The sequence below is a fragment of the Rutilus rutilus genome (assembly GCF_951802725.1).
Source record: "Rutilus rutilus genome assembly, chromosome: 15".
Taxonomy (NCBI): domain Eukaryota; kingdom Metazoa; phylum Chordata; class Actinopteri; order Cypriniformes; family Leuciscidae; genus Rutilus; species Rutilus rutilus.
Window position 1 is genome coordinate 29,531,166 of NC_140220.1, and position 60,948 is coordinate 29,592,113.

General features: G+C 36.6%; 2 protein-coding genes and 1 long non-coding RNA gene across 7 annotated transcripts; 1 reads left to right on the forward strand and 2 right to left on the reverse strand.

Moving 5' to 3' along the window:
• The first annotated feature begins 2,136 nt into the window (after positions 1-2,136).
• On the forward strand, positions 2,137-6,264 carry fam228a (family with sequence similarity 228 member A). Its single transcript, XM_084431379.1, has 8 exons — positions 2,137-2,223; positions 4,439-4,589; positions 4,679-4,756; positions 4,824-5,018; positions 5,459-5,539; positions 5,625-5,712; positions 5,864-6,008; positions 6,096-6,264. The coding sequence occupies exons 2-8, from the start codon at positions 4,521-4,523 to the stop codon at positions 6,148-6,150; spliced, it is 711 nt and encodes a 236-aa protein (XP_084287505.1). The 5' UTR covers positions 2,137-2,223; positions 4,439-4,520; the 3' UTR covers positions 6,151-6,264.
• Positions 6,265-6,471: 207 nt separating this feature from the next.
• itsn2a (intersectin 2a) lies at positions 6,472-60,588 on the reverse strand. 3 transcript variants are annotated; one of them, XM_084431380.1, is made up of 40 exons: positions 60,436-60,588; positions 41,344-41,404; positions 35,991-36,083; positions 35,388-35,451; positions 34,646-34,809; positions 33,673-33,864; positions 33,456-33,516; positions 30,656-30,798; positions 30,475-30,538; positions 29,540-29,677; positions 29,354-29,448; positions 27,881-28,176; positions 27,356-27,493; positions 27,084-27,224; positions 26,445-26,529; positions 26,184-26,323; positions 25,637-25,717; positions 24,703-24,839; positions 24,233-24,510; positions 22,032-22,153; positions 21,785-21,948; positions 19,982-20,054; positions 19,678-19,856; positions 17,549-17,604; positions 17,282-17,448; positions 16,178-16,211; positions 15,955-16,076; positions 15,216-15,312; positions 14,875-15,066; positions 13,096-13,217; positions 12,904-13,010; positions 11,843-12,026; positions 11,463-11,561; positions 11,153-11,320; positions 10,833-11,042; positions 10,607-10,728; positions 10,015-10,097; positions 9,845-9,928; positions 8,337-8,510; positions 6,472-8,252 (listed from the first exon to the last, which is right to left on the reverse strand). In XM_084431380.1, the coding sequence occupies exons 2-40, from the start codon at positions 41,348-41,350 to the stop codon at positions 8,095-8,097; spliced, it is 5,034 nt and encodes a 1,677-aa protein (XP_084287506.1). In that variant the 5' UTR covers positions 41,351-41,404; positions 60,436-60,588; the 3' UTR covers positions 6,472-8,094. The 3 variants fall into 3 exon arrangements, with proteins under 3 accessions (XP_084287506.1, XP_084287507.1, XP_084287508.1); XM_084431381.1 differs by having other exon boundaries at positions 27,356-27,489; positions 27,877-28,176; XM_084431382.1 differs by lacking the exon at positions 25,637-25,717 and having other exon boundaries at positions 6,473-8,252.
• LOC311304922 lies at positions 53,568-56,708 on the reverse strand. 3 transcript variants are annotated; one of them, XR_014629963.1, is made up of 4 exons: positions 56,258-56,708; positions 55,116-55,189; positions 54,686-54,788; positions 53,568-53,905 (listed from the first exon to the last, which is right to left on the reverse strand). It is a non-coding gene; the product is annotated as an uncharacterized lncRNA (long non-coding RNA). The 3 variants fall into 3 exon arrangements; XR_014629964.1 differs by having other exon boundaries at positions 54,915-55,189; XR_014629965.1 differs by lacking the exon at positions 56,258-56,708 and having other exon boundaries at positions 54,915-55,505.
• Positions 60,589-60,948: the final 360 nt, after the last annotated feature.

The following is a 60,948-nucleotide window of genomic DNA, read 5'->3' on the forward strand; positions in this document are numbered from 1 at the left end:
TCTGGCTCACTCCAAGCATCTATGACATACTGGTCTCTTTCAGATGTATTTTTGGTGACACTGAATTGAGACAAATATAACCAAGATGCTTTGGCAGCATCATACATTTCAACTCTTAAAAAGACCATAGGTGCCCTTAGCTTTTCAAAAGAGTTGAATAAAGATGCAACAAGCTCATGTTGAACATAGCAACAATAAAAGGCAATCAAAAGTGAGTCAAGGACACACATATTAATGAACTTGATTGGGCCAAATTGACCACCAGCTTTTAAATAGAAACTGTTGATAGAGCCCATGGGCCAATCGTTAGACCTAGAAGGGAAAAAAGGGTATTTTAACACAGGTATAATCAGAATCAGAGAATAAAAATCTGTCATATTAATTTACAAATCCAACCTTGACAGAATGCTCCTCATTGATTCTTCGGCTGTGTTAGAAATAAATCATGAGTTATTATTTAATGTAGTGTTTATAGTTCTAATACTTATTTTATGTGAAATGGTGTCATTTCATACCTCTTTTCAAGAGTTTGTTGTATTCTTTTGGCAGCCGCAAATACAAATCAAAGCTTTTTGAAAAAGACGGGACAGGCTTATACAAGTCATCAAGATGAATTTTAGGAATGAAAAATGTCAGAGCTGTAGAGCGCACATTGTTTAGACTCGAAGCAATGTAGGGCCTAATCTTTCTAACAATACTATACTCTAGCATAACGTTGTAGGATATATAATAAGAATCTATTGTTGCTTTGACTTTTCAGAAAGGAAATGTTTAAATTTACCTCAAATGCTGGGTTCCCATCCTTAATAACTTCTCGTTTGGGGGTTGTAAAATGGCGACTCAGGCAGGTGAGCTGTTCTAGAAGAATGTCCACGTGGCAGGTATGACGTCTGGTTTGACGCATGCCAATTATATCACAAAGCCGTCAATAGCCAACGCAAGTTTCATTTTCATAATCTATTCTGTATATTTTCATATTGTGTACAGCTTTTCATTGTCAGGAGCCTGTTAAGTTGCTAGGTTGTTATGTTTGTGTTCTAGTATTGAAGCTATGGTGATTGCAAGAAGGTTCAGATAGGCCAATAGGCCAATTAACATTTTATTTGTGTTTTACAAGTTCATGACTTAGGGTGCTATCTTAGAAAAAAGTCTCTCTGCTTGAAACCACAAAAAAAGGCATCTTTCCATACACAGTAGGTGAGCTAAACCAGCAGTTCTTAACAATGACCAGGGGTCCACTAGGGGGCAGCTAACCACTCTTAAACTTAGAGGGCTTGACAATGACATACCGGTAATTCAACAGATAAAGTGTCAAACATGACGCATTTCTTGATTCGTTTTTTTTATTTATTATTATTATAGGCTATTTAGCATTTTACAATATATGATAAGCACCTTTCATATATGTAGGCTAAGTATGAATAATACATTTTATATCCTGAGTCGACGAACCTCCTTCATCTGTTCCACCAAAATGAGGGTAGCCATTTACTCCAATAGTAAATCTAAAGCCTGCATACTTTTATAGTTGCATTGCAATATTAATTGATCAGATATAGGCATTTATGTATAAGTATCACTTCTATACATTTTTAGTAAAACGCTTTTTTCGACGCTTTTGTCCAAAGTGATACATATAATTTCACTGTGCCTCAGCCAGTGGATCACACCACAGCCAGTTGTTGTACCATGGTGGATCACACCTCTAAATCATTTTTGCCTGTATGAAGTAGAGTCAAAGTCCCTAGAGTTGTCAATACAACAATGTTAAACAAACTTATGCTTGTTCTTGGAAACTGGCAGCAGAATTAAAAAAACAAATTATCCAAATCAATATGAAAACTCTGGATGTAGACTGAGACAAATGCACCAAAAAAAAAACCTTTCCTATTGTAGGCTTATAATCCTTGAGCTTCATAAACGAATTAAACTCAAGAGTAGGCTATCCTATGAATTCTCGTTTTTTGGAATTTATTATTTTTTTGTATGATTTTATTGTAATTAAATCAATTTAACACAATTTTACTCGAAAACTGACCGAGGATAAACCTTAATTGGTTTAAATCAAGACGAGTTTGAACGTGTCTGCACTTTTTTTTACCGACTCTATGGTCTGCTGCACGTGTCTGAAGGAGCGCGCTCACGAGTCTTTTGGGTTTGAGAGACGTCACTATAGCAACACACGGGGGCGCGCGGAAAAGCTCGCATCATTTCGTCGACGCAGTGAGTAGGCCATCAACTTAAATATGTACGGATTAATATTGCAGTTCATTAACTTTATGGACGAGTAGGGTTAGGGTAAAGACCACAAATGGCCATTTTTTATGACATACGCATTAAACATTACAATGTAATGATATCTTCAAGTAAATAGAGCTAACGTTACCGCAAAAACTGAAGTTCAAACACATAACGTTAACGTTAATTATAAAGATGCCTGCGCGCTTGTTTCTCTGTCGCAAGGTCTATTGCCAAAGTTATTATTATTACAAGTTCCTTTTTATGGTGGCGAACGTTGCTAACTTTGTGATTGTCTTAAGGATATGACAATCACTTTTGCATGAAAATACACTTGAATGTTGTTTGCTTTTCAGCTGCCATCCAGTAAAAGTAAAAGACCTTTAACTGTCTACTCGAGGTTATTCAGATGATTTGGATGGTCGGTCCTGCCAGGTTGAGTCTGTCAGCTCTGTACAGTTCAGGCTTTCATGCATGGATGCCTTTTCTTTCTTTCCTGCATGTACAGAGTGGTGTCAGGGTGTTCTGTTGAAAACCCTGGGGAATTAGATGCTGCACTTCAGGTTACAGACTCACTGAACTCATCTGCAATAAGACTCGACCCGTGATGATGTCACAGTCTCATTGTATTTCGTAACATGAAGAGACAATACTTAGCCTATAATTTAATTCAAATTAGGCTTAAAATTGCAGTAAATGGACTAGTTGTTCTAAATTATTATTATTATTCTAATATTAGTCATTTTAATGTCTTTGTGCCCGTATAGATTGAGGAAATAATATGTTAAAGTCATACATATGAAATAATAAATAGAAAAATCTATTTTATAATGGAACACTTTATTGAAACTTTAGACCAAACATTTTTTAAATGTTTTTGCACGTGTTTAATTAAGTATTATATTTGATATATCAGGCTTATAATGCTCATTAGATACTTGAGGAGGAAAGAAACACCTTCATTTTATTCAGATGCCCAAACTGAGCAAAAATATGCAAAGTTATAAATATTTATATTATATTGATGAAATTCTGATAGCTTTTAATGTAAATCAAAGAGATCTTTATTACCGTATAGCAGAATACTAACATAACATGTATAGCCTATACATATAATTTGTTACTTTTTATCTCCCAATAATGTCTTAGTATGATAATGCTTAGTAAGTAAATGTTATATTACCTGAATTGTTAGGACTTTTGTTGTATTTCCTGTTTCTTATGCCATGTTTGTAGTTCGTTGTAGTTCTTCATGTTGATTAGTTCCATGATTGTTCCCATGTGTCTTTTTATGGCGCTTTTCGACTCTGCACGGCTAGCTTTGCTTTTCCCTATGGAGTTAATATTGTGCCATATTTAAACAAACAAATCCAGCATTTTGCAAACATACTCGATCTGCTTTGCAGAAAACTCGACTCGCAAACAAACAGAAAGCAATGTGCAAGTACAAAGGTCAATTTGAGCGAAAATGCAGTGGAGTAACAAATATGTATTGTGTTTTACAAATATAAATAAATGAGCCTAGATAATATTTCACAAATAAATTCAAAGCATAGATAATATTTCACAAATAAATACAAATGCATATCTGTCTGTTATGATTGTGAGACACTTGGCTTTTTATGAGATCTCTCCGCTAGGTTAGCGCCATCTCCTGTTTTATAAGAGGAAGTTGCTCAACTACATTTGTGAGAAAATCTGCCTGGACACATTTGTGAGAAAATCGAGCCGAGAGATCTCATAAAAAGCAAAGTGTCTCACAATCATAACAGACAGATATGCATTTGTATGCACTAGATTTGATATTTGTTCAAAGGTTACATGCAATTTGTAGGATGGTTTGTATTTATTTGTGAAAATATTATCTAGGTGCTGAAATTGACCTTTGTACTTGCACATTGCTTTCCGTTTGTCTGCGAGTCGAGTTTTCCTTTGTGAAGCAGATCGAGTTTGTTTGCAAAATGCTGGATTTGTTTGTTTAATTATGGCACAATATGAACTCCATATTTTCCACTGCAGTTTAGTCCCGCTTCAAATTGGGTGGGGTTTTAGACTGATCGTTATAGTTAAACTATGTTTTGCATGCATTTTCTTGAGTAATGATTGTGGCACAAGAACGTCAAACTGTTTTGGCTGTCAAAATTTCCAACGGTGCCATAAACCTATGCATATGCCAATGTTATTGTTCTTGTGCCCTTAGTGTCTTCAAATGACATTCATCCATCAGTGAACTTTTCAGAAATTAATTTACAAAGAGAATGAAGCTCTGACCAACCAGCACAATGACACTTACAAAGACTGCAGATGACATGCAACACACCATTTCTCTCAGCTCCAAAAAACAACTACTGGTACAGCCACAGTTGCATACAAACACACTACTGTACATATTATATAAATGGTGCACACTCACCCAACTCGACTGTCTGTTCGCCTGCAGGAACAATTACACTCTGAACAGCAAGAAGTGAATGCCATTACACAGCCACTGCTGGAGACTGAGGCTGGATTCATAAAGGTAATATTTTCAGATGTGATTCTTTCTGTTACCTCTGAATCATTTGTGTTTGTGTGTGTCAGTACAGAATCTGGATCACTACCTCGCTCACAGAGACGCACTGGACTTGAGGAAAAGTAAACTGCTCTATAAGCGTTGGACGCAGAGTGTGTGGCTGCCGATACAGCGAAGCATTGAGCAACACTTTACACACCATGGCTATAATGAGACACAGAAGATAAGGAGCATGCATGCACACTACATCAACTACTGTAATGCTAAGGTATAACCTTAAACGGTTACAGTATAACATTACAGATATTAGCATAAGCATGCTGTTACAGTAGCAGTCCACTGTAATTTTATAAATGCACTCGTTGAGTTATTAAGGCCATTTCAGCACAGTCACAACATTATAGTACACTTTCATAGTAACCGTTTATCAGGGGAATTTCAATGCCGTAATGAATGTTGAGTCAATATTGCTAGTCTGTTGTGTTGTTACAGGCCAGATATGTAATGCTAATAAATAAAAATTAAATTAAATAAAATTTTGGGTTAAAAAAAACTAGTAAGGTAGGCCTATTGTTGTCATGGAATTTTTATTCAATGGCATTCATTGATTTTTTTGAATAAATTAAAAAACGAAAACAATAAAATTAATGAAAACCTGCGATGTTTTCCAAAATCTCCCTAAAAACTAAAATGTGTTCTGCGTTTTAGGGTTTTGTGTTTCTAGAGAGTTATGATCCCCTAGAATACAACCCTTTCCTGCACCATTTCAACTCACCACATTATCACAAAGTGAGTCATATCATCTTTTTTATGTGAATAGTTACACAACTAAACAAATGCATTAATGATTATATGTAATTGTGCTTTTTTGCAGATTTCGACACCAACATTGCAGGACCCTCTGTCTCTTCAGTCACGAGCCAGGGTTAAGGAAAAGGCAGCAGTACTTCGCTGCCAAACAGGTGCTGTTATTAAATAATTTGTTTCACAAATGCATACGCTGCTAAACATGACTAGATTTTTGAACTACTTCCTTTAATTGGGCTACAGAGACAAAATGAACTTCAGGTAAACAAAATGGCTTCTGTATGACCTTTAAACTCTGCATGCTAGGTCACGTGTATCGCCGTCAGCAGGTGGAGGAAATTCTCCAGAGTCCCCCTGCTTCCCAACAGAGCCTTAAACAGTCACAGGCCAAACCCTCAAGTGATACTACCTCACAGAGACTTTGGAAGGACCGCAGTCTGTTAAGATCAAGGTATCATCTTCAGGCTCGCTGTTGAACTGCTTTTGTGTTTCTAGCACTTCTGTGCCCGTAATACTGAGGTCGTTTGTTGCTGTTCAGGAATAGATGCTCTCCACATTCAGCTGTGACAGAGGGATGTTCCTCATATGGTTAATGACAACATTCCATAGGTCGTTTTTGACATAAGGTTGTATGGACACACATCTTCCCTTACTGAGGATGGTGCTTGTTTTACCATTCAAGTGCATTAAATAATGAGGTGTACGGTATGCAATGTGTGTAGTGCTTATCAAACAATGCATATTATGTTCTGCAACATCCACAAAGAAGTTGAGCAAATTCTGACAATCATCGATCGGTCATACAAAATCTGTTATTTTTTATCTCCTGAATAAGATATTTTACATAAAAGGTGTTTACATATACTGTAGTCCACAAGACAAAAAAATGTCCCTGTTCAAAAGATGGATCTCAAAATCATACAGTCACTGCTGGAAAGGGTTCAAATGTGCAAAAGATGCTGAAAAACTGAAGAATTTTCGGGACCTGGAGGATTTTTCAGGCAGTTTAACTCCTCAGGACAAAAAAGCGACTCAAGAACAAACATCATTTTGAACGGGGTTATTTTTATAAATTCAGCCTTTTTTTTTTTGGGTCTTGTGGACTATATGTAAACATCTTTAGGACAGTACTAAATAAAAAACCTGAAATTATTCAGTTTCTGCAAGGGGTTCACAAACTTTCAAGCAGCACTGTTAGTAAACCTCCAGTCTGCAAAATCTTTTGGGGTTCTATGAAAAAAATCTTTTTAATTTTTTCAAGAAATGCATTTAGAGAAATTCTGGGTTTTTATTTTTGGTGTATATAAATAATTGTACCCAAACCAATACAGCAATTGATTCCTATAGATGTTTATACAATTATGCATTAAACAAATAGTACACGCAATCTTTCGACATCCAGCATCAACCCAAATGTACAACATCCAGATCCTGTTCATAAAACTGAATGCTGTTGTTCAGTTAGGCTTAGGCATAATCAATGGAAAATCATATAAGAACCATATTATACATTGTTAAATCATTTATAAATAAAGCTTTCCTAAATTCATACAATTAAGAATTCAAAGAATAATTTGTGTTCCTTCACACATGTTCAGATAATAGTGTATAATAGTATATAATAAAACAGTGTTTCAGTATTTAATAATAAAATTAAACATTCGCTGAGGAGCTTCAGGAATAAGTTCGGGAACCACCGGGTTAGCACGTGTGCTTGGCTTCATGGATTCTACAAATGACTGAATTAATGTTAGGCATTTCCTGAGTGCAAGCAATTTCAGCTAAACAAGCAGAGACATCTTTTTAATCTCTTTCTACATAGGAAGCTGCTGTACATGGTGTTCGGTGTTCGTCACTGGTAAAGCAGAGCAGTGTATTTCACTCCATTATCCCAGCTAACAGGGAACGTTCTCAGAACTTTGGCTAATGTTCTGGAAAAGGTTCTCTCAAAGTTATGAACAAAAATTCCTCCAGTAATGTTTATTCAAAGCTATCTGGTCTATTAGCTATTAGCACAAAAATGTTTTTTAAACATTGTTTATACGTTTTGTTCTGAAATGCTATAGTTGGATATTAAATATTACTACCAAAACGATTGCATGAGCGAGGGAAAAAAAACTTTTTAAAACAAAGAACCCGACGTTTCATAACTTAAAGGGAACATTAGCAAAACATTTTGTTTCAAATCTTTGGCTTTTAAAGAATGAAAGGCCAGAAAGAACACCTAATCAAAGTCAACTGTGGTCACACAGATTATGTTCAGATTATAAATGCAATTTAAAAAATTCTAAATACAAACCAGTTCCTATCCCAACCAAATCATCACATTATTACCCAGTTTTCCCCATCATACAACATCATCCTTAAGCGTGAGAGTAAATATGACTCTACCAGCCTCTATTTTATACAGCATGTAAACATCCGTTAAGTGGTTCACCTTTTCCATTTCAGGAGTGTTCAATTTTAAATATGAACGCTAATTAACAAACTTTGGTGATGTGTTTAATATTGTAGTGCTAATGAAGCAGATGTGGCGTTCACATGTGAGGTGTTTGCTCATAGAGCTGCAAGTCAAGCCGCACTTTGACCTCTCCGGTTGGAACTTCATGAAGCAGCAGACGCCGTTCCAATGGGCCTTTACCATCTTGATCCTTCTTTATTGTTGCTACAGGAACTTCAGTACGACCTAGAAAATCTGTATTGAAATCACAATCAGTTGAAAATATATGTTTTTTTGTGTGTGTATATTTTGTACGTGTGTTGCCGTGTAGAATCCCACCGTCAGGAGAAAACTGGTCCCTCTCAAAGATAGTGAGGCAGAGGACGTCCTGATACAGGTCTTTGATGAAGAAGTGGCAGTTGAAGTTCCATTTGGGGTTGAGCGTGTCGGGCTGATGGCGGGACGTGTAGCACTGAGCGCCCATTGTTAGCTCACAGTATGGGTTACTCTTCCCTATAAACACACAACACATCACACACTGCAAAAATAATTTCCTACTTAGTATTTTTGTCTTGATCTCCAGTATTAATATCTAAACATTCTTAAAACTAGATTAATTTTACTAGAAGAACAAAACAAAAGCATAGTACAAAAAGCTGAATATGGGCTTAAAGTCACACTCAGCTTTTTTTATTTATTTCTCTTATTTACATCCAAATTGGAGGAAAAAATAATTGGGCAACTGACTCAAAAGCGGTTTCATGGACAGGTGTGGGCAATTCCTTCATTGTTTATTCATCATTAAGCAGGTAAAAGTTCTGGAGTTGATTCTAAGTGTGGTATTTGCATTTGGAAGCTGTAGCTGTGAACCCACATAATGCGTTTAAAGGAGCTCTCCATGCAAGTTAAACAGGCCATCATTAGGCTTCAAAAACAAAACAAATCCATCAGAGAGATAGCAGGAACATTAGGAGTGGCCAAATCAAGTTTGGTACATTCCGAGAAAGACAAAAAAGATTGCACTGGTGAGCTCAGCAACATAAAAAGGCCTGGACCGACGTCCATGGTAAAGAAAAGCCCGTTCACAACATTCAGCTAAGTGAATAACACTCTCCAGGAGGTATGTGTGTCATTGTCAAAGTCTACAATCAAGAGAAGACTTCACAAGAGCAAATACAGAGGGTTCACCACAAAGGTTCAAGCCTCAAGAATAGAAAGACAAGATTAGCGTGAAAAAAAAGCCTGACCAGTTCTGGAAAAACATTCGTTGGATGGATGAAACTAAGATCAACTTGTACCAGAATGACGGGAAGAAAAAAATATGGAGAAGGAAAATATGAAGACAGCTCATGCACCAAAGCATACAACATCATCTGTAAATCACGGTGGAAGCAATGTGGTGGCATGGGCATGCATGGCTTCCAGTGGCATCGGGTCACTGGTGTTTATTGATGATGTAACAGAAGCAGCCGGATGAATTCTAAAGTGTATATAAGGATATACTGTCTGTCCAGATTCAGCCAAATGCAGCAAATTTGATTGGACGGCGTTTCACGGTACAAAAAATGATTGATTTTTACTTGTCTTTTTTATTCCAACCAATTGAATTTAAGCTGTAACCCTACACTTCTAATTCATCTTGATTGTTACATTTTAATTTTATTCTGGTGGCATACAAAGTTATGAAAATTGAGCCTGTGTCCAAATATATATGGACTTAACTGTGTGTGTGTGTGTGTGTGTGTGTGTGTGTGTGTGTGTGTGTGTGTATATATATATATATATATATATATATATATATATATATATATATATATATAGTGAGGTTTGTGTATGTTCATTCGAACCGTTGGGTTTGCAGGGCTTCAGCTCTGTCGCCTCCAGGACCGTTACTAACAGTCTCCCGATTCCACTGTTCTTCTGAGAGCGAGCTAAACAACGTACACAGACTTTTATCAGTAATGCTGCATTCAATCACATTGACTTTGACTCTTAATAGCCATCATTGAATCTCAACCTTGGTATGCCTTCTCTCGTTTGAGCTTCTCAGTCTCTATGAAGAGGTCAGAAGCTGTTTTGATCTTCTGCACCCATGTTGTCCTGATTTAAAATGAAAGTGATCAGTAACATTAGTAATTTATATACTGCACAACAGATACTTACTGTAATAAATTAGTATTTTTGCTTCACTACAGAATAATACTCTTTATTTCACTTTAGTTCAGTTCAGTGAATCTCTTTAAGTGTGAATGATTGCAGTTTTAAGGCCCATTCACACCAAGGAGGATAACGATAAAGTTTTAATAATCGTTAATTTCTATGAGAGTAGGAAAGTCTACACCACAACTATAACGATAACAATATAATTTGAATCACTTTCCAGAATGATTTTTTTCCAGCTGATGAATGATAAAAAACATTGACAGCCAATCAGAATCAATCCTGGTTTAAAGAGTTTGAGCAAAATTACATAACTGCAGTGCACGCTTTTAATAATCAACATTATCATTGGTGGATGCTAATATAGTTATCGTTATAGTTACCATTCTGGTGTGAACAGGCCTTTAGGCATTTCTCGAAGTAATTTAATTTGAAAGTGTTATGTGTACCTCTCATTAATGGTGTCGGTCTTGAGTGTGTACACACGGTCAATGTGCGAGATGTGAAAAACTGGATCGTCGCTAGAAGGGTCAGAGGGCATTTTGACCAAGACCTCATTCAGAAACACTGGCTAGAATAAGAAAGATTATCTTAGAAAAAGACATTTAACACAAAACAATCTAATACAGCTAAGTACAAGCTCTGAGGCACATCTAACCAATCGTGTTGCTTTACCGTTTTATACATCTTGTACTGTGCATTTGAGTTGGGATTGAAGGGTTTTTCTGGTCCAGAAGAGAACTGTTTGGAGGTGTAAGTGAGGAGCAGGAAGTCATTAAACAGGAATGCCCAGAGTTCTTTGCTGCTCTTAGTCTTATGTAGTTTGCCGCTGTGCAGCAGTTTTCGAGGGCCCAGGCAGTTCGTCATAGAGTTAAAAACGAGGTGCTAAACCAAGAATAAAACATTATAAATAACGCATAACGCATAATAAAAGCTGTTGTTTTACACTTTGAGGTCATCATGTAGCGCAAAAAGGTCAACAGCAGCAGTCTCACCTCAATGAGTCCATCACACAGCACATGGTTCTGGATCCATTCCAGCCGATCGGAGTTTTCTTTCTCCCTCACGCCCTCGTTGACCTGCGAGCACAACTCCTCGGCCTGCTCGAGAGCCGCCTCCAGGTGTGCGTGATCTGCGTGAGCTGGAGGGGTGTTCTCCAGAATCTTCACAAACACATTTCAGACACAACAATGACTGGCTTAAATAAAAGTCATACAAATAATGCAGAATTAAAGAAATGTATCATGCTATTATTTCTCTTATCATTCTGTGAAAGTTTCCACAGCTGAGGACAGCTTCTCGTACGTTCTTGATCAGCAGTGGGTAGCGTGTGATTCTCTGCATGGGTTTCAGGAGGAAGCTGGACAGCGGCATTCCTTTACAACGGTAATTACTGGCAATTTTCTACAAAGAAGAGTGAAAAAACACAGAAGGAAGAGAAGGATAAGAGCCTAATTAATGTCTTATCGATGCTACAGTGAAGTCATCCACACTAGCCCACGAGAGAGTAGTGTTTACAGCGCCATCTTGTGGACTCGTGTGGAAAATGGACAACACAACTGGTTTTGCTTCAGGACACTGATCAAGCAGCGACCCAACACTAGACCAAAATTGTTTATTGTGCGAAAGTACACAAAAGTGTCCACCAAAAAGTGCAGTTTTCCTGTTATTAGAACATCATTTACCTTCAGGAAGAGTTTGAAGTCAGGTGACTTGTCTGTTTTCTGTTGCAGCAGGGCTGCAGCATTGAGCTGGCAGCTGCAGAAGCGAATGTAGGCCTGCATGTGAGAGAGCTCTGAGGACAGGATATCACCCACCACCTGCACCGGCATCCTCTCTCCAGCCATCTTCTTACGGACACGCAAAGCTCTGAAACACATACACATATACTGTATATTATACTTGTTTTTTGTGTGTGTGTGTGTGTGTGTGTTTGCCTAGGAATCAAAATGTACTTGAAATACGAAATATTCTATTAGTGTACCATTTTAGTGTCCTCTCCACTTGTTTAAAGGTGTAGCCAATTAATAAAAATTATACACTAAATATTCTTTCTACTGTCTATTATGAAAAAATATTTTTTTACTCTATTGTAGTTATTTTTTCATGTATTCTTACTTTATTGTAGTTATTTGTAATGTATTTTTACTCAATTGTAGTTATTTTTTAATGTGATTTTTACTCAATTGTAGATATTTTTAATGTAATAATTGTTATTGTATATTTTTACTCTGTTGTTGTAACTATTTTTAATATAAAATGTTTAAGTTTTGAAATATATAAACTGTGAGAGTTTTTTTTTTTATTATTAAAAGATTTTAATTAAAATGTATTTTAGTATTGACAAGATGTCTGAAAACAAGGAATAAAATAAATTACTGGCATAAATAAAATAAACCAATCCAAACCAATATAAAAATATTGAAGAATTAAAAAAGGTTCCATCACTCACATTCATATTGATAATAATTGCAATGACTTCACTGACCTAATTCAGTAATCTGATGTTAACCTGAACAAATTTGTTTAAATATTTAATTTCTTTCATTTTTCATTTGCATCCATTGGTTGCTATTTGATAGTCCCAAGTGTAAGGTAAATGGTTTCCTACAAAGCCTTTAACCATGTACTGTAAACATCATAAAGAACTGGAAAATTTATTAATATTGGACTACACAAAAACAAACCATCCACCACATGCACTTGCAATTTCACAAACTGCCTCTAGCAGTCACTGTTGACTCACTTTAGGAGTTTGGTGCTGCACATGATCAGTTCCCGCCAGTTCACAAAGATCAGGCTCATCTCAGCCTCCGTCAGCCGCCCTGATTCTGCCATTGGCTTATAGAACACCTAAATATCCACACACACAGGAAAGAACAATTACATAGCATAGATATGTCATACATTTTGACTATTGAAATGACTGTTGGTTTACCTCCCCTGCCAGTTCCAGGTCCTCAAGGTAAGACTCCTCCGTTTGAATTAGCTCGTGGATGTAGCCTTGTCTCTTTCTCTCTTCAGTGCACATAGAGTCTAAACTGAGCAGATCAGCACACCCTACACACACACATGCACGCACACGCATTCATCAGCGACCACATCACTGCATGTCACAATTGAAAACTTTATTTGTGAAATTCTGCTTCATATAATTGAGAATACTTTCCATACAAAAATGCATCCAGAGCAAAGGTTACAGTATGACATTCAGAGTGAAGTCTAATGGTCTCTAAGGTCATGACTGTTAGCTGGCTGCATAGCTGGTCAAGTATGAGGGCAACTCATGATTCTGGTCATCAGTTCATTTAACTACTTAACTGAACACGCAGAGGCAGACTAACAATCCTGTGATCTACAAATATATGATTGTGCTGATGAAACAGTACTTGCTTATGTGAAAGGTTAGTTCACTTTTGACTAAAAGCGTCCTTCACTGGGGCCATGTCATATTTTTTATTATTATTAAAAATATTACCCTGTGGTCCATCTATAATGTTAGTCAAGGTTCTTGTACCCAAACATGCTGTTTTAGTTGGTGCCAAACACCATTTCCAGATATTGATACAAGAAATACTGTAGTTATCTGGCACACTGGAATACACATTTGATTTTGGGATCAGTCAATTTCAAATATGTTTAAAAGAATAATATTAATAATGAAAAAATGAAAAAGACCTAAGTAAAAATGCATACAAAATGAACAATTTATTCATTTTTTTTACTGTTAAGAATAGAAATATCTATCCTACATCCTCTTTATTACCTCACCAGGACTGGGCAGATCAAGTTACTGAACACTGAATAGGCAAATGTGGGTATAGGTAATACTAGGTTAATGTTTTCAGGTTTTAACTATGTCAGAAATCCAAGGGTTTCATAATGAGCCATTCTTGCAGCTTAGCTCCTGTAAATGACCCTGTAAATGAAGACTGGGAAGTTGTGAAATTTACAAAATATTTTTTACATAGTACAGAGAACTTTTATTTTAAAAATATCAAGGAAAATATATGCTCAAGATACGGCCCCATTCATTTGTCACTTCTTAAAAGAAACAGAGAAAAGAAGCGACTGATATCTAACATAAACAGAAAGAAAAAAAATGTCCTGAAGCCAGTGGGGTAAACTGATGTGTTCGTTTGCTATTTAAGTAAAGTTTAAACAGAAATAGTTGAGGGGGAACTGTTAAATCCTGAAGGCGTGCTTGAGGCTGCTTCCTGGACCAGAGCAGTGTTCTGATTGGCCCAGAAAAGAGAGGAGGAAGAGGAAGGAGGGGCCAGAGCTATCGTCCTACAATAAAACACAGATGAGGCGTGGAAAAAAGGTGGAAGAAAGGAGATAAGGGCAGATGAGAGAATGAATAATGAAGGGATGAATGGAAAGTATACATTAGAGCATGTTGATAAAAAAGAAAGAAAGAAAGAAAGAAAGAAAGAAAGAAAGAAAGAAAGAAAGAAAGAAAGAAAGAAAGAAAGAAAGAAAGAAAGACTATGGCCAAAAAAATCTCTCTTACTTTCCTTTTCTGTAATCAAATTTAAAGAACATAGTTGGGTAAATGTTTGTGTGCGTGAACATTGTCTCACTAACAGTCTTTTTAAAAGGTTATTTCAAATTCAATTCATTTCAATTCATATTTTCTCTACCCTTTTCCAAAATGAACATCTCTGAACTCTGATGTGGAAACAGGAACGGATAAAGTAACTCTCATAGTACTCACATTGCTGGCTGGGATCACATTCTGTGGTCATCTTCACATAGTTAGTTGGAAACAGCCCTATGACCCCTGCGACCTCTCCTTTCCACCAGTCAGGGTTGTCCTTGTTGAGTACGGTGATCAGCTGACCTTTTTGGAAGCTCATCTCATCCTTACTGGCTGCCTTGTAGTCATACATTGCAATAACCTGACACACTACAGGGGGAATGGGAGAGAGACAGAGAGAATGGATGGATGTAGCAGAATGGGACAGAGGAGGGAAAACAACACACACACAACACCACATACAAAAGCTCGTGAATGAAAGAGTATGATGACAACGTGTGTGTGTGTGTGTGTCTCACATGGTTGAGGTGCAGGAGTTATTTTGCCGCTGTTTGCCTCCAGTAATCTGACATTAGAAGAGTGGAACCAGCCCTTTTTACGCTTCTTACCCCGTGCCTACAAACAGAAACATGTTTTTAGTTGGTTTTTTAAAAGCTGGTGATATTAAGCAGCACAACTGTTTCCAACATTGATAATAAATCAGCATATTAGAATGATTTCTGAAGGATCATGTGACATTGAAGACTTGAATAATGATGCTGAAAATTCAGCCTTCCATCATAGAAATAAATTATATTTCAAATGTTATTTAAATAGAAAACCATTATTTTAAACCGTAATAATATTTCACAATATTACTGTTTTTTCTGTATTTTTGATCAAATAAATGCAGGCTTGATGAGCATTAGGCTTCTTTCAAATTTTATATATACATATATATTATTTTTAGCCTTATTTTAGCATTATTTAGAGCAGTAGTCAGTGTATAACTGTACAGGTATATACTGTAAGTACTGTATAACTATACACTTCTGGGTGTGGAGTCATATTTCTCTGTGTTTTTTTTATTATTTTATTTTGTATTGTCTTTGTACTGTGGTATTAAATTGTATTATCTCTGTACAGCACACTGGGCAACTATGGTTGTATTAAATTGTGCTATATAAATACAATAAAGAAAGAAAGAACACTATATTGCAGTTTGAGCAAACGATGTCCTTTGGTAAGGTGAAGTCTGGTTATGTAATATATGCTAACCTGTAGTTCCCCCAGCCACCAGCTGTTTGAGTTCTTATGCAGCACCACGATCAGCTGACCAGGTGTCAGACTCAGTTGCTCTGGTGTTGTGGCAGCATTGGCCATAGTCACCTGAGCAATCTCTGAGGACCAATAAAGAGCACAATTTAATCATGTTTAAAATGTAAAACAGCCAGCCTTGATTTTTGCTTCTATGTTATGGTACCACTCTCTCAAATCTCACCTGGCTTTTTACTGGGAACTCCAGGATTGGCAGTCTAAAAAAGATAATACAGTGAGAACACCATTATGACAATACATACCAACTTAAATGTCTATGAATGATTCATTTAAAACAGCAACATCTTTTAAAACGTTTCACTTCAAAAGAATGTAGTACTCAAATTAGTATCAAAGTATCAATACACAAATAAAATATTTTAAATATTTTTGAAAGAAGTCTCTAATGCTTATCAAGGCTGCGTTTATTTGATCAAAAATACAGGGAAAAAAAAACAGTAATATTGTGAAATATTATTACAACTTAAAATAATAGTTTTCTATTTGAATATACTTTAAAAAATAATTTATTCCTGTGATGCAAAGCTGAATTTTCAGCATCATTACTCCAGTCTTCAGTGTCACGTGACATCCAGTCTATCACATGATCCTTTAGAAATCATTCTAATATTCTGATTTATTATGAGTGTTGGAAACAGTTCTGCTGCCTAATCTATTTGATGAATAAAAGGTTAAAAAGAACTGCATTTATTCAAAATAAAAAAATATTTTCTAATAATATAAATCTTCTTTACTATCACTTTTTTATCATTTTAACACATCCTTGCTGAATAAAAGTATTGATTTATTTAAAAAAAAATTACTGACCCCAAATTACTGACCAGTAGTGTATATTGTTGTTACAAAAGATTTGTTATTAAAACATTTGCTGCTTCTTTTTTTTTTTTTTACTTTTTATTCATCAAAGTATCCTAAAAAAGTATCACAGGTTATGAAAAAATATTAAGCAGCAGAACTGTTTCCAACGTTGACAATGAATCATCATTAGAATGATTTCTAAAGGATCATGTGATAGACTGGAGTAATGATCCTGAAAATTCAGCTTTGCATCACAGAAATAAATGATAATTTAAAGTATAATAAATTGAAAACCAATTATTTTAAATTGTAATAATATATCACAATATTACTTTTTTTGTATTTTTGATCAAATAAATGCAGGCTTGATGAGCAGAAGAAACTTCTTTCAAAAACATTAAAAATAGTAATGTTTCCAAACTTTTGACCTGTACTGTATATATATATACAATTATCTGAATATGCATACATCAGACTCTTTGGGTTTAACGTAGTTGGAAGGGAAGAGGCCAGACTGGTCCCCGATGCACCCTCTCCACCATTCTCCTTCCCTCTCTGTTACCAGAACAGCATCCTCCGCACAGAACGTCAGGTCACCTGACTCCGGGCTCTCATAGGTGTACAGAGCCACATACTCTAATCAGGAGAAATCAAATACAAAGCATGATAAAAACCTCATAATATCTCATCTGAATGACCAGATCTGGTTCTATGAAAACATAAACAGACTCCTCACCCTCAAGCAGAGCAGAATCTGAAACGTCAATCTCGTCCACAGTAGAATATAATGGCCTAGAAGAGAGAAAAGATTTAGCTTGGCATCAAATTGCTACTACTGTATATGTATTGGTTACTAAATAAATGCAATACATTTATTCCAAAATGGCTAATAACATAAAACAAATGAAGATAATAACTTACACACATAGTACTACAAATCTAGCTGCCATCTTTTGGTAGAAGAAATGTGTGTATATATGGAAAATGTATATTTAGCTGTCAATAAAAGTCTGACCTACTACATTATAATTATCTAAAATGGGTTAAATGCTGTTTAACAAAATATTAAAGTAAACATAAAATCAAAACTGGAATATTGTAACACATATAACTGATTTTATCTGTGCACATCTTCTTCTTTTTTTATTCATGTGCCCTCGTAATCTTTAAAGGTGCATTGCGCAACTTTTCATGTTAAAAATACCCGTTTTCTAACCCATACATGCTTAAACAATTGCCTGATGGGCTGACTGAGCCCTTCTCTGATCACTGCGATTGCCTCTATAATCCTGTACAGTAAAATAAATAAGAGGGATTCGGGTCGGAATCTGAGACTGGGCGTGACGTCATGCGCGTTCACGGCACGCTCATATGTCTGGCAGGTTTGTGTATGCGCCGACGCCGCCATTCTCCGTAGAAAATGGATTCTAAGAGACCGGCTTGTAGTTCATTTCAAACACCAACGCAAACTCCACGTAAGATAAAAAAAAAAAGAGAACTTTTGTCTAGTGCAACCGAAAGGTCCAAATTGGAGTCAGACAGGCGTCGGGGTAAGACGAGAGTAAACATAGGGAAGGCTTTCAACAAATGGAGAGATCTCCGGTCTGCTCTAGGGCTCAAACGGGATCCTCAGTTGGCTTTTTTCTTGATAAAAAGGTAAGATATATCCCATTCTCTAATGTCTGATACGGCCAATAATGACAATAAATGACGATCCATAAAATGTGTAATGCTTTAGCGTAAGCTAGATAAATGTACAATCGGAATAGGTTTTACTAACTTACCATTGTCAGTGATCAGGTTCAGAATGATTGTGATATAAAATGCTGATATATAAGTTAGATACTTAGACACAAATTTTGAGCAAATTACTGCTTAATTACGATGTATTGCTATTGGAATATGCTACTTAGCTGATCAATAAAACAGGCTAAACCCCCGCAAATCTTCGGCGGATTAGCCTGTTTGGCTTTTATGGTAATGTCATAGTGCCACTTGATTGTTTATTACCTTGAGACATTTGGGTGTACTTTGTTGACCGACTGTGTATGGTATGGTATCATGATTACAATTTTGAGCTTTTACAAAGTTATAACTTATATTGTTCATGAACGTGTTTCCATAATAATAGTCATAAGTGGATACAGTAAACACATAACACAGTTCAACATGGAGATAGATGGGAATAAAAAACGAAGTTTTCTACTACCCCCATTTTTTCCCTCACACATAAGTGTGTTATTTACTCAATTGCCTTTCCTTTCACATATTTTAAATTACTTGCAGATTTAAAACTTTATTACCTCTGAAGACATTATGATTGTAAACAAAAGATTTGTGCGGCTGATGCTCCTTGGGTTATGACCAGCTCGAGCTCGTGCAAGCGTGCGTGTGCGTGTGGTCCGTGAGCGTGCACACCTCTGGTTGCAGTTTCGCTTGCCGCCAGAGGGGGCGTAGTTCTGCGAAAACTCAGACTCTCGCGCAATGCACCTTTAATCAAAATAATTCCCCTCCCACTTGCAACTATATTTCTTCTCTTCTCAGATGGCGTGTTTACTGGCGTTTACTACATGCAACCTGTCACTCACATTACATCACAGCAATAGCAAAACACAAAGATTCAATGATCCAATAAATTCCTGATGGACAAAAACAAGTCCCGCCCTACATTCTTTCTTGTTCGAGAAGCTGTTTCACTCAGATATGTCAAAATAGAGAAGAAAAAACTATTGCAATTTCCGTTTTATGCTGATTTTACATCAAATATAAAAATAAAATGATAAATAATCAGCTGTCTTGAAATAGATTATTTAATGCAATTATTGCATGTTTGTGAGGTAAAGTAAGAGGTATCTCATCCCTTACTCGGTCTGTGTGTTATTGGTAGTAACCATGGAGACGTATGAGCAAGGGAACCAGCCCCGGCTCTCGTTGAGCTCTCCGTACCACCAGTTCTCCTGCTTCTCTAGAACCGTGATGATGTCATCTTTAGTGAAGCCCAGGTGACTGTCAGTCTTAGCGCTCCACTCACACAGAGCGACAGCCTACAGCACAAACACACACGTACTCTAACAAATGGCAATGATCGGAGTTATATTTCTCTCAATGATCGAATAAACAATGTTGTATGCGAGATAGATGGGGTGTGTGTATGTTCACACATGCCAACCTGTGAGTGCTGTGTGTTTGTAGACGTCGGTGTGTGTGTTGGTGTTGGTCCTTCTATGTCCACCCGAGGAATTCTAGGAAAGATTTGGCATTCATTTATTATCATTTAAAATATAAGGATGAAATATTTTTTTTTAAAGACTGATAACACAACAAATTTAAATGTCAAAATTAAAAAAAAAACTGTTCAGGTCATGTCCCACCAGCTCAATAGCGGTCAAGGATGTCACACCTACCAAATGTTGCTGCATCTTACCCTCCTCTGACGGAGAGGTCTTTCACAATAATTTTTCTTCCTGAATGTCTGACACATACCAAAACACCACATTTTGGCAGCTTATAAATGTGAAGCTCATCAAAACAGTATGTGTGTTAGTCATATTCACAGTATATTTGTGTTGATTTTTTTTTTGTCATTATATAAAAAACTGTGAATATTGTGATTTTGCAAGTAATATCACCCTTTTTATTTGGCTATTAAGTTTCCTAAAGGTGATTAGACTAGTTTTACAATCCTTCTTTGTCTTTCAACCCTCGTGAGTAAGCACACGTATATATTCAAATATATACTGTATGCTGCATCATTATTCAAAAATGTTTGCAAAAGTGTAGGGTGACCATCTGTCCCTGCAATTGGGAGCTTTGTCCAGTGTCCCGCAAGAGGTGCAGTGCTTTTAATAATGCCTGTATCATTTTATTTCTTCCCTGAAAATAAAATGCCACAATAAGAAGAAAAATATATATTTTTTAAATGTGATAGCCGTTTAAAAATCCATTTGCACAGCCGTCATGTTGTATCTAGAGCAGAAAAATAAGCAACCAACGCATTCGTATTAGTTATTTAATATTTAAGGATATTTATTTTAATATAAAATGTGATTTTTACCTACTAACCTGTTACTAAGGTCATTATATTTAGCAGACTGAATAGGTCCTGTAGAGTAAATTACATTGTATCACTCGAAACTGGGCAAATTAAATAACAATTAACAAAGCTTATTGATGATTTAAAATGTTATCATCCAATGTGATGGAAAATAGGCTTTCCAACTAATGTAAATCAATATTTACACAGTATAATCGTAGTAAATTTATCTCTCCACATGTGTCCCGCATTGTCACGCAAAATCACATCTACTGCCCTGACACAGAGCAATATCCAGGTGGTCACCCTAGCTCTGTGTGACTTTTTTTATGCATTAGTGAAAACGTTTTAATAAAAATATATTGCTGTTTATTGTTTTATTTGTGCATACCACTGAAAATTAATAAATACCTGAATAAATACATCCTTGCCTTCATGCGTGTAACATTAATAAATTATTAATATTTGTTTATCTACTAGGCTACAATGGCTGTTCGGTTGAAAGGATGTTTCATCTGATAAAAAAAAAAAAAAACATTTATATTGATATATTAATATACTCTAAAAAATGCTGGTTGTTCTAAACCAATTTTTGGTCAAATATGGAGGAACCCAAACGCTGGATTAAAAATGCAATTTAAAAATTTAACCCAACGGCTGGGTTTGTCCATATTTGACCAAAAAACAAATTGGTCATGCGTGTAACATTAAAATGTATTAATATTTGTTTATCTACTAGGCTACAATGGCTGTTTGGTTAAAAGGATGTTTCATCTGATAAAAAAAAAAAAAAAAAACGGCTGGGTTTGTCCATATTTGACCCAAACTTGGGTTAAAACAACCCAGCATTTTTTAGAGTGTACTAAAAAGGTTGAAAAGTGGAGTTTTTAAGCTAAAATGCACAGCCTAGTTAATAATAGAGCAGTTTTAGTGCCATACCCAGGGTAGTTGGTAGAGGGCGCTGTGGAGTGTGTAACTGGTGCAGTCAGTTCAACCTGACTCTCTTTACTGCATCTCTCAGCATAACTCTCTGGAAACCAGCCACTGTTACCACGGTAACTCCCATACAGCCAGCCGGTCTCCCTAACTGTTGATTCATCTACCTGTGGATCCACAGGAAGCCAAATGATATGCATACTTGAATAAGTACATTTACAGCTGCATGAGTAAATGTTTGCTGACGTACCTGGATCAGACAGTCTGCCTCCAGTGTGAGCTCATCAGAGTTGCGTGCTGTGAAGGGGTAGAGAGCTCTGTAGGTGGTGAGGGGAGTACATGTGTCTTCAGTGGTCACCACTGGCTGCAAAACTGCAAAAAACACACATAATCGCCTTAGAAACAGATAACACACATCTCACAACTATTCAGCAATGGCAGCACATCAACATGTAAAAACTAATTCAAACAGAAATCCCACGGCAATCATCATCTTATATCTATAATCAATATACTGATCTCTGCATTCTCTGAGCCTGAAGTGTGCTGATTGCACTTAGTGTAAATAGATAAATTTGAGTCTGTTGCTCACACAAAACAGGACTCAGAAGACAAACAGCTTTATGGAAGAGAGCGACCAGTACTTCAAATGTTCTGTTTTTGTTTTGTTTCACGGCCCCCAACCTTTTTTGCGCCACGGACCGGTTTAATATCAGACAATATTTTCACGGACCGGCCTTTAAGGTGTGGCGGATAAATACAACAAAATAAAATAAGACCGGCATAAAAACTGGGGTATTTTTTAAATATAATAATAAACGTGAATCCAATGTGTAGGCCTACTCGCAACTTTATTAGCAGCGTCCTCGTAACATTGCGCCTAAAGACAACTGAGAAAGCCTGAACACAAACAAAATGCCCCCCAAAAGAAAAAAATCTCCATGTTTTCGGTGAGAGAAATGCACATTTCATAAGGATTACATAAGCAGAGAACAGTCTGTTTTCTTTCGTTTTGAATTGTTCTATTTAAAAGTAGACATTTCAAGCTTTCTATATATGTCTCAGGTCTGTGAGGCAAGTAGGCTACCTTATACGCTGAGTTTCGGTTCATTTATGAGACAAGCTCCAGGTTCACGCGCCGGCGCCTCCGTGTCGTGATTATCTATTTTCTAATATATTTACTTCTTATTTATTAAATCCAGACAATTGGTTGATGAAACATTGATTAAAATTAAGATACAATTAATACAAAACGAAATAAAATTTAAAGACAGGCTTTGTGCTTTCTGTTTGAGGTCTCTGTGAAAGTCTTAAAGCAGTCTTTTAGTGCCGCTTTCAGAGCGCTCGCATCCGTAACGGAGAACTGTCCCGTCTGTAACATTGTTTTTTTTTGTGTGTGTGAAATAAATTTCAAAATAAATGCGACTTATAGTCCAGTGTGACTTAGACTATATATGTTTTTTTCTTCTTCATGGCGCATTTTTTGACTGATGCGACTTATAGTCCGGAAAATACGGTAAGTTAGGCTATTTATTCTTTCTGTGCGGCCCGGTACCAAATGTCCAACGGACCGGTACCGGTCCGCGGCCCGGGGGTTGGGGACCCCTGCCTTTAAGGACAAACGGCAGCATGTTTACTATTAGGCTACTGTCACTTTAAGACCAGCACACATCTAATATACATGCATGACACGCACCCGATTTTCTCTCAAATGTTTGCTTTCACTTTAGACATAACGAACTGTGTTAACATAAACCTTGTGTGTATTTGACAGCATTAACCCAAAAAGACTCGAAAGATAATTAGTCCAGTAACCAGAGGCTGTTTGACAGGCTTTTAGTGCCTGTGTGTTTCGGTTGTACGCACTCAGAAAAGCCCATGTTAGAACAGCGCATCAACACGAGAATGAAATGTTTAACCAGCAAAGCTTTAAAGCACATGAAAATAATGAACTTTTGTGAATTGCAGTATCCCGTGAGTGTAACTCCACCTCTGCGTTAACAATGTAGGCCGCATTGTACAGTATGTTGGGACGGAGGCGCCGGAACTGAAACTGATAGAATGCACTGTGGCACGATACTACGATATTTCTTCAAAAGCAGATCGTAGAGACATTTTAATCGTCCACGGTCAATAATTGTGATACCGCACACCCCTAATTCAGAGTATGATATGAAATTAAAATATAAATGCATACATACTGTATGAAAGGCCACAAATGTTTAGCAGTCCATTACCTTTATTCTCTCAAAACACTCACATTCTAGTGGAGTCTGTTATAGTAACTCGGATAATTAATGGGAGGTAATTAAAGTGAATCATGAAGCTGTGAGAGTAATGACACCCATTACAATGAATAGAATGAAAACATCATATTCATGGCCAAGTGGATGAATGCTGTACTCACCCACACACAGACGCACACAAACACACACACTTAATCAAACTCACTTTTGTTCTCTGTGCTATTGTATGACATGGAGGGCTGAGTGTGCAGCGCCAGTTCATTCCTTTCTCTCTCCTCCCTCTCCTTCTCCTCCCTCTCTCTCTCTCTCTCTTCTGCCCTCCTCTTCTCCTCTTTCTCCCGTGCCTGCTCCTGGGCCTCCTTAAGTCGGGCTTGGGCCTGCCGCTGCTGCTCTTCCCTGAGTTTGGCCTCTCGCTCCTGGGCAAGCTTCTTCTTCCGCTCTGCTTCCTCCTGCTCCAGACGCTCCTGCTCCAGCATCGCCTGTCTACAGGCACATGAACAAAATGTTTCTGTGAGTCTGGCGTGAGTCTCAGCATTCATGAGTGGGTTCTGCAAGTGGGGGCATATTTGCTGAAAAATGTCACAAGAGAAGAAATGTGTGTGTGTGTGTGTGTGTGTACAACTAACACTGAAGATAGTTAGTTAAATGTATGTTTGTCTGAGAGCACAATTTTACCTTGCTTCCTCCTCTTTCTTCCTCTTCCTCTCCTCCTCCTCTTTCCTGTGCCTCTGTATCTCTTTGAGTTTCTCAGATCTTACCCTCCTGAGCTGTTCTAGGATGTCCTGCTGCTGGCTCTGCCTCTGTCTCAACTCCTGCAACATTACCCACACAATCCTTCAACATTTAGTTCATAAAATGATTTGCTGTGGTTTCAAATATAGAGTATATGGTATTGCATTGTGCTCAGCTTTACTGACTGCCCAAACTAATCAACTTACCACTATTGAGTGGTACTGAGAAATTATAAGTGGCAAAAAAAATTGTTGTTTTTTGTTTTTTTTCATAAATATAACACTACCGCTAAAAAGGGTCAGTACGATTTTTTTACGTTTTAGAGAGTGCTCAACGCTGTATTTGATCAACAATACAGTAAAACCGCAATACTGTGAAATACTATTACAAATTAAAATGTTTTCTATTTGAACATATTTTAAAATGTAATTTATTCCTGTGATGGCAAAGCTGAATTTTCAGCAGCAATTACTCCAGTCTTCAGTGTCACATGACCCTTCAGAAATCATTCTGATATGCTGATTGCTGTTAAATGGTCTTTAATGCCTAATTTTTGTTTGTCAAGTGACATTTGGGACCCTGGCTCTAACTGTTCTACACAAAAATAAATGTTTCAAACATTAAAAACAAAAATCCCATTACTTTTACTGTTGTTTGTTAGTTTTTAGGCAGTGAGTAGAAAACATTGTGAAGTGATGAAAATGGCACAGACAGACACAAAGATGTTTACGATGTCAGACATTAGATCTCATTTCAGTACAATATGGGTAAAGTGAGACTTCTTTCATGGAGAATAATTAGAGCAAAAAGTGACATGGATGAAAGACAGGCAGCTTTGAGATGAGAGTGAGTAAAGAAACGATAAAGAGAGGTCAACCTTTATTAGAAGGAAGAGATTGGTTAAGCAGCCCAGCAAAGAGAGAAGTCCTTGAAGCACACAGTCATCCATATCTACAAACTATGAAGACAGTCGGAGTTAAGAGGAAGAGAAGAAAGAGGAGATATACAGCAGGGGTGTGGGTTATAAAAATGGGCACAAAGAAAGAAAAAAAGAGAGGCTTGGAGCAGAAAACATTAGACGTATACTGAACAATAGCTGAGTGCCACATAATGCTCAGATTTCCGATCCGACCAACCGGTGCAGGAAGTGAGTTAGTGATAGTGTGTTTTCTTTAGTGTTGTGAGCTGTGTGAATGTTAGTGTGTAATGAAGTGATCAATCCTCTGCCTTCAGGGCTGGGAGTTGAGCTGTAGGTTTTAATCACAGGAACAGGGAGAACAAGTGAGTCCCTCACAGGGACATTAAGGTTTAAAATAATTTCCAAGACAGCAAGTCCCCAACCACACCCACATTAGCTTTAATCAAAACACGGCACTTTAAATGTTGTCGAGGTTTACACTGGGAATGTAAGAGAAGCCGCTGACCTTGATTTCTCTGTTGTACTGCTCCATTTGTGAGAGTTTAGCAGTGGTCTCTCTCTCCAAAACATCCAGCTGCTCCTTCAGCTTCCGACAGCTCAGATCTTTCTCGCACACACTCTGTTTCACATCATTTATCAAAGGACCTGAAAGGGGGAAAAGAAAGAGAGAATATGTCAGGTTCAAGAGGGATGAAATGGACACAAATGAAATTAGTCATCCACGTAGTCTGTTCATTGATTGCTTCAGGTCTATGTGAGTGCTCACTTGAGTTGTTTTGGGTTAGATGTAGAAACCTGTCTGTCAGTTGCTGCTTCTCAGGACCAAAACGACTCAACTGCCTCTGAATTTCCTGAAAAAAAAAAACACATTTATATAGGCTACTACTCAAAAGTTCGAGGTCAGTAAGACTTTTTAATGTTTTTGAAAGAACTCTCTTATGCTCACCAACACAGCATTTATTTGATCAAAAATACAGTAAAAAACGTAATATTGTGAAAAGTTAAAACAATTATTTTCCATTTGAATACATTTTAAAATCTAATTTATTCCTGTGATGGCAAAGCTGAAATTTCACCAGCCATTATCCTTCAGTGTCACATGATCCTTCAGAAATCATTCTAACATATTATTATAAAAACAATTGTGCTGCTTTTTCAGCATTCAAAAGAACAGCATTTCTTTGAAATAGTAATCTTTTGTACCATTTTAAATGCCTTTACTGTCACTTTTGATCAATATAATGCATACTTCCTGAATAAAAGTATTAATTTCTTTCAACAACAAAAAATATTGTGAACAACAAGAGAACTCAAGGAGTTTTTCCCAGATGGACGTCCTTGCAATGCATGTACAGTATGACCATAACGAATGCTATGCTCTTCATGCAACAAAAACACAACAAACCTCAAACTGCAACTTTAAGGAGTTGATATCCATAATACGGCTTTCTCTCTTCTGATTGATCAGGTCTAGCTCGGCCGTCTGGACCTGCCTCTTACTCTTGGCGTCCCGGAGCCGATCGGAGATCTGCTTATGCTTGTTACCCTAGGAGAAGAAAAGACTGAAATGTTTTTAATCTATAATATAATATAACCAACAATCCCACAGAGAAGAGACTAGATGGAGAACAGGCATATGGAATAAGAAAAAATAGAAAGAAGAAACAGCAATCTGACCACTGCCTCCAGCTCCATCTCCAGACTTCTCTTCCTGTCCTTAAGTCTCTGTATGTCGCTCTGCTCTTTTTCTCTCTGTGTCTGAAGCTCCACTCGTTTACTCTTCTCCCATTCCATTCGCCTCTGTCGCTCTGCTTCCTGAGAGAGCAATAAGAGAAGGAGACTATTTGAATATTCTACATAATTACACTCCCATTCCCTTTCCAAGGATGTGAATTAGGGTTAACTTATCACTTAATAAAATATATCTAATGCAAATTATTTAACACAACATTTGCTTGTGTAATGAAATGCAGCATTAGAGAAGCATTAAACTTTGCCATGAAATAGTGCATACAAGTAGATTAATTCATAAATCATAACTGCAAGCTTTAAGATTTGTAATAATGATTTAATAACTGACAGTCCAAATTTATAAACAATTTCTTTATAAAACATGTCTGCATGTGTACAAAAAACGTAAGGCTTTTCAGTAATATTCTAGTGGTCGTTCAACCTCTGTTTGCCCTTGTGTGCTCTACTTGCCTCATGTCGCTCTAATTCTTTCAGTCTTTCTTCTTCTCTCTGTCGTTCTAGCTCTCTCTGTCTCTCTATCCTCCTCTCCTCCTCCCTCTGTCTCCTCAGCTCCATCTCCCGGGTCTCTCTCTCCTTCCGTTCTCTCTCTTCCCTCTCCTTCTGCTGCCTCCTCTCCTCCTCTCGCCTCTCCTCTTCTCTCCTCCTCTCCTCCTCTCTCTTTTGTTCCTCCAGCAGAGCCAAACGTCTTTTTTCCAGCTCTGCATTTCCTCTCTGGAAATTCTCTCTCAGTTTATCCTCCAATGACACTGAGAGAGAGAGAGACAGAAAGGTGAGGTAAGAAGTGTCTAATTCAACACAATACAAATATTTTAATATATATGCATATTTTAAAAAAAAAGACTATATCGAGGTAAATATAAAGCAGCATTTTATCTCAACACAAACTCAGAAGAGACTGTTTAGTTGTTTGTTCAGCTGAATCAGCTCTATTTAGAAGGATCATTTACAATACTGTGTAGAAATAAGGACAGTGTGTGTTTGTAATGGGAGCATGTATTTGCTTACTTGTGTATATATATATATATATATATATATATATATATATATATATATATATATACATATATATATTAGCACACACTACCATTCAAAGGTTTGGGGTCAGTAAGAATTCTTTTATTTTTTAAGCAATGAATACTTTTTTTCAGCAAGTATGCATTAAAGCGATGTCAAAAGGATATTTTAATGGATTAATGGATTTAATGGATTTTAATAGATTTCTATTTCAAATCAATGTTCGTATGAACTTTATATTCATTAAAGAAAAAATACATCATGGTTTCCACAAAAATATTAAGCAGCACAACTGGTTTCAACATTAAAAATAAGAAATGTTTCTTGAGCACAAAATTAGAATATTAAAATGATTTCTAAAGGATCATATGACACCGAGTAATGATGCTGAACATTTAGCTTCACCATCACAGGAATTCAATACTTTTTATTTTAATCTATTTAATCTTTTATCTTCTAAATTGTATTTAATCATATAATATTTCACAATATTACTGTTTTTACTGTATTTTTATCAAATAAATGCAGCCTTTGTGCACATAAGAGGTGTGTAAAGTTGTACTTGAACCTCACATTTGTTTTGTTTAAATAAAAATTGAATTATGAATAAAACTGAAAAGGTTTAGAAGTGAAAATTCAGCTAAATGTCGTATTGTCCTACCTGTAGTAAAACTATAAATTAAAAGCTTGTAACTTATTATTAATTTTGCAATGTGTGCACCATGAACTAGATAAATACATTAACATGATACTAAATGCATGTTATTATAGACCAAGTTTAAAATGCAACACAATTTTTTAAATCTTTAATTACAGCAATTCTGTGTATATATACTGTATTCAGACAATATATTGAACATCCATAATCTGTTGATCACTATTATGTACAGTATATGTAGATGCAAATACCAAAGCTCTTGCTTTTCAGAGGATTTTCTGGCTCAATCAGCTCTGTGTTAATCAGAGGAACAGGTCCGTTAAGCAGATCACATGACTTCGCTGTTCTGAAAAACAAACACACACACTCACGCAATTAAACACTGTCTCCTTCATAACTTGCTCATTTCAGCGTGGGCGGGTCTGTGTGTGTCTTACCTCAGTGAAGGTGGCACGAGGTCAAGAGGTAGAGTCAGAGGTAAAGGCCGCCCAGTCTTGGCCATTTCAACCAGGTGCATTGCTAGAATAAACTCTTCTGCTCTCAACTGCCCATCACGATCTACATCAGCAAGAGTCCTGCAGATAGAGATATATACTGTACATATAGCCACGCACAAACACACACATCTGTGATTAACCTGGAAGCATTTTAGATAATAAATAGATTCATTATAATTTCTAATTATCCAACTGGCACCTAAACAGCAGACGTAACACTGTGGAAGTAGGTGTTTAACACACCGCTTAGAGCAATACAATGTGATCCAGAGTTTAATGTATGCAAGCGATTAATGCAGGGGTCTTCAACAAGTTTCTGGCTTTCATACAATAAAAAAAAAAGAATATGCATTAAACAAAAATACATTAAGTTATCTTTCACCAAAACTGAAGTTAAAAGTAAAATGTATGGAAAATGTTTAATTTTCCCACTCACATTAAAATGTATTAAGTTAAATCAAAGTGTAATGAACAAGCATACAACTCTGTACATCAATAATGATCATATAAAATAAAGCCTATTTTTAGGCTTAGATTTTTTTACACTTGGATATACTGTAGTGTTTCATATTATATTTTTTATATTATATCAACATTATTGTAATAAATGCAAATCATCCTAATCAAACATGTCTTTATTTATCTATTATTAAATATATATATATATATATATATATATATATATATATTTTTTTTATTATTTTTTTTTTTTATTATTATTATCAAAATCAGTATAAATGAAAGGAATTGTGTTGTATAAATAACAATATGTAAAAGTCATGCAAATAGGGTCAAGGAAGTGCATGCAAATTATGTCTACAAAGCAATGTTCTTCTTGAAATTTATATTGTGAGTGCAGTATTTTGTGAACTCACCATATGGTGGCAAGCTGTGTTTGCGTGAGGTTTGATGCTGTGAGGGCATTTCTGACCTGGGGACCTTCAAACATACACACTAAAGAGTTAACGAATAACACACATGCAGAGATGCTTGCACACTATCATATGCAAACATTGCCATTCCCTCAGCTTCCTGACATCTACAACACACGCTCACCTGACAGGTATCCGCTCATCAGCTTGTCCAGGCTGTTGAACTGCTGCCGGTATTTCAGACGGGACGACTGAGGCACCGCCCAATCAGATGCGCTCGTTTTGGGGGAGTTACTCGCAAGGGAGGTGGTGGAGGAAGAGTTAGAACTGTGGGAAATTTGAAAAAAAAAGTGATAAATAAATTTGTAATGCTTTTATCCAAATATATATTTCTCTAGTAAATAAAATTACTTATTAATACTCTAAATATTACTGTGTATTGCACCTAATTAATACATGTATGACATCCTTGAACGTGCAAACTAAATATAAGCTAAATATAGATCATATTGATTATCCAAATCATGCATGTGTTCAGATAATTCGTGACAGTTTTTATTTGTACAGCACTCTTTAATTCAGAAATTGCACTTGCATGCAGAATTATTTTCAAATGAGCTCCATTTAGGAGCTGCTCATTAACACTAATATAATCCTTTCATGAACCATGATAAAGTAGACAACACTGCAAGATCAGCTTTTCCTCCAGTGCTGTGAGATTCTGCTGTGACATCGTACTTTTAATAATTGATATGTCTGAGCAAGGTTTGCTGAATCCTTGTTAGGGTCGTAATTACCACTACCGGGACCATTAAAAATCGTAATTAAAACTCATAATTATGAGCAATTATTCCAGTATTCCAACTCATTGCTGTCAGTTTACGGATTTTTAAATATTCTGAGATAACACTAATAGGATTCAGTTGCCTTCTGCAGTTCGGCATTGGCTGGAATGATTAAAAAAAACAGGATGAGAGAGGGAGAGAGTGTAAGATATGACTAAAATAACATGTAGAGTCAGGTTATGTGAGTCAAATTATGATTCTGATGATTCTCTACATACACTCACCTAAAGGATTATTAGGAACACCTGTTCAATTTCTCATTAATGCAATTATCTAATCAACTAATCACATGGCAGTTGCTTCAATGCATTTAGGGGTGTGGTCCTGGTCAAGACAATCTCCTGAACTCCAAACTGAATGTCAGAATGGGAAAGAAAGGTGATTTAAGCAATTTTGAGCGAGGCATAGTTGTTGGTGCCAGACGGGCCGGTCTGAGTATTTCACAATCTGCTCAGTTACTGGGATTTTCACGCACAGCCATTTCTAGGGTTTACAAAGAATGGTGTGAAAAGGGAAAAACATCCAGTATGCGGCAGTCCTGTGGGCGAAAATGCCTTGTTGATGCTAGAGGTCAGAGGAGAATGGGCCGACTGATTCAAGCTGATAGAAGAGCAACTTTGACTGAAATAACCACTCGTTACAACCGAGGTATGCAGCAAAGCATTTGTGAAGCCACAACACGCACAACCTTGAGGCGGATGGGCTACAACAGCAGAAGACCCCACCGGGTACCACTCATCTCCACTACAAATAGGAAAAAGAGGCTACAATTTGCACGAGCTCACCAAAATTGGACAGTTGAAGACTGGAAAAATGTTGCCTGGTCTGATGAGTCTCGATTTCTGTTGAGACATTCAGATGGTAGAGTCAGAATTTGGCGTAAACAGAATGAGAACATGGATCCATCATGCCTTGTTACCACTGTGCAGGCTGGTGGTGGTGGTGTAATGGTGTGGGGGATGTTTTCTTGGCACATTTTAGGCCCCTTAGTGCCAATTGGGCATCGTTTAAATGCCACGGCCTACCTGAGCATTGTTTCTGACCATGTCCATCCCTTTATGACCACCATGTACCCATCCTCTGATGGCTACTTCCAGCAGGATAATGCACCATGTCACAAAGCTCGAATCATTTCAAATTGGTTTCTTGAACATGACAATGAGTTCACTGTACTAAAATGGCCCCCACAGTCACCAGATCTCAACCCAATAGAGCATCTTTGGGATGTGGTTGAACGGGAGCTTCATGCCCTGGATGTGCATCCCACAAATCTCCATCAACTGCAAGATGCTATCCTATCAATATGGGCCAACATTTCTAAAGAATGCTTTCAGCACCTTGTTGAATCAATGCCACGTAGAATTAAGTTCTGAAGGCGAAAGGGGGTCAAACACAGTATTAGTATGGTGTTCCTAATAATCCTTTAGGTGAGTGTATATTTTCACTAAAACATTTAATATTTTATTTGATATTTTATTTATGAACAATTTCTATTAATATTTCTTAGTAATGGCACCAGTGAATTGTTGGATCAAATTTTGAAATGATTCATTGAAACTTTACGCCTAAAAAAAGTGCAGATGAAACAAACAAAAAAAAAAATAGCTTTTTGGCAGCAAACACTTAATATGGGTTCGGTTCATACAGGGATAAAAAAGTATCCCATGCGTAAAATGAAATACTCTGCTGTATTTTTAATGCTGTGGGCCTAATTTTCTGCCAGAGGTCCTGGACATCTTGTTTAGATACATGGCATCATGGATTCGATCAAAAATCAAAACCTGACAACCTCTGCTAGAAATCTTATAATGGGCCATGTTTGGATCTTCCAACATTTTTAAAAAGGCACTGAGCAGGTATTAGTGGGTTTATTACATGCTTCTGTACCACCACATGGAGGTTGGATGACTCTCGGAGGAACTCTAACAAGATCCAATTAAGATACAAGGAGACAGCTGTGCTATTCAAAGACTCTGTCAGCAAACACACTCTTATTTACCGCAAACTTCTAGTACTGGTGAAACAAGCCCAGTTCTAAGAAAAGTCTTTTTTTAGCTCTGACTGAAACAAACACACTGTTGCATGCAACAGATATTACGCCCGATTCCAATACAAACAGTTGAACTTTGGGGTTCGCACCTGCTAGAGCCAAGGTCCAAGAGCGAGTGAGATTTACTCAAACCACTGGTGGCTGGGAATGCTGAAAAGGTAAAAGAAGAAAAACAATTTCTTTAAAGCACATTCAAACTTTGAAACTGAGTTGTAGATTATGCAGTTAATCAATGCATAAAGATTTCATAGTAACGGCGTAATACTCGTCTGTGCAAAATGCTGCATGTGAATGAATTCAGGATACCTGGTGCTGGTGTGAGGAGAGTTGCATTGCCGTTAGGTAAAGCTGGCACACTGAAAGAGTTGGGCATCTGAGGCAGAGGTCCTGACATCAGGGTGGGCACAGGGACCAAAGGGGCCAGGACAGGGCCTGTGGGGATGGGCATTCGGATGGGCATCACTGACATGGCAGAGAGATTTGGCATGGAACCCATACCTAAAATAAAACAGACAGATTATCTGAGATCATTTCTAGAAGATTTATTGGTACCATATCCTTTGCAGATACTGCATATGGAGTATATATCGGACTATACTGTGTAACGGTTCAGGCTTATTTCCACTAGTTCTACATTTTTTTTACTTTTGCCGTCATCTAATGCTCACTTCAAGTTATCTTTAAAAACACTAATAATTTAGTTACACTGTCAAATGTAATCTGTTGAAAATCTCATGTTGAATAACCATTTGTCATATTGTACGTTCATATCTAACATGTAAAATGATTGATTTTAGATTTTAGCGTTTTATGTTTAATTTATTTAGATATAATAGTAATTTTATTTCAGTGTTATTTTAGTATTATTTACATACGATTATAGTATTTATTAATATATTGAATTAGCTTTTATTTTAATATTTTCAAAGCTTTCGTTTATTTTATTTCAGTTTCAGGTTTAGTCATTTTAGTACTTCAACCTATTTCAATTAGTTGCCGAGGCAAGCATTTGTAAGGTAACTTAATTTTTTTTATCTAATATTTATATATTTTTTATTTATTTCAATTACCAAAAACACTTTTAATAGTTTTAGTTAACAATAACAATAACAACACTGTTTTATTTAGGGTGTTAATATTAACCATTTACACATTTCTGAGATTATATATGTCTTCATTTCAGCATAATCTTAGTCACAACCTGTAAAAGACTCAACAAACTTAACAACAAAGCAAACAAACCTCACCCGACGTTACATAACCAGCTATCAACTCATACCAAAGCGTGATGATGACGTCATAACAGGGGTAGGCGTCTGCTTCATGATGATTGGCAGGTTGGATGGGAGGGGCTGACCCTGCAGCTGCAGTTTAATTAGTTTCATTGCAATGGAGAACTCCAATCTGTCCATCTTCCCATCCTTTCCTATATCCGCCAGTGCCCTGAAAGAAAGGAACCAGCCATTCTCATCAAAAGTGGCTTACAGAGCACTAATTGCTATTACAATCCCAACGGAGAAACTCGGTTGGCGCGTAATGACAGAGCAGCATGATTTTGGGCTCAGATTTTTGTTGTGCTAACATATTTATTTATGAACAAGAGCGTTTTAAAACAAGCAAATGCTATAAACTCAAATCAAACTTTCTGCATCCTGCATCAGTAAATCTACATCCTGTTTGTGGATGGGCGACAGTGTTTACACCAGTAGACTAACCACAGACAGGAAGAGGTTGCTTTTGGGAACTTCCACCCTCCGGAGAGGTATGTAGCTACAAATCACATTGTCCCACACAAATTCATTTCACAACACTATTATGGTAAATCCAGCCCTGCCATAGAAAAGACAACCATACAGACGCATATACATGTGCAGTTTATTTGAAAGCCAAAAGTCAAAAGTCATACACGCTCTTCAAATGTAATATACCTTTATTGGGAGAGAAATGGGAAGGGCAAGACTGAAGAACCGGATAACGCATGTATGTACATTAAGGGTGTGTGTACGTGCGTGTACTCTTACCAGATGTCTGCCAGGACTGCTGTGGGAAGACCAGACTGCAGGAAGAACTTCCGTGCTTGATCTCCTAAAATGAAAAAAAAAAAACATAAAATGATGTGCATTGTATAGTAGAATATATGTACCATTCAAAATATTTGTTTTTGTTTTGAAAGTCTAACATATGCTCAGCAAAGATGCATTTATTTGATCGAAACTACAGTAAAAACAGTAATATTGTGATCCTGTGATGGAAAACTGAATTTTAAGCAGCCCTCCAGTCTTCAGGGTTACATGATCTGTCAGAAATCATTTTAATATGCTGATCTGGTGCTCAAACACTTCTTATTAGTGTACGAGTTGAAAACAGTGTTGTTGCTTAATATTTTTGCGGAAATGTTTTTTTCAGGAATCTGTGATGAATAGAAAGTTTAATAGTGCAGTACTTATTTGAAATAGATTTTTTTTTTTGCAAAATTATAAATGGCTCTACTGTCACATTTAATGTGTCCATGCTAAATTAAAGTACAAATTTCTTTAAAAAAAAAAAGAAACACAGAAAAAAGAAAGCAAAAAATCTTCCTGACACCAAACGTTTCAGTAGTGTATGTATGTGTGTGGTCTTACCTGACAAATAGCCCAGAGTGGGAGCCAGAGAGTCAAACTGTTTGTCATGTTTTCCCCTTTCTTCTGGAGTTATAGCCCAAATAGTAAAACCACCTGTGGAAACGAGAGGGACAAAGAGAGTGAAAGAGATTTTATATAATTATGTTCTGTCTACACAAATCTCTTCCTAGATCAGCTGTTGTTTTTCTACTTTCTGGGTCTTGAAGTTCCTGCCAGTTCTCTGCGAGATGTTGTCTGTTGCTTTGACAAGGGCTGTTGGCTTGTGTGATCCAGGCATTAGAAAAGTCTGTCTGGCTGCAGGGAGGGAGTTGAGGGAGGCTGCATATTTTGCACATTTTAATGGAATGACAGCCCCATTAATAATTATTAAAGGTATAGTGGAGGATTTTCTTTTTCCGGGTGGATCATCAAGACTATTGGTCCTCCTAGTTGTCAATCATTCTGGTGATATGTTTACGTAAGGCCGTCGTACGTGCTCGTAGTGATGTAGTACTTGAGTCCGGTCTCGAGACCGATTTCTGCTTTCTCGCACTCGACTCGGACTTGTTCCTTCAAAGACTCGGTCTTGACTCGGACCCGACCCTTCAAAGACTCAGTCTTGACTCGGACTCGATCCTTCAAAGACTCGGTCTTGACTCGGACTCGGCATAGGTGGTCTCGTCCCCATCACTAGTCCACTAGAATACATACCACTAGAAAATTTTAATTTGCTCTGCATGTCCTAACTATGATTAAAAAAGTCAGGGTGGGCTTAACATGTTGATGACAGAGCAGCACTGTTGAAGCAGTTTAGAAAAATAGGCAGAAGATGATGCATGTGGTAGGGATTTTTTTAATGATAGTAAAAGCATAGTCCATATTAAGACGTTAAGACTGCTCCTCTAAACAATTCCCAATCTAGCTTAGTCTGTAGGCCTAACTGTTGATTATTAACTGGGGTGAAATTAAATCATGAATATGAAAACTGACATGTTTTTATGGTCTTGGTCTCGACTCGGACTTGCTTCCTCAAAGACTCGATCTTGACTCGGACTCGACTGAATTTGAAAACCAACGGACTCGGTCTCGACTCGGACTCGACCCTTTGAAGACTCGGTCTTGACTCGGACTCGGCATAGGCGGTCTCGTCCCCATCACTACGTGCTCGTCCCTAGGTAGTTTTCGCTTTCTGCGCATGCGCACTTTCAGGTGTATATGTGTGTTGAGCTACGGTTTCAGCCATTCATTGAAGCTCGCCGTTCTCACCGGGTTTTTTCAAAATGTCTGAGGGTCGCAAGAGAAAAAGTGTCTACGAATTGTATGACAAGAAGAGAAAGGCCTCTGAAGAAAGAAACAAGACCAGAGTGTTTTTGGGAGAATATTTCACACGCTGGCGTGCGCGTTGGGCTTCCCACTGATGCCTCAGTCGCGACAGGTAAAGTTTGGCATGCTATTTGGAGAAATCCATTTAAATTCACTGCTAGTAAAAGTTAATGTAAGCTATGATTAGCGATGCTAGCCCTGGCACAAGTCACGCACCGCGCAGACACGGTAAACATCTCAATTTGTCTAAAGTAGCCTTATAACCAAATGGTAAAAGGTATCACGCTGAAATGTTCTAAAACCTTGTGTGTTCATTTTTGATCATTCCAATGTGTTCACCATAATATTTATTACACAAATGCAACAAGCTACTTCTCCATTGCAGATCATGTCTTGAGTCCTCACTCAATCGATCAGTATAATAAGTAAATAAAACACGGAAGGGCATTTGACATTTTGTCTTGCATGAATGTTTTTGAGTTAGTTTATAATTTGCAACATAATTGTGCCACCAAACGTGACTAGCCAAATTTGGATGCCCTTCCAAACAATCTACTTTGATGCATATCTGTGCACTAAAATATAAAAGATGTTTTATGCTTGTACTTTGTTAGAACAAACAACTAACATGTGTATAAAGTAGGCTTGTATGAGCCATGCCGACAGCAACTTGTAAACAGAGCGTGCACGAGGAGAACTAGGCTCGTGCATGCTCTCTCGTGCACACGTTTAATAGGCTTGGGAGCAGGTAGTGTTAAGCATGTGCATTTTTTTTTTTTAAGTGGAGAGGGCGGTTCTTTTCTAAAATTGGGGGAAATCCTCCACAATACCTTTAAGTATTGTTATTGTAAACCATGATGTATTTCAGAGGCAGCAGGTGAAGATCCATCTAAAATGCCAGTGCCCAATAACAACCTGCCTGCCACTTAACATGCTCAAAGTGGGTCAATCTCAACACAGCTTTCACACAGAGTGCTGAAGACGAGCCTTTTATCACCTGCTGGTGTTTTTGGCACTGCTCTTAATAGGTGCAGACAGCACTTGGTTTGAAAAATACAGCTAAAGAGCAGCTCTGACCACACAGTTTGCTTGAAACAGATTTCAAAGACATTGTTTTCATACCTATGCACGTCATACACATTTATATAAACAAAAAAGTGCATATACTAACTATGTCACAATAATTGCTTATTAAAAATCTTTCTATCTTAATGAATGCATTGGGAGGGACAAATGTTAACACAAATGTTAACACACCCACTTACAGTATTTATTCTTTCTTTCTCTCTGGGGAGGACAAACAGTTCTTTCAGCTCAAGTTTCCTGCATTGTCAGCAGCGCTGAGATTCAGAAAAAGGCCATCATGATTAATTAAGTGCAGGTCTGTGAGATCACGTGATGTCTTTCTTTATGGAAATTTAGCCCATTCACCAAAAGATAAACAAGATTTGACCATTTGAGATAAGCAGCCTTTTCATCAGGAAAATAGAACAACTTTTTATGACAAAAAAGAAGCAATTAGTCCAACCTTGAACAAAGTAGGTGCACTCAGAAATTTAAATATAAAAAAGATACATTTCTAAAGAGGTTAACAGTTCTTTCATATGTTTGAAATCACGTTCACTCGCATGACTCCATTCATATCAGTAGTCTAGTCTAATAAAAGCCGTTTTATTTCATTTTTACATGAAGCGGGTCACCGTGTGACAATGTGTTGATGGTGCACCTTTAAATAAACGTTTTCTGAACAGCTTCAAAAATGGTTTTACATTGTGAAACAGATATATTGTAGGCTGATTGTCTAAAACAGTTTACAATAGCAAAGCAACAGCTTTCCTCCTCTGCAATGTCATCCTATTGTGAAGCACAGGCAGTTACAAGGACATTGAGGATGGTTAATTTTAAGTCATTGAGTCTAAAAGCAGGACCAGGGACATATTTACATTTGGGGGGAATTGTTGGGACGCAGCTCATGAGGCAGGGACTGTCCCGAGTAAAAAAAAAATATATATGTCTGAAATAACCTGGCTATATTAGTTTACATCAACATAAAGAATTTGTCAGTACTTATTACTAAAACAACTTTTATTTATTTTTACTTTTTACAATATATTTAAAGACAATCAGGTCTCCTAACATTGAAACGTGGCAACGGAGTGTGTCAGTGTGGGAATCAGGGAGTCTGTGTGATGGTGTATTCAGGTGCTCCTTTGGGAGATTTTAATCTCTCCAGGCGACACAGTGAAACATGTAATCAAGCTTTATTACTTATTCAGGCCCATCCAGCTATTAAAGTAAGTGAAAGTGTTTCTCTGTTTTGAAGAAGTATCAGGTTTGCTTTTGTGCTTATTTAGCATTAGCACTTAGAAACAACTATGCAAATTTCAGACACCAAATGACACGTATTTAATTTACAGAAGCATAGAAAATGTCCTTGCATCCAAAAATACCAAACATTATAAACAAACAATAGCTGTTTCACTACAGTGCACTACACTTCCAAGTTAATTACACTGTGAAGAGGCAACTCTTTCCCAAAAGCGCTAATGGGATTAGCACTACGCACACAAATAAATGAATGAGTAATGAGACAAAATCAGCACCCCAGCACATACACACACAGAACTTATTCCTAAAAATACCCCAAATGTCCCTCACTGTGCTGACATTAGCATTTATTTGAGGTGATTTAGCTATTTAGCATCAAATATACACCAACCATTACACAAATATGACTGATCTCAGAAACCAACTACTAGTGTTCAAACCTGCAGCCTCAGCTTCCCCACTGTTACCACCACCCTGATGCGGCATTTAACAAATAGACCTGAAAATCCCTCCTGGGATTTTCTTAAAGTGAGAAATTGTAGCTTAAATGGAAATGCTTACATTTTGCAAAGGCTTGCTTTAAAGTCACATTACAAAACACACCCAGGATATTAAACATACTTTACTCACTTTGCTTGCTCTCTTTCTCTAGCTTATCTTAAGATAAATATTTCATTAAACCATCAGCGAACTGGTTCTTCAGATTTCATTCACAAACAGGTATGATGGCACTACCAGGTTTTTGGACATTTACATTTCCTGTACGCAATTTAGTATTTAATACATTTAAATACTAAATTAAATACATTTTAAAATTGTTGTTTTAAATTGTACATTTTAAAAAGCTGTGATGGAGGCAGATTTAAATCACATAATTAACCGAAATACATTAGGTAATACAATTTTTAAAGTGTTTTTATGAGCAAGTGTAGCAAATAACCTGTCAAAATCCTTCACGGAGTTTAGCAAATATTAGCGTATCCCTGTTTAAATAGGGAAGCAGTCATTAGTAACTTTCAACTGGGTGTGTTCTATACAAACACTGCTGAATCTAAAAAAAAATTCTGTTTTCAGAAGAACATTTTGATTACGACTTCATCACTAAGACTCTGAGAATATTCTACAACACCAAAACCTCTGATATTTTTCTCACAGTGCAGTTCTGCTAATGATCTATGCTGTAGTGATTCAGCACACAAGCCAAATGCGTCTGGATTATTCTTTATAACCTCTTCATCCCTTTAAAGGGATTGTTCAGCTAAAATTTAAAATGCTGTCATCATTTACTCACCCTCATGTTCATTCCAAACCCGTATAACATTCTTTTGCAGAACACAAAAGAAGATATTTAGTAGACGGTCTGAGTTGCTCGCTTCAAAGTAATAAAACTGTATGTGGACCAGCAGTCAAGCTCCAATAAAAAGACAAAATGCATGATAAACAGATCAAGAAAGTGGTCCATATGACTATATTCCAAGAGGAGGCAATATGATAGCTTTGTATGAGGAACAGGTTGAAATTTAAGTTATTTAATGACAAGCCTTGGCAGTCATGGTCACCATTCACTTTAATTGTATGGAAATGAGCAGCTTAGCCATTCTGCTAAACATCTCCTTTTGTGATCTTCAGAAGAAAGTCAAATGGGTTTTAAAATACACAAGGGTTAACGGAAACGGATTTAAAGAAATGTCATGCCCTTGACACAAAAGAGCTGTGTTCTTACCATTCATGACTGCAGGTGGGATGTGAGGGATCCTCTACTCGACCGGCAGGCTAATACTCATCTGGAGAAACAGAGAGAGAGAGTGTGAGGAGGATTTTACATGTAGAAGAGCAACAGAGGACACACTCTGATGGGAAGAGACAGAGGTGATGCAAGAGAGAGAGACTTTGAACAAGTGAAAATAATTTAATGGGAAGAAGGAAACAAGTAGAGACTAATGAGAATGGAAAAGAGGGCTTTTAAAGATTGGACAAAGGGAAATGCATCTCTTCTCAGCTGCTTTTGAATATTTCGTCCATTGCTTCTATCCATTTTCCTCTTACACTCAACCATGTTGTTTGCCATAACACACGTGCATACAACAATCCCCTGTGCACCATCACGCACTCACACACAAACAGGATATTGATTGTGCCAGAGCGTTTTCGCCTAATGCAAAGCGATTGAGCGATTGTTCGTTTCTGTCTTCTCTCTAAAGCTCTTTCTGGGAAACTAGCCCTGCATCTCACAACTGAATCCTATTGGTGCTCCATGGGCAGATTGAACAAACACAAACTCCCAAAACAACTGAGGATCTCTGAGCCCATTTAAACACTTGCTGGAATAATCTAGAAGTCCAGTAAGGGTGAGAGTTACAGTGCCCATGGCTACACTCACACAGCAGCAGATTGTCAGTCCTGTTCAGAATGTTAAATATGGTACCGTTTCTACACAATCTGGTTACAGCGCGATAACCGTGTTTTATAACCAAAATTAACTGGTATGGGCTGTATAGATTAGAACAGCAATCTGTATGTTTTGTGGATTTTTTTTTTTTTTGTTAATCATTCACTAATGTTAGGGCTTTCAAAGTCTTCTGGATTGTAAAAAGAGGCCAAAACAGGTGTGTTGTGCATCAGAGAGTGAGACGGATTATATAGGGGAACAAAAAATATTAATAAATCCAGAACTGGAGCATTTTAAGAGATCTGAAGGGATAAAAGGTGCAGGAGTGTGTGAAAATGCCAAACAATTTAGATTTAGTAACTGATCCTTACTGACACAATACAATGTCTTGCGATTAACAATAGTTACAATAAATACCATTAATAGCCTATCTTTTAAATGTATTCTTGTGATATCAAAGTTGAATTTTCAGCAGCCATTACTCCAGTTTCACACGATACATTCTTTTCAGGATACTTGATTAACAGAAAGGTCAAAAGAACAGTATTTATATTAATTTAAAAAAAATTATGTAACATGACATAACATAAAAAAAATCATACTGACCCCAAACAGCCAGTAACAGTCAATGCCAAACACTGACTGCATGAATGCAGCTTATATCATTTCATGACCTATATTGCATGTATTACATTAAATCTTTTTATTTTGCCTGAGCTGAACTGTAAACCTGCTGAACGTGGATAGATTCTTCCTAGTTAAACTGTAACCAGTGTGAGAAAGTTTCATGTGTACAAACACTAAAATAAGATGAGATGTATTTTAGTCAGGGACTTCACAGGCTAATATTTGCAGATAGAGCAGATGGAAGCCATGCAAGCCCACTGTGAAATCACGATAAACGTGACAATATTGTTCGTCAAGGTGAAATCAGCATGACTGAGTTGAGTTTGTGGCAACACTTTTTACAGGGTTTGCATTATATTGTTCTGTCTTTTACTGCATATGATAATTCCTACTCAGAAAGTATACCTGAACTAACATTCATTACAAGATAATTATTAAAGGTCTGTCACGATTCCTCGATTATATTTGAGTGTTCGATTTTTTTAAAGGAATCCTCGAAGTGGCTCATTCTACATACAAGAATCCATGAACTGCATTATTAGATCGTTTTCTAAGGCTGCACGATATAGGAAAACAATTTTAAAATCTTAAAGTCCCCCTAGCCCATAATTGTATCCCTTAAAATCATCTTTGATCACCAAAATGACATATTTAAATGGTTTTTCCAGTGAAAAAAAAAAATTCTTCATGACTTAAAATAGCTTGAATGTAACTCTACACCCTTGCGTCCGCACGTTGACGTGATTGGTTACAAGCACTGATTTGTAAAATGACATGCATAATGCAGTTTGTGGCGTAAGAAACACCGGCGATTTCAAACCGCGTTTTAATGAGAAAATACTCAGAAATGGTATCTGACTTATGAATTTATACATGGTGTGTCTTAAAGCACATTAAAAACACCACATAGACATAAAAACAACATTAAAAACTTGATTTTCACCACAGGGAATCTCCAAATACAGTGCTATGCATACGTTTAGACACCCATACTAAAGTTGACTAAAAAGAGGAATAAAAAATCATCTTTTGGAAACTGAACTTAATGCCTTAATTTAAAAAATTTGGAAAAATCCAACCTTTAAGGACACCAATTTTCGTTGTGAATGAATAATGCATCGTAAATAAATAAATGTTCTTCCTTAAAATACAGGGTGCATAAGTTTGGACACCCCTATGTTAAATTCCCATAGAGGCAGGCAGATTTTTATTTTTAAAGGTCAGTTACTTCATGGATCCAGGATACTATGCATCCTGATAAAGTTCCCTTGGCCTTTGGAATTAAAATAGCCCCACATCATCACATAGCCTTCACCATACCTAGAGATTGGCATGGTTTTATTTCAGTTAGCCTAATAGCTAGTTGCCAATCTCTAGGTATGGTGAAGGCTATGTGATGATGTGGGGCTATTTCAATTCCAAAGGCCAAGGGAACTTTATCAGGATGCTTAGTATCCTAAAAAAAATAATAAAAAAAATACTTAAAAATAAAAATCTGCCTGCCTCTATGGGAATTTAACATAGGGGTGTCCAAACTTATGCACCCTGTATTTTAAGGAAGAACATTTATTTATTTACGATACATTATTCATTCACAAAGAAAATTGGTGTCCTTAAAGGTTGGATTTTTCCTAATTTTTTAAATTAAGGCATTAAGTTCAATTTCCAAAAGATGATTTTTTATTCCTCTTTTTAGTCAACTTTAGCATGGGTGTCTAAACTTATGCATAGCACTGTAAATGACCAATTACCAAAATAATCACTAGTGGCAGCCCTATATTAGTTAAAGCATAAGTAAAATGCACCTGTATTTTTTTCATTTTCTGACTTTCAGTCGAATAAAAGATTTTTCTCATTGAAGGTTTCTTAAATATAGTGTTACTTAAAAATATCGCCTTGACTCGTTCTCGTGAACCCAATATCATGTATTATCTCGTCTCGTGAGCTACTGTAAGTATATCCTCACACCCCTAATGACAACATTCTTTTATGGTATTCCCAAATAAATAAAAAAACACTGTCACATCAGAAACACATTTTAAGCAGTTTAACATTATTACTTTAGAGCCATTTTTACATACAAGTCTGAATTCTATAACTTATCTTTCATTATTAAATGGAAATGAAATGTTTTGGCAGTGTTTCAACCGAGCTGCTGGTACGGGGGAGACAGTAGTGGTGCAGTTTGGTTATTATCCTCAGAAGTGAGAGACAAAAAACATTACATCTTTCAGTAACTGCACCGTTATGCTAGAGTGCATTAGTATACAAATCAGCATCTCTCTGCACATTAGCTGTCAGCAAATATTCCAGCAGCATTAGGAGTTTTTTGAATCTACTAATTAGACTTGCCTGACAGTGACTCAGTAGTGCACGAACCTCCTCCTGCTCATTTGCTTTAATGCATGTAGATCTGTCTGCTGACAGTAAGACAGTAAAATCTGATTATCGATTGGTTGAGAACATGCTATGCACCACAAATACTCACTTCTGGTGTCCAACAGAGCTCTGGATTTAGTAACGTATTATTGCTAAAGCTCAGATTACTCATTGAGACAAACTATTTTGAGGACCAGTGTTGTGCAGAATTTTAACTCCCTGCCAAACTGAGTTGAGGCCTCTACCTGGTTGCCTTTTCCTAACTCCACCCCCACCCCTAATCCTAAACCCACCTATACTTGGGGACTCAGCGGGGTAATAATCTGGCAGGGGTCAGAATTCGGCACAACAGCGGAACTAACTTTTACTACATTCTAATCGAAATTAGTCAACTTAAAACATTCATACATCTACAGTACTAAATGAAAAGGTTTACAGGCCCAAATTGCGCAATCAGTTCTCATTCCTATACCTTGCAGTGTAAACTTTACATTTACTCTAATAACCCTGTTGGTTAGAAAGGTTGTCAAAGCTAAAGTTTACTCTGCAACAAGCGCTTCGCTTTCACATCAGGAAGACTTTTGCATTTCATAATGCTTTTCATGAAATTTTGTCCAGTTAGTACAAAAATCATATCTTACAATGCCACAAACAGCTTAGCCAGTCCACACTTACAAAATAGCACTGCATTATTGCATTGTATATGTGTTGTGCTGTTTGCATGGCTCCCAGGAGTCAGAGCTTTGACTACTGGGTTATCTATGCTTTTATGCGTAAATTACATTTTAGATAGCTCATGATTTCACACTGTGAACACAATAGTGTACCTATTTTTACCTCTTCAGCAGCATGCTGCAATGCAATAACAGCAAGTTACTTGAGTCAAAAGTGTCAACCGACTGAATAAACAGAATAAACAAGGCAAAAACAGAACAGCGCAAAACACATGTCTGATCTACCAATTCTGCTCATTCTTTTGAATTCTCACTCTCTTACTGCCTTAATAACAAGTGATCCGAGTTCAAGTCCCTGCTCGAGGTCATTGCCAAATCATGTTTCCCTCTCTCCTCTCCCATTAGTTTGTCTAAACTTCATTATCCTATCTAATTTATAATGCTAAAGGAAAGAGGCAACATCAGTTTCGGATTAAGGAATACTGAGGCTTATGTGCTTAGAGCGATATATCTCGCTCATGTATATGATTCATGAACAGCAGTTTTCATTTCTGCAGACTACAGAGGTTAACAGTATCATTACAGTGTACAATGAGAGGATCAGATATTTACATTTAATCATTTAGCAGACGCTTTTATCCAAAGCTACTTACAAATGAGAGCAACAGAAGCAATCAAGCCAACAATAGGGTAACAATATATGCAAGTGCTGTATAGTCCCAAGTTAGTCTAGCACTATACATGTAGCAATTTTTGTACAAAAAAACAAAACAATTATTGGATATATAGAATAGTGTTAGTATTAATGGGTCAAGTGTTGGTGAAAAGATGCGTTTTCAGCCGTTTATTGAAAATGGCTGAAGATTTAGCAGATTAGGTTGAGTTAGGAATTAGATAAAAAAAGACATTGTAATATTTTGTTTTCTGCAATATTTATTGTGTTATGAAAACAGTTCACAACATGAATAAATATCTGGAAAGAATTAAGTGAATCTGCATAGAAAATAATAAAACAAATTACAAGCATAGAAAAATACAATAGAACAAAGATATGAAATAAACAGTGCTTTAGCCTATGTTTTTCAGGTAAGCCTAACAGTATTCAGGTACAGAAATTTAATGATCAAACGTAAACTAACACTGCATAGTCTTCACTGTATAAATGAAATATAATTAATCTTTGTTAAAACTACGAAATTGATTTTGTTGTTTGATTAACATTAATGACTCATAATATATGCAGACAGCAGCATATTAGGCTGCTGTCACTTTAAGAGCTAATGCACTGATCCAATAATGATCTGTTTTCTTTCTCAATTGTTTACGTTCAGGTAAGCCATAAGCAATTGTGTTTATGAGGATGCTCGGATTTTGACATAATGCTCGAGACAGAATTTTGCGCTTATGCCATCCAAGCACAAATAGATGAGAAAGAGAACGGAATTTGGTGTTCACGTTTGGTGTTCAAAATGGCGCACAGTTCTCGTTCGCGTCCTTGTGCGCTCAAATGATTTAAAATTGCTTGAATGTTTAAACTGACAGGACCTAAAGCAAGTGCAAATGATAAACTTTCACTCTATGATGGTTGAACTTTGCAATTAATCCGAGAATCAAGTGCGTTTCGAACCATGGTGCCTGGTCCATACGGATCACGTATCAACTACTATCCACTTGACATCACACATCCTGCGATGTGACTATCGTGGATGCACACATCGCGATATCGATGCTAAAACGATATATCCTGCAGCCCTATTGCTATGATTGCTAGAATTGTATCACTCATTATAAAACATTAATAATTCATAATGCTTCATGGCATACCAAACTTAAAGTACTTTTAACATTAGCAATAATAAATAATATAATAAAATATTTCATTTTGGTGGCGTAAAGATTCCTTCAGACTGTGGAAGTACTTAAAACCCTACTAAGTAAAAAAAAAAAAAAGCTTAGTGTTCAAGTTACAGTAATACGCACTGACACTCTTGAGATTGCCATTTTAGGCAGAAGAGAGGAGAGATGGAGATAATGAGAGTGAAGATGAGACCCAGGGTTCTCGTCCTCCACTAATCTACTGTGTGCAAATAAAGAGTGCATTACGGATCAATAAATGGAGGGTTAATAGACTGATGTGTAGATTTAAGAGCTGAAAGTTGAGGTAGATAGGATCTGTGGTTTGGACTGGGTTCTCACACATTCACACACGCTGTAACTAAAAACCTCTTTAGGCTGCTTTGATTGCTTTTACCATATAAGAATGCACTTCAATCTTTTACTTTGCCTTTCATATTTCACCTTTTGTCCAAACACCTCACTATATATGTGCTTTAAATATATATATTGGATTTCAAGTAGATCTCAATCCTTGAAAACAAACACACACTATACATCTACAGACCACATTTGCATCCTATTCAATTTAACCTCAAATATTTCATTCAGGCTTTAAATATAACAGATTTTCTTCCAATGAACAATGCAGGAGAATTCAAATTAATATAACTATTTCACTATTCCCATTTTCATTCAAGTTAAATATCTTTATGAAACCAGAGAAAAATATCAAAAACAGTTTTAATTTAATTTAAAATGCCAACCACTGGGTAACATTTACAGGAAAAAAAATCCCTGTAATGTATTAGAGAGAGTACAAGAGAGTATATTCCAATATGAACATGATGTTTAAATCTAAAGTGACCATTCAACTTTTTTCTGTCAAACCATCCACGGACACAAAGCATGAAACTGGTCAAAGAATCAAAACCCATTTTATTCTCACACAATCATAGAATTCTCAGCTCATATATATGCACATAGCAAACACCTGACATTTGCATGTCATTAGTTGAACAGGGGGCAAATTCTGAATCATTTCTAAATCAGCTTTATATAGCCTAATCCACCACATAATTTGCATAAAGTCACACAGGCAACTAACAGTCACATTGTTCACCACGTGTGTTTATGGGAACAAGGAAGGGAGTCATTTCTATAATTCAATTCAGAAATTCTGCCGCTTCACAAGGAGGATTTGTAAAACAACATGTGCTCTAGAGAGGCTCGGGATGTGGATGAGAGGTTCAGAGGTGTAATGGACCCAGGATGAATTGCTTATTAAAAACTGCTCTCTAAACTCTGTTCTCAATTTCAATTTTCTCATGTAGACTGAACTAGATTGAATATTAAATTGTGTCTCTCTCTGTCAAATGCAGCAGATATGGTGCAAGAGAGAAGAGAGGACTTTGTACATCAGTGATCTTATAGCACGACTTGCAGATCCCCGTTTATTAGAGTAACTCTAATACACCTTTCTTCTCGCTTTTTCTGACCACGTACACACTGCAGCTAAATACAGTCTTCTTCTGAATGCTTAATCCCATTCTGTAAGTGACAACCACACTCTATTTCCGCATTCACTCATAAACAATTTGGCATCCTGGCCAAATCTGCCCCTTGGCCTCTGTCCATCATGGCCTCCTAATCATCCCCATACGCTGATTGGCTTCATCACTGTCTCCTCTCCACCAGTAAGCTGGTGTGTGGTGGGCGTTCTGGCGCAATATGGCTGCCGTCGCATCATCCAAGTGGATGCTGCACATTGGTGGTGGTTGAGGAGATTCCCCCCTTCCATATGTAAAGCGCTTTGAGGTCTCAGAAAAAGCGCTATATAAATGTAACGAATTAATAAGGTTCAATCAAGTAATACATGTTTCACACCTTTCTTAACAGCAGTTGTACTAAAAATGGGCCAGGCTCCGGTCACTACTTTGTTCAAAACTGGTCAAAAACACCAAAATATTGCAATCATTGCAATTTTGGGAGTGACTCTTGAATTCCATACACACAGAAGGATAATTTGGAGTGAATCGCCACATTGATCTATGCAATTTTCTCTGACTGGAGTAAAAGTCACTGTGAGTCTCACATTTTTGAGCAGTAAATTTAAGATGGGCAGTTGCAACATTTACACCCACACAAATATGTCTCCCCGAGGCTGTGAGAAAACATTACATGGGATTCAGGCTGCACAGATACACAAACGGATCACTATAAAGACAGACAGAGAGACATACAGTAAAGTTAGTAAGAAAAATATATATAATATTCCTATAGCTCAAAAAGTAGAGCATGGCACCAGCACCAACAATGTCATGGATTTGATTAATAGGAAGTAGGAACTGATGAAATGCAAATGATACCTTGGGATGTATATATATGTATATATGTATAAAACAAAGCTAGTTGTTGAGCCTGTTTTTCACCCACAGTATTGATTGTTTGAAGTGTATTAATGTCTTAAAGCGTGCTAAATAAGACACAGTTATAAAATGAGTTAAAATGAACATTTCTTTGTTCTCCACAGGAGTAATGAAGTGAGTATTGAGTCTCACTGATGGGGCTACGCATGGGGTACAAGAAAGCCTTTAATTGTCATTTGTTTTCTAAAATGCTTCCTCATTTGTGTCAATACAGACAATAACACCATTATGCATGTAGTGTGAATGTGTGTTTGTGTATGTGTAAGCCAAGAGTTGGCGTTACATCTGCAAACAGAGTCTGAGCCTTCAAACCATGGAACATGATATACAAGCTCTCCTTTAAACACAAACATGCAATCCCTTCCGTCAAAACCTCACTTAAAAGAAGACTTGCATGAAAAACAACAGGTGAGGCTAAATTCTACCAGTGTGAGTTCTTTGTAAAAACCTTGAGCTCTCTTTTATTCTGTCTTTCTCTGTCTGTCCCATCCCTATCAATCTTTTACTTTGTCTCACGCAGTCACATACAAATGCCCTTTGAACTATTAGTGATGGGCACCTGCAGCAACTGGCGAATCAGCATTCAACATGTCACTCTCCTCACACAGCACACGTCTGTTCTGAGTGCGCTACCCAGCATGCTTTGTGCAGGGAAGGGGAATAAGGGCTCCTCTGTCCACACAGGAAACAAGCATATGAAACATGCCAGCAGAGACCACACTAGCCATTCAGAGATGCTGCAGAGGTGAACGTGAACACCAAAACACCACTACAAATTAAAAGAGAGCGGGAACACTCTATATTATATCTGTATGATTAGCAGACTCATATTCATACAAATAACCAGATGCTAAAAAAAAAAAAAAAAACATATCCACAGATGAAAAGTGAGTCAGCTAAATGATCCTAATTGAATGCAATATTGAGAGTTAAAAACAAATGGTGTTGCCGATTACCACAGAAAATCATTTAGACTTATATCATTCCTACAGAAGCTAAAGGTAAGAAAAAAGTTGTTGACTTAAGTTGTCTTTTCTGCTGGAAGCTGCAGTGAATTTTACAGATAGGTATGTTTTTGGAGTTTTTCCAAAATGTAAGTAGAGTCTTGTACACATAAAAAATGCTAAGCCTCATAGTTTTGTTCTTAAAATCTCCATTATCTGCATAGAAAAAAGCTGCCGAATAGTGTTACCGAGATGGATGCCAGTTGAAATTAAAGGACTTAAAGGGACTTTGGCTAAACACGAGAGACCCAAGTACTGACACTTCTGTACACAACTTTTTTATTAATAGAAATACAGGGAGAACTGCAGCACCAGATCTTATAACTCTCACCTTTTTTCACCAACACAAGCAAGTGTTTATAGTTCACAGCATTTTTGTCTGTATAAACAGTTGCACAGAAGGCAGGGGCCACGCTCTTCAAAGTGCACGTTCAAGGAGCCGCTTGTCTTCTCTACTGCACTTCGTTTCACTCAGGTCCACCATCCAAACTTGGGAACGTCTTTTATTAAGTTCAGAGAGACACGTCTATCATTCTTATTCCATGCAGAATCTCTTCTCAGATCTCAACAGAGAAGTTTAGCTTGGAGAAACGTTTCTCTGCCTTTTTACATTTGAAGGTAAACAGGAGCAGCAGAAGTGTTGTAACTCGGCAACTCCATTGATATTCACAGTACGATATTGTTGTGTAGTTGAATGGCACACAGCAAGAGAATTTAACTCTCACAGATTTGATTATATTAAACAGTGTTTTGAGGACACATAGTCACACACACACCATTTCATTTTCAGCCTCCCTTTCTCTCCTCTTTATATCTCAATGGTAAACTCTCTCTCTCTCTCTCTCACACACACACACTATTGGTATTTAGGGCAGCCAACATCCTCTAGTAGGAAGCAATCCTCTCTGTGTGTGTGACATTTAAGGCATATTTCTGGGGCACTCCACCCTGTTCCCACTGGGAAATATACGCACACACACCAGTACTCACACAGAACATGGTGCAAAATTTAGCGAACGAGATATGAAACTCAAACAGAAAGCATGTCAAGTCAACCATACACTTTCTAGGCAACGAGAACGATACTTTCTCGTTATTAATACTTTCTATTAGGCACTTTCTATTTATTTACTTCACTCTGTCCACAAATGACATCTCAAAGAGTTGATGTCTAATCATTATCAAGTCAAGCAATTCATGTTTAAATTCATTTTCATTAGTGCATTTTGGGATATCCGTATATATATATATATATATATATATATATATATATATAGGCCTACTGTATAAACAGTTTTAATCGAAATTATTAAACCCACATTGCAAATCAGGTTTATTGGCAACATTTACAGACGTTTAGCTGTTTGCAATGAACAAATCAAACAAAAGTAATTGAAATAGCTCAACACAACAAATGTTTCAAGTGGTTTCCCAAAATTCTGAAGTTGCAACTGAACTTCTGCAGTCTCAAAATTAATCAACCCCTTCACAGCAAGGATCTTTTGTACTTAGTAGAACACCCCTTTGTTGTTATGACCTCCTGCAAACGAGATGTATAACCAGACACCAGCTTCTGGCAGCATTTCTGAGGAATCTTAGCCCATTCCTCATGAGCAATGGAGTCCAGTTCAGTGATATTCTTGGGTTTGCGCGCTGCAACCGCTTTCTTCAAATCCCACCAGAGATTTTCTATGGTGTTCAAGTCAGGTGACTGTGCCACAATCTTCCAGAACTTCTTCCTCAACCAAGCCTTGGTGTAATTTGAGGTATGCTTGGGATCATTGTCCTGTTGAAAGCTTACGCCCAAGCGTAAGCTTTCTCATTGACGGCATGACGTTTTCTCCTAGGATTTCCTGATATTTCAATGTAGATTCTTCAAAGACCACCAAGTCTTGCTGCAGGTCGTTTGCAACAGAAATATTGTTGCAGCTGTTGATAGCTTTCTTTTTCTGCCCTGTCCAGGTAATGTAACCACTGTTCCTTTAACTTTGAACTTGCTATCTACACTGTAAAAAATAAAAAGTTGAGTAAACTTAAAAAAGTGAAGCAACCAGCTGCAAAGCATTTTTGAGTTTACTCAACTTCAGTGGTCGAAGTTGATCCAACTACCAGTCCAACTCAAAGAAACGAGTAAGCACAACTACAGAGGTCCTGAAGTTCAGTAAACTCAAAAAAGCTTTGCAGCTGGTTGCTTCACTTTTTTAAGTTGATTCAATTTTTAACTTTTTTAAGTTGATTAAACTTTTTTACTTGTTTAAGTTGATTCAACTTTTTCAAATATCTCACCCAGATACTTGTACAGCCTTCACATTAAGAATCCAAATGCAGGGAGTAAACCATACTGTAAATACAACACAATACAAAAGACATTGCTATCATTACAGAACTTATTTATTGACAAATATTCTGCAAAACAACACATTTTCTATTTGCATTAGGTACACATATTTTAAGGTGATGAAGTTCTATTCAACTCTTCAAGATTTATTAAAAAAAAAAAAAAAAAAAAGACTGCACAAAATTAGAGTACAAACTGGAATAAATAAATGCTCAACCTTACAATTATCCATATGGATTGCAGCTACTTGGACAATCTTTTGAAGGACTATGCAAAAAAAAAAAAAAAAAAAAAATCAGCCTTGCAGAGCACTTTAGGTCAAGATAAATAAACGTTTTTTTTTCTAAACAAACTAAACAATTTTTTTCTTAACCAGTTACTACTGGTGTATTTTAATGCTTTAGAATAGTTAACATTGGGGCCATAAATCAAGCCAAAGAGGAGAGTAACAACTGTGGCAAAGGTCTTGCACATTATCTGGCCCAAACTGCTCTTATAGTACTACAGAGAGGCACCTTATATTTGGGTTTGAGTGGATAGTGGCAACATCATCTTCAACGATAGTTAAGGTCCTCATCTTCTCCCCTTGTGAATGTCTTCTGGCTCTGTGTCCTGCAGTAGAAAATAAATCAGCATAAAATTAGGGTCATTTTTTTTATTGTATTGAATTATGTTAGACCACAGAGTGGTCTAACCCTCTAACAGAGGGTCTGCTCATGTAACTTCACTTGAAAAGTAAAGGTGGTCATGTTTTTAAGCATGTTCAAATTCAGCGATAGAGCGAAAACTGATAAACGGAAAACATTTTCCCAACTCCAAACAAAGCCATATTCTGATTTAATGCTTTTTTTAGTTTTAGTTTAGTTATTTTAGGTCACCCAAAATCGTACATGTATTAAGGCACACATTCTGTTCATCACCCAAAACTGGTCATATTGCATCAGTGAAGATTGGTTTAAATCACTAGAGTCATATGGATTACTTTCATGCTGCCTTTTCTTGTTTATATCTCCTATATTCATATTCTTTCATATTATATTAATTTTATTTACTCTGCTATTGCTACATTACTGTTTAACCTTATGATTGTGCACTGTATTGTTTTAACAGGTTAGATATCAGAGGGAATGTCTCCGGACAGTGTTGTGAAGCAGTAATTTTCCACTGTCTTTGCTTTGGTAAAATAACAACTTGTTGAATTTGTGCTATCAGATGAAGTCAAACTGATCACTGAGAAAGTTTCAACTACAACTATTTAATAAAGTAATTTTTACCATGACTTTGTCTGTTGATGATAAGTTTTGTATATCACACAAAACCTATCTCTTAACAGCATCTGGTAAATAGGTGAAATATATCAGGTGTGAGTGTATATGCTGATGATCTTCTTACCAGGCAAGTCTTCAGGATGTTTCCAGACTTTTCCCTCATAAACAAAAGCAGACATTTAAGAGTTGTAGACTTTCTTTGAGGAAGCACATTGGAGTTTCTGTGTCTGAAAGACAGAAAAACAAATACGGAACAAGTTATATACAAAGTGAAGCATGGGAATTACCTTGAAAAAGAGATGGCACCATTCAGCCTTTAACCAGAGAGATATGATCACATGCAAAATAATTACTTGATGATCAAGTTAGGATCTTCATCTCCACCACTTGCTCTGTACAACTAGATGTGTATTCATTTAACTAAGAGAAAAAGGTGCTCTTCGGATCAGTTTGTGTGATACTGTTATACTCAGCAGAGAGCAGAGACCCTGAAAAAAAAAAAAAAAACATTGTTGAAACAGTAAGAAACAGTAAGTAAATTCAGTTCAACTCACCTGATCTTTTAAAAAATAAAGGCCACTGTTTTAGCACATCCAAGGATCTTGTCACTGTACTGATGTTCTTTAGTCTAAAAAGGACAAATACAAAAGAACAAAGATACATAATTTTATTAAACAAAACAACAACAACAAAAAAATCAGTTACAGTGGGTTAATTTAACATGTAGCAAAAATAATACAGAAAATGAATAATCAAATGTGAAAAAGAATCAATGCATAGTTTTCACTGTATTTATTAAATATTACAGATATTAAAGATACAAAAGTTATTAAGAGCAGTGAGCGATTTTGTCTTTTGTTAATTGATTAACATTAAGGATTTAGCCTAATATTTGTTTAAGGATACACAATATTTTTATCCTATTCACTTTAAAACATACCGCACACATACTACCCATTATTTGATATGCAAAGCTAACATACATATTTTTAACATAACACATTAGTTTTGCATAGGCTTCTATTATAAAAATTTTCCTCTAAATTGTATTGTATTTAATTATATTGCACTTCTGTAGAATGACTGAGCCTCAACCGAAGCATGTACAAATTGTAACTGAAATTTGTATACGTGACAAATAAACTTGAAATTAAATTGAACGGACTGCGGTCACTTTAAGAGCTCATGGATCTAATACTGAAACATCTAGGTTTCACCAAATTGGTTATGTTCACTTAAGACATTGCCGACTGTGTTTACTTGAATACTTTTTTTTTTGTTTTTTGTTATTGACATAATTGTATGTGTATGTCATTATTAAATCGCAATACGCCACGAAAGATAGCTGAATTCGCACTCAGATTCTGTCCGAGTCCGAGAGAAGCGGCTTTCTGTCTCTCAATCAGTGCAAGCACCGCATTTAAGTCTTTATTCACGACTTACTGAGCTTAACATTTTTAACATCTTTTAAACACCATGCACGTCCTTGTCCTTCTTTTTCAAGCATGTTTCCTCACTCTAACATTAGTCTGGGTAACGTTAGCACGTTAAGTAGCAATGTGCTACGTGGATAATCTCTAACAATATAAACTTATCATCACCACGAAATATATCTTTTAACATAATACTATATTTTATCAACATATGTGTGCAATTTATAGCCTATTTTCATTCATAAAGCTTAAAGAAAACTTACCGCAATCAGATGAAATCCAGTCCCTTCGATAGCGTGGTGGAAGGCGGAAACCCCAAGTAACGTACAGCGAGACAGACTGCGCATGCGCGATGACGGGAAGTTAAACGTTCGAACTATGAAATCAAAATATTAAGTTTTCTCAACTTAATTGTTTGTGTTCATTGGACAAAATAGTAGTGCACTTGCAGTTAAATAGTTTTTATAAGTAAACTCAACATTGCAGTAAAAAATTTGCCCACTCAACTTAAAATTTTAAACTGAGTTAACAATTTGCAAGTTGGATTTTTTACAGTGTATGCTTCCAACAGTGTCTCTTGGAACATTTAGTGCCTTCGGTATCTTATTGTATCCTGTTCCTTGTTTGTGAAGGGTGGTGATATCTTCTCTTAACTTTTTGGACCATTCTTTTGACTTAGCCATATTTCTAACATGCAGTCAAACACGACACTAAATAAACCCAGCCAGCTCAGATATTTAATGTGTTCTAACTCAAGCACACCTTGTGCAACTAATGAAGCCCTTGATTAGTTGCATCAGGTGTGCATTGAGACAACACCTGTTTTGCAGATTTGTGCTGCTGTGAGGGATTCTATTCAGACTGCAGAAGTCATTAAAAGTTGCATTTTCAGTTGAATTTGGGGAAACCACTTGAAACATTTGTTGTGTTGAGCTATTCCAATTTCTTTTGTTTGATTTGTTCATTGCAAAAAGCTAAAAGTCTGTAAATTTTGCCATTAAACCTGATTTGCAATGAGGGTTTAACAATTTCGATTACAACTGTATATATAGGCTATACGAACACACTAGTATACACTACCATTCAAACAGTTGGGGTCAGCAAGTTATTTTAACGTTTTTGAAAATAATGATTTTATACTCATGAAGGCTTCATTTATTTGATCAAAAATACTGTAAACCCGTTAAAAATTAACTGCTTTCTAATTGAATTTATTTTATAATGTAATTTATAACTGTGAATGCAAAATTTTCAGCATCATTACTCCAGTCTTCAGTGTCATATGATCCTTCAGAAATTATTCTAATATTCTGAGTTGCTGCTAAAGAAACATTTCTTATTATTATTATCTATGTTGAAAACAGTTGTTTGTGGAAACAAGGATATATTTTTATTTATTTTTATCAGGATCCTTGCTGAATAGAAGTATAGTAATTTCTTTCAAAAAACAAACAAAAAATCTTGCTGACCCCAAATGGTAGTGTACAGCAACACACTCCATCCTGTATACATGAATATTACCTCCAGGAAATTATGTCATCTGCACAGATCCTTCAGATAAAGACCTTGCCTCTATATGCATGTAATGATAGAACAATTATGACTTGCAAAAGATTTTAATCTTCAAAGACATTCGCAATTCTCAACTGGCGATCATTAATGTTGCCATTTTGACGTGAGTTTATCACTGTGCCGATAAGAAAAAAGAGATGATGGTCAGCATATTTCTCCTGACCAGACTCATCCATTCATCACACAGGTTATTTACTACTGCAACTGGCCCATGACCCACATATACTGAGATGCAAGAACCGAAACAGATTGTAGCCTCTGCGCTTTGATTAACAGCGTTAGCCTTGGAGGAAGAGAGTTATGAGAATATATGGCAGTTGGCAACTTGGCACACACTACATAACCTACTTCTACAACAGTCTGTGAATCTCAAAAACTTCAAAGGATAGCCTGGGTGACACTTCACATTACAGTGTTCATGTTACAGTATAATTTTATGAGTAAGTTCTGAGTAATATGAACAACATGATGAAACCAGTGTTGGTTGGTACATGCTTGTTTTGTGGGTCATAAGGTGTAACAAAGTTGTGTTTGCCCTCTTAATCCAAAATTAGATAATTAACATGAACTAATGAAGACAAATATTTCTCTTAATGTTCATTTCAACCATTACTAATACCTTAAAATCAAAAGTACATCTGTTAATATTTAATGGACCAAAGATAACTAACGAAGATTAATACAGTAACAAATATATTGCTCATTGTTAATGCATTAACTAATGTTAACTATAATCGGACCTCATTTTAAAATGTTACCCTAAAATCATTGGTAGGGTAGAGTGGGGGAAAACGCCCCCCTGGGGTAAAACGCCCCCCACCTGTTTTTCCCAAAATAACCACTAAAAGTAGTCAAGATACATTTTTACTGTTGCTATGCACTACGTTGATAACGGGGATATACAAATCTCTATGGATAAGCTGACACCAGCGACATATTTGAAGAAAAGAGGATTACATGGTAAATGCTATAATTTTCAGATATTAGTAAATAAGTGTTTAAGAGAATATTGTTCTGCAGGATATCGCAGTGATGTATGATAGATGAATAGTGAAGTCTGTAGTTTGAGATCATATATTATTTATAAGGAATATAATTATATTTTAAAAATTAAAAAATTTTTTAAAAACTCATAGCTTGTGGGGTAAAACGCCCCCTACGCTGAGGGGTAAAACGCCCCCCCTGGGGGCATAGTTTCTCTATCATAATTACTATAATAAAATATTTCTGTCTATCAAATCCTTTGTTTTACACTTAATGCAGTATAACTAGGTGGTAAAATCTAAATATTTGAACAAAACATGAAAAAATTACCTCAAGTGAGCATTAACTAGCTAGCTTGCTATAGCACAGTTAGCTCACTGATGGAAGGTAGTTAATTTTGCCTATTTTGGACATTGCTGAAATAAATATTAATATATATACATGTTGATACATTACTTGCCTTTTACCTTTAGAGATTAAAAACTATTGTCTGTTAATTTTGCTGTTGATCTATGAAGCAAACTGGTTGGTAAGAAAGGGGGCATTTTACCCCACCTTGGGGGGCGTTTTACCCCACCGCTGGGGCAAAACGCCCCCTTTGTACAAAAATATTTTCAGTGAAATTACTAATTAATTATGAAGGCTGAGCAATTTTAATATTTGGTGAATAACTCCTGCCATAGTCACTCAAAACCGGGATGGCAATTCTAGTCACATTTATGTTTTGTTTCACTGTAATGTCACATTTTCCTTAAGGGGGGCGTTTTCCCCCACTCTACCCTATTATCAGGACATTAAAAGGTCAAAACCTGTTGTGTTTTTTTTTTCTGTCAAAACAAAAATTAACCAGCTAAAAATGTTTTAGTGAAATACATTTTAAAATACATAAATTAAATCATGGAGTTATAATTTGAATAGTTTGAATTCAAGATTATGAAGCCTGTAATTTATTACAATGCCTGGTTTGACATAATTTAGGTAAAGTGAGAGTGGCTGGGGTATGTATAAGAATAATTAACATTGAACACAGACATTGAACTCCAAATACATGCAGAAACACATAAAACATATATAATAAATAATAAAGGGGGAAACAATCCATCCATTATTCATATTAAGGGGCAAACCATGTTGATTTTTCACTGATTCTTAATTTTAGAACCAAGCTAGTCCTGAATATCTGGATGAGACAAAAATAGTTAAAAAGCACTTTTTTGTTGTTTTAAAAAAACAACTATTTTTAATACTATACAATATTATATTTTATACCATTCCTACCAACCAACCTCATAACATGTGCCAAGCATAATTAAGTAAGCAATGCAAATTTAATCCTGAATAAAAATTACTTGGTATGTCATCTCTGTAACAAAAACAGGTTAATTCAGTACACGAATGAGCCAGCTGTTGACAAAACAAGTGAATTTCCTATATGCACTGAGGCTGGATGGTGAGGGACACTGTAGATGTACACAGGTATCCTGGAGGCAGGTGCACTAGTGGGACAGGTGTGTTGCATCTCTGACGACACTTTCAGCGGTCCGCTGGGAAACACTTACAATGATCTAGTTCTTATGTTTCAGATTATTATGCATCTTAAAACGGATTGAGTTGCTGTACAAGTTCACAACCTGCACAACAAGTTTGTCCGTTATGTGATTGAAATCAATGGCAGCGATTCCGCTCTTTCCCCAACACGTTACGGGCTTTTGTTCTGAAACTGCGCTTTTTCCTTAAACATAAAATGATTAAGCTTTTAAAATTTGCTCATTAATCATAAAATATATTGAAAAGCTATTTTTTTAACATTAACGATAGACGACGACCTTATTGCAAGCATCACAATAGAGTAACCTACAGGGAACCTCAAAATATAAATGCTTACCGTGCATATCGCGAAAGAGAAAGACACAGTGTTATTTTGATTTCATAAAAACAGCGCCAGGGTAACCGGAAATCTCCTTGGATAACGGGCGATGTGTGGTTTTGGTATCCAGGTGAAGGATCGGCTGTACCTGCTCACTGCAGATCGCTGACTGACTGCGGCGTCGGTTCACTATCCACAAGTGATAGGGCTGACGTCACTCACAACAGCAGGATGGGCGGAGCTTCGCGCGCTCGCTCTACATCTTGCACAGATGTGCGCGAGGATTAGCGCGAGCGGCTCCGGATGAGCTCGGACAAAATACCATGTCTCTAAAATAATGGGACAAGTTCACGATGTGGATTATGCATATTCTAGCAGAGAGTTTGAATTGAAATACCACGCCTGGAACATTAGAAGTCACTGATATGAAAATCTCTCCACACCTGGCTGTGTTGGATGTGGACAGTTAAAATTGGACAGTTGCGAGATGTTCGTTGAGGTGTTGTTTCAAAGACTGAATTTTACATTAAA

What these genes read in the sequence shown, in the direction of transcription:
- fam228a (XM_084431379.1), top strand. Translation starts at nt 4,521, where the DNA reads ATGACACTTACAAAGACTGCAGATGACATGCAACACACCATTTCTCTC. An exon ending in CTGAGGCTGGATTCATAAAG is followed by an intron (nt 4,757 to 4,823) that starts GTAATATTTTCA and finishes GTGTCAGTACAG; the next exon opens with AATCTGGATCACTACCTCGC. An exon ending in CGCAGTCTGTTAAGATCAAG is followed by an intron (nt 6,009 to 6,095) that starts GTATCATCTTCA and finishes GTTGCTGTTCAG; the next exon opens with GAATAGATGCTCTCCACATT.
- itsn2a (XM_084431380.1), bottom strand. An exon ending in TCTGAAAAGCAAGAGCTTTG is followed by an intron (nt 28,177 to 29,353) that starts GTATTTGCATCT and finishes TCTCTCTCTCAG; the next exon opens with TGTCATTGGAGGATAAACTG. An exon ending in TTAAACCCAAAGAGTCTGAT is followed by an intron (nt 16,212 to 17,281) that starts GTATGCATATTC and finishes TATCTTTTTTAG; the next exon opens with ACTGCCAATCCTGGAGTTCC.